At 44.3% G+C, this 72,089-nt stretch overlaps 1 protein-coding gene across 1 annotated transcript; it reads right to left on the reverse strand.

Moving 5' to 3' along the window:
* Positions 1–18,880: 18,880 nt before the first annotated feature.
* Positions 18,881–20,329, reverse strand: LOC132874235 (uncharacterized). Its single transcript, XM_060910224.1, has 3 exons — positions 20,006–20,329; positions 19,771–19,869; positions 18,881–19,648 (listed from the first exon to the last, which is right to left on the reverse strand). Exons 1-3 carry the CDS (start codon positions 20,066–20,068, stop codon positions 18,881–18,883), a joined length of 930 nt encoding a protein of 309 aa, XP_060766207.1. The 5' UTR covers positions 20,069–20,329.
* Between the last annotated feature and the right edge of the window lie 51,760 nt (positions 20,330–72,089).

The raw sequence follows: 72,089 nt of genomic DNA on the forward strand, positions 1-72,089 counted from the left end.
GAAACCCAGTATTATGTGTTTACAAGAAACTTGGCTGATTCCAACACTGGATTTTAGTATTAAAGGGTATTCGTCAGTAAGGAGGGACAGAGACAGTGATAAGAGTGGGGGAATCATAACATTTATACAAACTGGTATCCAGTATAGAGAGGTTAAAAAAGGGAAGCAGCTGGAATACTCAATGATAGAGGTATGGTCAGGGAAAGAAAGTATTGAGATTATAAATTTTTATAATCCATGTAGACAATTGCAATTAAACCATTTGGAAGGGCACAAAAGGGAGGGTAATATGGTGTGGTGATTTTAACGTGCATAATTCTTTGTGGGGAGACAAGAATGACACCAATGGGGATGTGATATTAGAGTTCATTGATGGGGAAGGGCTGGTAAGTTTAAATAATGGTTCAGGTACCAGAATGAACATGGCTAGAGGAACAGAGTCTGCAATAGACCTAACATTGGTTACAAAGTCATTAGCAGACAAGTGTGGATGGGAAGTAATGAAAAGTAATGCTGTAGGCAGTGACCACTTCCCAATAAAGGTAGAAATGGGAATAGAAGTCACATCTGAGGAAGAAGTTAACAGCGAGAGATGGATTTTGGGGAAAGCTGACTGGGAAAAATTTAGAGAAAGCAGTGACGCTTTACTGTCTACTGTGGATATAAATGGGGGCATTGAAGATGTATGTACAAATGTAAGTGCTAGTATATTCAGTGCAGCTATAGTAGCCATTCCTAAAACCAAACCTGTGTGCCTTGGTAGGATTGTCCCTTGGTGGAATAATGAATGTAGACTAGCAGTTAAAAACAGAAGTAAGGCGTTTAGAGTATTGAAGAAAACCCACAACTTCCACAACTTGGTCATATTCAAGAAAGCTCAGGCTGTAGTGAGAACCATCAAGCAGGCCAAGAAAGAGTGTTGGAGAAGGTTTTGTGATTCCATAGGTCGAGAAACACCAGTGGAAAAAGTATGGAATATGATAAAGAGGATGAAAGGGAAGCAATATGGATATCCTGGATTAATTGATGGTGATACTATACTAACAAGTAGCGTTGGAAAAGCTGAGATAATGGCAAAGACACTAAGTAAAGTTCATAGCTCTGAAAACCTCACTCAACAGGAAAGGACAGCAAGAGCTGAGACAGTTGAAAAATACCGGAAGGAATGTATGAGAGCAGATAAAAGTGCAGATATGATAGAAGGGGAGCTGAATGTGCTATTTACAAGTACTGAACTGAATAACGCCCTTAGGAAATTAGGTAAGTCTTCTCCTGGGGGGGATGGAATTTGTTATTCTATGCTGGAGAACCTTTCTGATAAGGGAAAGGAAGAGGAAACACAGGGGGCGCTGCGCGGTGGCGACCTGTAGCTGGTGTTGCGTGTCTTGTTTGTTACATCGTGGCTTATTTTGTTAAATGTTTGTCAATGTGTCTTATTTTTGTGACGGGATCACAACATGGAGTTAGTCTACCTGCTGTTAATTCTGTTGGCCCTGGCTACATTGGGTGTCCACTCGGTTCCAGACAGAATCCACTACACCCGGGAGTTTCTCTTGGGCCTACGATGGAGGCAGCAGCAAAGTTCGGATTTGCGCGTGGATTACCTGCTGAGTGGAATATCGTCTCCGCCGGCGACTACTGATCTGGCGATCAGAAAGTTTGGGCATAGTCGGAGAAAACCCCAAAAACGGGGGAAAAGTGGAGGTGTCCGCAAGCGTATCCGAAGACAATTCCAACGAAATCGCTTACCGCTTCCTTCAATGGTCCTGGCAAACGTCCAGTCTATACGGAATAAACTTGATGAATTATAAGCCAACATTAATCATGTACACGAATTCAGGGATGTGTGTGTCATGGCCTTTACTGAAACTTGGCTGACAGAAAGGGACTCGGACACTTCTCTGGAATTAAGTGACTTTGGGGCTCCTGTGCGGATGACCGGGACTGCATTGTGACAGGTAGGACGCAGGGTGGAGGCGTCTGCTTGTATATCAATCGCAGATGGTGTAACAACATCACGGTAAGACAACGCATGTGTCTTCCTGACATCAAACTTCTCTCTGTGTCACTTTGCCCTTTCTATCTCCCCAGGGAATTCCCTCAGCTCTTCGTCACTGTCGCTTATATCCACCCCAAAGCGAACATTAATACAGCCTCACATGAAATCTTTAAGGTGGCGCAGCACCTTCAATCTATCTCACCCGACTCTCCCAACTTTATTATGGGGGATTTCAATCACTGCAACTTGAAGGGGACTGTTACGTCCTCCTACCACTAGGGGCCCCCAGTACTTTTTTGTATGGTTGCTGCACTTAATTGTTTTACAGGTGGTTGGTGTGGAGCCAATGATGTCTCCTCTATAAATGCTAGGGTGGGAGCCTAAAGACTCTCTCTCTCTCTCCTTGGGGGTTGGTTCCATACCCATTTGATGCCTGCTTGTTTCTCTTTTGTGGTTGGTTTCCCCTTTTGTATGTAGTTTAATTCTTTGTTGGTTGTTCCTTGGTTTGTTTTGTTATTATTTGACAATAAAATACCTCTAGATTTCAATGAGCCCTGTGACTTTTTGTCATAGATGTTACACTGCTACATCTGTTTGTAACATTTGGGGGCTCATCCGGGAGTCTTTACTTGTTGGACCTTGTTTTTGATAATTTTTTGTAATGAGAGAAGTGGTTTGTAAGTTTGCGACTTTTTGGTGAGCACTTTGTTTGGCTGTGAGTCATTTCTGCTGTACTGTGAATAGGAAGCCGCCGGGTGGACACAGAGTCCACCACTTTTTTATTTTAGTTATTTGTTTTTGGTGGTAGCCCTTAGTCGGCCTGCTTCAGGGGTGTGGCATCATTCACCCCTTGAGTTTGCGGTTAAACTACGCCTTTTAGGGGAACCACTGAAGACTAGTGGTAAGGTTTAGTTTAGGTTAGTTTTTTTTTCAGGTAAGTGTTTAGGTTGCAGTACAGTGTAAATTATTCCGGTCGTGTGCTCTGTCGCTTTGGTGTTTTGCCTGGGTTTTTCCCATGCTACTGGTGATTAGGGGTTTTGGTTAGACTTTGGTGCTGCTTTAGTGGGTGTTTTGCCCTTTTGGTCTGTCTAGCCTTGTGTCTTCCTATTGGTTGGGTGTTGGACCACCCTTTTGTGTGTGGGGAGAGAGCTTTTGTGGGGGAATTTTAGTGACTACTTCGTAGTTTTTTTTTTTTTTTTGTCGCACGTTGCAGCAGGTGCGATTTTGTGTTTTTTTGTGTGTGTGTCTTTTGGAATGGGCACCATGATGTCTGCGGCACAAGGTTTTGCCGATAATCCGACGTTAGAGGCTTTTCATAGTCTCACGAAAGATCAATTAGTTGAACTGGCTGGGTTATTTGACATTAAACTCAGCGCTTCTGAGAAGCGGTTGAAGACCTCAATTAAGAGTGTAGTCCATCCCTTTTTGGTTGAGAAAGGAATTTTGCCTAATGTTGATCTAACGGAGACAATTCGGTTGAAAGAGCTGTCCATTAGAGAGAAGGAATTAGATAATCGGCGGGAGGAGTTAAAATTAAGACAAACTGAAAATCAGTTGCAGCTAAAAGCACTAGAAAACGAGGCTGCTCAGGGAGGTGTTGATTTGGCGTCAGCGTCGTTTGATGTCACGAGGCACATCAAATTGGTACCTCCCTTTGCAGAAAAGGACGTGGATAATTTTTTTCCGCACTTTGAGAAGGTTGCTCACACCTTGAATTGGCCGAGGGAAGTGTGGCCTCTGTTAGTTCAATCTGTATTGACAGGACATGCCCAACAGATATTCGTTTCGTTGTCTCACCTGGAAAGTGCAGATTATGATGTGGTTAAAGCCGCAATTCTGCGGGGTTATCAGTTAGTACCTGAAGCTTATAGGCAGCGCTTTCGGTGCTCAAAAAAGGTAGACAGTCAGACCTATATGGAATTCGCTCGTGAGAAAGAGCTACTGTTTGATCGTTGGTGCACAGCTAGTGAGGTGCACAGTAAAGCGCAATTGCGTGAACTGGTGCTGATAGAGGAGTTTAAGAATTGCCTCCCTCCTTCTGTTGCCACCTTTCTTCATGAGCGTCAGGTAAATATATTACATCAAGCCGCGGTTCTGGCTGACGAGTATGCGCTGACACATCGTGTGACTTTTAAAAACAGACATCGGTCTGACTCATTTAAAACTTTGCCTGGTGGGGAACAAGCCTGTCATTATTGTAAGAGGCCCGGTCATTTGGTGGCTGACTGTCCAGTGTTAAAGAAGAAGCATGGAAAGTTGAACACCAAGACTGTGGGGGTAATTAAAGCTTGTCCTTCCTCCTCCGTTTTACAAGCTGTGTCTGAGTTGAAAACTGGCTATGAACCCTTTCTAAGTGATGGCTATGTGTGTTTGGCTGGCGATCAAAATCGTGTGCCAGTGCGTATCTTGCGTGATACTGGAGCTGCATTGTCGTTTATCTTAGGGGGAATCTTGCCTTTATCTGAAAATACGAAGACGGGGACTAGTGTCCTCGTGCGTGGCTTTGAAATGGGGTCGGTGTCCGTTCCACTGCACCAAATTGAGTTACAATCTGATTTGGTCAATGGTACTGTTGCTGTGGGGGTTTGTGGCTCACTGCCTATTCCAGGAGTAACTTTTATTCTTGGGAATGATATCGCATTTGGTAATGTGTGGGCCAAATCAAATTCAAATGTGCTGCCCAAGGTTTTTGTACCTGATCCATCTGTTGTTCATGAGTGTGTGCGAGAGCATCCTGAAGTGTTCCCCGCCTGTGCCGTCACTCGTGCTATGATGAAGCGCGCAGCTTCTGAGGAGCGTAAGCGCTCACTGTCCTCCTCCGCTGTTGATGCGCCCGATTTGTCTGATTCGTTCTTTGCTAATCTTGATGATTTAGGTAGTATTGTTCCTTCATCCACTACTTCTGTGCCGTTGGCGAAAGTTGAACGCACACTGAATTTGTCTCGTGAAAAGTTGATTTCTGCTCAGAAATCTGACTCAACACTTGCTCCATTGTTGCAGCTTGTGTCAGATGTTGATATAGAAAAAGAACCGCAGTGTTTATTTTTCAGAGACGGAGTGTTGATGAGGAAGTGGAGACCTCCTCATGCTTCAAACCTGGGGAAGGAGTGCTTCCAAATTGTGTTGCCTGAGATATATAGAGGTAGGGTTTTAAGTATAGCTCATGATTGTTTGGCTGGACACTTGGGGATAGCAAAGACATTAAATCGTATTACTCAACATTTTTTCTGGCCTAGTGTTAGGAGAGATGTTGTTCGTTTTTGCAAGACGTGCCATGTTTGCCAGTTAGCTGGCAAACCAAATCAAACCATTCCACCTGCACCGTTGTATCCTATCCCTGTGTTAGGCCAGCCATTCGATACAGTCATCATTGATATTGTTGGTCCACTTGACCATGCAAAAGGTGGGTACCAGTATCTGTTGACAATGATGTGCGCAGCGACTCGCTTCCCAGAGGCGATCCCTCTGCGTACTATCACCACCAAGGCTGTACTTAAGGAGCTGTTAAAATTTTTTTCGCTGTTCGGTCTACCCAAGGTTGTGCAGACCGACCGTGGGTCTAATTTTACCTCTTGTCTTTTTGCTCGCGTGTTACAACAGTTGCGCATCCAGCACAACATTTCCAGTGCTTTTCACACTGAGAGTCAGGGGGCACTGGAACGTTTCCACCAGACTTTGAAGAGTATGTTACGGAAGTATTGTTTAGAGACTGGTGGGGATTGGGCTGATGCTATTCCCTGGTTGTTGTTTGCATGTAGGGAGGTTGTCCAGGAGTCTTTGGGATTTAGTCCGGCTGATCTCGTTTTTGCGCACTCACCACGAGGTCCGTTGGCTGTCCTGAAACACCAGTGTTTTAGTGATGACTCCACTAAGAACATACTTTCTCATGTATCTGACTTTCGCGATCGTTTACATCGGGCATGTGAGTTTGCTCGTGAACATCTAAAACAAACTCAATGTAAAATGAAGCAGTGGTATGATCGTAAGGCTGTCGATCGTCACTTTGTAGTGGGTGACAAAGTGCTGATGTTGCTACCTGTTCCTGGGTCTGCTTTGCAGGCTCAATTTAACGGTCCATATGAAGTTTTGGAACGAGTGTCTGATCGGGACTATGTGATTGCGACTCCAGACCGTAGGCGTCAGAAGTGCTTATGTCACGTGAATATGTTGAAGCCGTTTCATGAGCGTAACTCCTCTGTTCTTCCTCTTGTGCCACCTGACCCGCAACCGACTGCTGAACCGGTGCTGTCTAGTGGTGCGGTGCTGATCTCGGCGGTGGAAGAGGGGGACGATGATGTTGGGAGTAGCCCGTGTCGTGCAGTGGTAGTGGGGCGTTTGAACAATTCTGCTATGATTTCTGTGCTTGCCTCTCACCTTCCTCATTTATCTCCGTCACAGAGGGCTGACATAGTGGAAATAGTCAGTCAGTTCCCTGAGCTCTTTGGCGATGTACCAAAACAAACGTGAGTTTTCGAGCATGATATTGATGTTGGTGCTGCAGTTCCCATCAAGCAGCATCCATACCGCGTTAATCCTGCAAAGAGGGCGATTTTGAGGAGGGAAGTGGAGTACATGTTGGCGAATGGCATTGCTGAGCCTAGTTCGAGTCCTTGGAGTTCTCCTTGTCTTCTTGTAGCTAAACCTGATCACACGTTCCGTTTTTGTACTGATTACCGCCGTGTCAATGCAGTCACGGTACCTGACTGTTATCCTCTTCCGAGGCTTGATGACTGCATTGACAGGGTGGGGTCAGCTGTGTTTGTGAGCAAATTTGATCTGCTCAAGGGTTACTGGCAAATTCCGTTGACAGCCAGAGCCAGGGAAATTTCTGCCTTTGTAACACCGGACGATTTTTTGTCTTATCGCGTAATGGCGTTCGGCATGCGTAATGCTCCCGCGAGTTTTCAGAGACTGATCAATACAGTATTGTCGGGTATGTCTAATTGTGAGGCCTATCTTGACGATGTTGTGTTGCACAGTCCTGATTGGTCCAGTCACCTTGTCCAAATTCGAGAACTGTTTCAGTGTCTCTCGTTTGCAAATTTGACCAATTTGGCAAAATGTGAATTTGGAAAGGCTACTGTTGTGTATCTTGGCCGCTTGGTGGGAGGGGGTAAGGTGCGTCTGTTGGATGCAAAAATTTCTGCCATCTGCAATTTTCCTGCCCCTGCTGATCGCCGCGAGCTTCGCAGATTTCTTGGCATGGCGGGCTACTATCGTGCGTTTTGTGAGAACTTTTCTGCAGTAGTAGCCCCGTTAACTGATTTGTTAAGTCCAAAGGTTCCATATGCCTGGTCGGAACATTGCAGTAGGGCTTTTGAAAATTTGAAATCGCTTTTGGTTGCGGCTCCAGTTTTGAGTGCGCCTGACTTTTCAAAGCCCTTCTCCCTTGCTGTCGATGCATGTGACTATGGTGCTGGAGCTGTCCTCCTCCAGCTTGATGCTGATGACATTGAACATCCTGTTTCTTATTTTTCTAAGAAATTTAGCCTTCCGCAGTGGTCGTATTCGACCATAGAGAAGGAGGCACTAGCCCTGGTCCTTGCTGTACAACATTTTGAGGTTTATTTGGGTGCCTCAAAGAATATCGTTGTCTATACCGACCATGACCCGTTGAAGTTTATCTGGCGCATGCGTAATTCAAACCAACGGCTCATGCGGTGGTGTTTGATATTGCAACCTTTTAACTTGCAGGTTAAACACATTCGGGGTACGGACAACGTTATAGCGGACGCTTTGTCCAGAATGCCTTAGTGGTGTCTTTTACGGTATACCCGTATGATTTTTTTTTTTCTTACAATAATTAAATATTGTTATTTTAATAATGTTTAAAATGAAAAGTTGAATGGATATATATCCGTATGATTTTTGTTTTGGTGTTTGGTAATGTGTGGTGTGTATATATGTATGCGTATGTATATATGAACCATTACGTGTTTTGTTTGTTTTATTGTGCTTATGTTTGTGCCATACACCTCTTCTCGTTGTGGACGTGGTGCATGTGCACGTTTTTTTTTTTTTTTTGCACTTAATTATGTTTGTGTCTTGCACCCGACCTGTTTGTGAACGTGGTGTATGACGTTTTTTTGTGTTAGTAATTTGGGGACTATGTCACCAACTTAGTGGGGAGGTGTTACGTCCTCCTACCACTAGGGGCCCCCAGTACTTTTTTTGTATGGTTGCTGCACTTAATTGTTTTACAGGTGGTTGGTGTGGAGCCAATGATGTCTCCTCTATAAATGCTAGGGTGGGAGCCTAAAGACTCTCTCTCTCCTTGGGGGTTGGTTCCACACCCATTTGATGCCTGCTTGTTTCTCTTTTGTGGTTGGTTTCCCCTTTTGTATGTAGTTTAATTCTTTGTTGGTTGTTCCTTGGTTTGTTTTGTTATTATTTGACAATAAAATACCTCTAGATTTCAATGAGCCCTGTGACTTTTTGTCATAGATGTTACACTGCTACATCTGTTTGTAACAGGGACGTTAGCAGGGTTTCACCAATACGTCACCTGTCCTACACGCCATGCGAAAACTCTAGACCTATGCTTTGGCTCTGTTAAGGGGGCTTACAAATGTGTTGCTGGCCCTCCGCTTGGATCATCGGATCATAACCTTATTCATCTCCTACCATTATACAGAACTGTATTGCAACGAGAGCGGCGGGTGACGCGGAATGTGGATATCTGGAACAGTGACAGTTCTCTTGCCCTTCAGGGCTGTTTCGACTGCACTGATTGGCCAGTGTTCCAAGATTCTGCTGACTGTATACACGAACTTACCAATGTGGTGTGCAGCTATATTACATTCTGTAAAGACACGGTGATTCCCTCAAGTGAAGTCAGGTTTTACCCTAACAGTAAACCATGGGTCTCACCTGAACTGAAAAACTTGATAAACCAAAGAAATTATGCTTTTAACTGTGGTGAGGTGGTTAAGGTTAGAGAGCTGCGGAAAATGATCAGAGCAGAAGTCAAGAAAGCTAAAATTTAAATACAAAGACAAATTAGAAGCTGAATTCAACAGTAATAATTCTAGAGTTGCTTGGGATGGTATGAGGAAAATGACTGGCTGTTTTAAGAAGGGGAACAGGGGGGTAGCTCTGGATGGTTTTGACTCACATAAGTGTCTTGCTGATAGTCTGAATGATTTTTATTTAAGATTTGACAAGTATAATTTTATGGATCAGGTCGATAATTTGAGACAGCTGACTAAGACCTCCTCCAATAATAATGCCATTAGCTCAAATCTTGTAGTGAGGCTATTCAAACACACTAACAGCAGGAAGAGCCCTGGCCCTGATCTGATATGTGGTAAGCTGCTTAAGACCTGTGCAGTGCAGCTGGGGCTAATTTTTCACAGCATTTTTATGAAATCTCTGGATGAGCAGAAGATACCTGTAATTTGGAAACATGCCACTGTCGTCCCTGTCTCAAAGTGCCCAAATCCCAAAACCCTGAATGATTTTAGACCTGTTGCTCTTACTACTTTGGTGATGGTGTTTGAGAAGGTGGTAAAGCAGGTGATACAGGTACAGGGGTCATTGGATCCCATGCAGTTTGCATATAGAGCAGGGAGAGGTGTTGAAGATGCTACTTTGACACTGCTGAACTGCCTCTTTCACCATCTTGAGACCCCCACAGCCCATGCAAGACTTTTGTTCATTGACTTTTCATCTGCTTTTAACACAATACAGCCTCATCTGCTTGCAGAGAAACTTCTTTGAGTTTAAGCTGGATTTTAATATTGTTGGATGGATTTTAGATTTTATGACACAGAGGACACAATGTGTTAGAGTAAATGGTGTACTCTCTGAAAAAAGCTGTTCTTCCTCTGGATCCCCCCAAGGATGTTCTTTTTCCTCTTCTGTACATACTGTGCACAAACAACTGCAGAAGTCAGTATGACAACAGAAAGATTATTAAATTTGCAGATGACTCTGTTATAGTCGGTCTGTTGAAGGGGGGAGTAGCAGAGCATGGTCAGGTGGTCAATGACTTTGTCAGTTGGTGTGAAGACTCGTACCTTGAACTCAACATGACCAAAACCAAGGACATGGTTATTGATTTTAGAAAATCGGCACCTATCCCTAAGCCCACTGAGATAGGGGGTGTGGGTGCAATCAGTTAATTATTGATATTAAGTGATCAATCTCGTTAAATCAGTCTCATTAAGTTTTGAAGGTCAATAATTAAAATGAATCAATCCCATTGAATCGTTTAATTTGACTCGTTTGAATTGAATCATACCATAGAATCACTCTCATTTGAAGTGAATTGTTCAGTGAATCGTTCAGTGAATCATTTAGGGAATTGTTCAATGAATCATTTAGGGAATCGTTCAATGAATCATTTAGGGAATCATACCATTAATCCTGGATAAATTACCAAACAGCTAGATTATGGTATATTTCCAAATTATTACAATCACTTACCATATTACATAACTTTTATATATGCACCCTTTTAAATTCGAGGGACATTGGGGACTTCATATTATTGTTGTTCACACAAATAAACAGTTTGTTTAATAAATGAATTTATTATACAAAGATAAAAAGATAAAAATAATAAATCAATATATACAAGCAGTGAGGTGTGTGTGTGTGTGTGTGTGTGTGTGTGTAGGACTTGACCATGTGTTTAGCCACGTGTAGCTAACTACACGTGGTGGAGGCCTAGCTTGTTGGTAGCTAAACAAAAGAATGTTATCTAAACAGAACAAAGGATTAGCTCTGTGTTTAGCCTTGTGTTGCTAGTGTGAGTTTGCTAAAGGCCCTATGGCCTAGCTAAAGTGTGTTTGTTAGGCCTGGTGAGGCCTACTGAGCACGTGTTGCTAAAGACAAGGGTATTAGCCGTAGCTAACTAAAAGCTAACTTGTGGATTTCTAGCTGAGGTGTGGTTTATCAGGCCTGATGGCCTGCTGAGCACATGGTAGGCCTTGATTAGCTTTGTGTTGCTAAGCAGACAAAAGGGAAGCTGTAGCTAACCCACTAGCTCATAACCATACTGAATCCACTGAAATCTTAATGACATCAAGATGTATAATAATGAAATTATAATGTTAGTAAGAATAAAAAAGAGAAGCATGCGCAGCCTATCTATTAAACAATTGAGAGAACATAGAACCGAAATAAATCAACACGCTGCGTGTCTAACAGTGTAACAGATAAACCTGGGTTTAAATTCACACTATTTCAATAAAAGCAAATTCCTAAGACTATCCAAATTATGCCCAAATGCCAAAATCTTACTTAATCCTGCCTTTAGCAAGATATGAAGAACTATTCGTCGGTGTAGTCTCGGGCCTCGCCGTGGGAGCACGTGAGCCGCTCGTGATGGAGGCGTAGAAACTTTCTGGTCCAGCGGAGCACTTGGGTGGTTCCCGTGGAAAGCAGAGGATTCTTGGTCCGAACCTCAGCGTTCGTGAGGAAAAGTCTCTGATCAGAATAAGATGCACAGCGCTTTTGAGTTAAAAAGGATTCAATCGCTTCTTAACTTTTAACTGCCTGGGCTGCAGTCGTGACGTCACTTCTAATGCAAGTAAACCGGTTCTAACTCAGGTTGAGTTTAAAGATCGCGCGACTCTAGAGTTTACCTTTGCCAAGGGTAAGAAAGAAAATCGCGCTGAGTGATGGATCTTGCAAGAAAGAAGACGTCTTTTTGGGGTGGAGAGCGCGCCTCTTTATACGTCCAGATTCATCGGAAGCCAGACGTGAGAGACCAAGATGGAAGCGTTGTCCCATTGTTTTATGTTTCCTTGTATGATGACGTAGATGATCCCGCCCACGCGTGACGTAGGTCACACGGAAGTGGACTGGGAATTGTAGTTCTGACACAAGATGGCGGCATGATACCTACAGGGGGGTGGATATTGAACAGGTGGAAAGCTATAAATACCTTGGGACTGTCTTAGACAGTGACTTGTGCTTTCAGCCAAATTCAGAGGCCATGTATAAAAAGGTCCAGCAGTGTCTCTATTTTTTAAGAAAAATGAACACTTTTAATGTATGTACTAAAATGATGTCTTTGTTTTACAAATCTTTTATCCAATCGGTCCTGTCTTTTTCTATTATTGTGTGGTTTGGTAACCTAAAACTTGCTGAACGCAACAAGCTGGGTAGACTTGTTACTGTTGCGGGGAAGGTCATAGGGGAGAAGCAGACTCCCCTTTGTGAACTGTTTAATCGCCATGTTCTCAGGAAGGCACTTTCAATCATAGACTGTGTTGATCACCCTCTCTATGGGGAGTTTGAACTTCTGCCCTCAGGCAGAAGATTTAGAGTTCCCACCAATAGGTACAAATGCTCATTTGTTTGCACAGCCATAAACATGTTGAATTTGCACAAATAATGCTTCCTCCTGCACTTTCTGCATTTTTTGCACATTGGACTCCTGGACTGGACTACTCTCCGTGTTTTGATTTTGTTTTGATCTTATTTTTTTAACCTCTTATCCTTTTATCTGTTTTATTCATATTTTGTGTATTGATCTCGGTCTATATGGTTGGGGGCCTTATGTCTACGTGCCTACCTGTATCCCTGTTTTTATGTTTTTATTATCTGGTTGTCTGTGTTTTTAAATACCTGCTACAAACTAATTTCCCCTTTGGGGACAAATAAATTAACTTGAACTTGTTTTACTGGCTTTTTATAATAAAATATGGATACAGGGAGTTATCCCAAAAGCTTGGAAGGAATTCATTGTCATTCCTATTAAGAAGCCTGGTAAAGACCCGCAACTCCCAGGTAACTATAGACCGATAGCTCTAACCTCTCAGATGGGTATGGAGAAAATGATAAATGACAGGATGATGTATGTAATTGAGTTTAAAGGCCTGGTACAAAATTACCAGAGTGGATTTAGAAAGGGTCGAAGCACAATGGACTCATTGGTGGTCTTAGAAGATGTAAGAAGAAGAGCACAGGCAAACAAAGACTGTTGTAGCAGTTTTCTTTGATATAGAAAAGGCTTACGACATGATGTGGAAGGAGGGTCTACTGATAAGGTTACATACCATGGGTTTTAGGGGAAGGGTGCTCAACTGGGTTAGGGATTTCCTGACGGATAGAACCATGATGAAGATAAATGGAGTGACTAGTCAGAAGTACATGACTGAAAATGGTATTCCACAAGGAAGCATTGTCAGCCCTATGCTGTTCTCTATTATGATTAATGGGATTTTTAATGAAGTTGAGAGTCAGGTGGGGGTAGCCTTATTTGCAGATGACGGGGCACTTTGGAAAAGAGGGAGAAACACTGAGTTTGTGTATAAAAAGATTCAACAAGCTGTTACCGCAGTGTATAAATGGGCCATTCGATGGGGTTTCAGGATTTCAGTACAAAAAACTATGATTTTTTCCAGGAAAAAGGTTATGGAGGATGTAAAAGTCACAGTATCAGGTCATGAGCTGGAAAGAGTTGAATCGTTTAAATACCTGGGCATATGATTTGACCAAAGACTGACATGGACAGTGCACATTGAAAATATGATTGGTAGAAGATGCAAAAGAGTTCTTAATGTGATGAGGTGTTTACGCGGAATAGAGTGGGGAGCAAGTAGACATGCTTTAAGGACCGTCTATACAGGATTAATAAGGTCTGTGTTGGATTATGGGTGTTATATATGGGTCAGCAGTTAAATCAATGCTGAATAAGCTAGATGTGGTTCAGAACCAAGCTTTAAGGTTGTGTTGTGGTGCTATGAAGACCACTCCAGTGGCTGCAATACAAGTTGAAATGGGAGAAATGCCCCTTAACCTCAGAAGGGAGCAGTTAGCGTTGGTATACTGGGCTAATCTGAAAGGCCACACTGATGATCACATGAGCCAGTCTGCTTTACTGCCTTGCCAAGAGCGGTTGAATGACCGAATAAGTAGTTATGGTTAGACGATCAATGATGGAGTGAGAGATATGAGGATCACTGATGTGAAAATGAGTCCCACAGTGTCATTGCCAGCTGTACCTCCATGGGTCATTGAAGAGGTGCCTACTGACTTTCAACTTTTAGAAGACAAGCAAAGTACGGAAATAGATAAGCATAGGGTGCAGTGGTATCTACAGTAGAAGCCATTCATTTGTTTGCCTGTTTCCATGCCCGCACTATGCTTGGTCCGTGCGAGGGCCGTGCCCGTATCGTAATCCTCCACACATGACGTGTTGATGAAGCCTGGACTGGCAACGCCCCTTAAAAAACACAGCTGCAATACCATTTTTTTCCACGGGGAGGAGCAGTGATTTGTGAAGTTGCATTGACAAGCCAGATCAACGTTTCTGAAGAGGATGGCAATAAACCAGAGTTTAAGTCCCGTTGAAAGAAGTGCAGTTTTCTCGCTTACAGTACCATGTCCAAAACCTGACTTGAGCTGAGGCGATATTACGCCAATACGGCGCATTGCTCTAAACGTTGGTGGTATATCTGGGTTGTTATTCGTTTGTTCAATAATGCTGATTTGTTTACACTGAGTCCCGATGATTAACTATGCAATATTAGTTAGCTGTACGGCCTTGTAATGTCTGTCATTCATTTGTTATAACAGACAGACAGTTGACGTGGATTATTCAGGCATCGCGTGGGGAAAACAATACGAACATAAACACTTCTCAAAACATCCACTTCAACATGTTCCAGGTTTCCTACAAAACTGGCATGACTTTCCCTTTGTGTTGGGCAATGTATCAACATCGGGTTATTTGAGCTGTTGCTCATTTTATTGGTGACTGTTTGCCTACATCTGGCGCTGCGCATACTGTACTGTATGTGGAGTACAACGGTAAAATAATGTGTTCTTACTTCCCTTTTCTGTTTGCGCATTCCCATTATATTCACCAGTTATTTCATTTTATTAAATGCGGATTGATTTTGTCATTACTGTACTGTATGTCACACGAAGTTTACTCCGAGCTAAGCTGGCAATTTAGAAGCACTTCTCCATAAGCAAACGGAGAGAGGGGAGGGGCGCTGCACAGATGCAGCTGTGCGTATTCTGATTAATGCAAGAACAAGATAAGTACTGTAACAGTAAATAGCTGCAGCTGGCTCCTGCTGGGGCTCAGCGCTTGCACTGGCTATGTTTCTGTTTTCATCTTTAAAAAATCTTTATCTCAAACAATCTCAACAATCATAGCTTGCTACTGGTAACATCATAATAATCTACAGCACAATTTGTCTGTTTCTTAGCACAGGGTGCAGCAGGGTGTCCTGGGAAAGTGAAGTGTGTACAGTAGCTGGCTGACGAGACAGCAGCAAGACCACTAAAGTCCGCAACGCGACTGCTTTTCACTAACCTGGAATGAGCGAAACATTACGTGCTCACTGGTTGATGTCACTCCAAATCTATATACAGTATAATCTGAAACCATTTCGCATTGAGCGTCAAGAATACCGATTTTAACTTTGTAACATTTTGTGACAAATTATTCAGAAGGTGGCCATGAGCACACCAGAATCTGCGGTCTTCGCTGGTTACGAAGTTGCATTATTGCTGTCCTGGCCAGAGTGTTGTGGCCACAGCCACTGCTCAAAGTCTTGTGTACAAGCAAATATAATATTCGCTTTTTTTTTTTTTTCAAATGACGGCCGAGAGATCCGGGGCTATTCCCGGGAGATGAAGTTGCAAAACTGTGCAATAGACACGTTTTCATGCCAATAGTTATTTGCATTTACATGCTTAGGCTACAGTTTTTATCTCCTACAGGAAGTGAGTCAACGATGGATATCATATTTTAATGATGGAAAAAATAAACAGAAAGAACGTGATCTCGAATCTCCTGTGTTTTTATTGGTGGGTGAGGAAGGAAGACCGATCAGGAAAGCCTAATATAACGGCGTAATCCTACTGCAGCGGTGCAAACCGGACGTCTCCTTTTCTTTGACTTGGAAGAGCTGATTTTTCAGGCATGTTCCTGTAGTTTCCTGCGATGCAGCCGAAAATCAGCCCTTCCTAGCGAGACACATTGTACTGTATTAGACAAGAATGGGACAGCATTCCCATTTCTAAATTTGAGAAACTTGTCTCCTCAGTACCCAGACGGTTGCAGACTGTTGTATAGAGCTAGTGTGCTACACAAAGGAAATATTACAATTGCTGCCATAGCTCCCTAACTGTTTAGACAAAAATGCTGGTACTGTACAGTACATTGCCTGCCCCCATGTTATTCGCTACTTGATAAAAAAAACAACAGGGAAGTCTGTCACGTCCAGAAGCAGAGCCGGCCCGTGGCATAGGCAATATAGGCAAATGCTAAGGGCGCTGCGTCCATCCAGGGGCGCAGAAACGGGGGGAGAAAAATTATGACTTCCACTATTCTGAAAACGAGTCAGCATTATAATGTCTTAGCCTAATTTAATTGTACAGCAAAGCATGTAGTCAGGGTGCGATTTGTCAAAAAAAGCGGGGTGGGGTGTGGTGGTGGTTGTTAATCATGAAACAATAAGCGCTCAAGTGCGCATCTGCGGCTATTCTCTGTTTTGGCCATGTAATAGCCTAAGTGTTGTTGGCTAAAGAGTGTTTTTGCATTACGTAGATACAGTAACTGACATAGATCTGTTGCTTGTTTTGAATATGGCTGCACTTGGAGCAGTCTGTCGGTGTCGTTGAGCAGTCTGGGCTGAAGTAAAGGTCTTTTATGCACCGAACACGTTTCGCAGCGAGATATTCCAATGGTGCCTGGCACCTTTTTTTTTTTTTTTTTTTTTTTTAATAAAACAAAGTTGCTTTGTTGATCTGTGTTCTCATTAAAATGACAGTTTAGCAGCTCATTCAAGCAACCATGTTGCGAAGAGCTTCCTGGAGGAAAATATAATAAACGCGTTGAAAACAAGAAACAATCTCAGTGCGTCAAGACTGCAGGGAAACGAAACAAGCACTCAGATGTGTTCTCTTTACCAGCGCCGGCGATTGCCTAGAGCGCAGTGTGCCCAGGGGCGCCAAGGGCGACCAAAACCCCACCAAAAAGGAGGGATGGAGTTATTGAATGGAGATGTTACCAAGTGCATCAGTGGTGTTCAGTACAGTGTTTTCAACCACTGTGCTGCCGAACTCTAGTACCGCGGAACACTAGTGTGCCGTGAGAGATCACCAAGTGTACCGTGGGAAATTATAGAATGACTGTATATTGTAAATATTGGCAACAGCGTTTTAGTTTCAGTCAACATTTTCTATTGGTGATGTGCCTTGAGATTTTTTTCATTGAAAAAAGTGCGCCCTGGCTCATGAAAGGTTGAAAACCTTTTTTTACAACACCTCTGATGCGGCTGGGGATGTAGAAATACTGTACGCGCTCCTTACCTCTGCTGTTACACTACCTGTGACAGTACTGTAGCTGCTGCTGAAAGAAGCTTTTCAAAATTAAAACTGCTGAAGACATACAGTACTTAAGGTCAACAATGAGTCAAGAACGTCTGAATGGGCTTGCTGTAATGAGCATCAACCAAGAGATCTCAAGAGAAATATCATTTGATGATATTATCAAGGAATTTGCCATTAGGAAGACCAGACGAGTCCCATTGTAATGTTACTTCAATAACAAAGTAATACAGTAATAGCACTTTTGTTTGAAAATACAGCCCATTGATGTCCTAACAGGGTGCTTAAGTTTGCACAATTTAGAATTGTAGAATTTTTTATTCATTTAATTTGTTAATTCTTCAGAGATGACTTAACTTTTAATAGCAAAAAAGAAACTAAAAACAATTTCTTGTTTATTGTCCATGCACTACACTTTGAACAGGGTGCGGAAGAGTTTTTGCCCATTATATGGAGATATGTATTGAATTTGTGTGGTCATTTTACTTTGTGACACTTTATGTGAATAATGATTAACAATAATAACAATAATGAAAAAGATAAAAATGACTTCTTGTTTATTGTCCATGCACTGTACATTGTTTAAAAGTAATAGAATAGAGTGATTAGATTAAAGTGTTATTTAGATGTTATTAGAGGGTTTTTTTTTTTTGGGGGGGGGCGCTAAAACTCAATCTCGCCTAGGGCAGCCAAAGAGCCGGCCCTGGTTGTGTTGAACACAACACATTTCTAAAATACAGAACGAACGTGAATTTTTCAAATTATGAGGCATGAGCGACGAACATGAAGATGAATGAAACATGAACGAAACGTTCATGTTGATTCGAGTGAAATTAGTGCCTGAAATTAGTTTCTGACTGATTCAGGGGCGTGTCGTAATGGAAGCCAGGGGAATCCTGGCTTACTCGAAAATTTAAAATTACAATAACAAACGAACATATTCATTGATCAAATACGTCAAGTAGGCCTACGTTATAGAAATATAGAAAATATACGCAACATTGCTTGCATTACGACTGCACATATTCACTTCTCTAAACATTTAACTCATTTCTCATGCCTTTTTCACTGAAAACATGATAAAGTAATGGACTGCAATTAATATTTGGCTCTACTACCTTGCATTCCGGGGTAACAAAGACTGTGCAGATCAGGATATCCAGATCAAGATATATTTTTTACTGCTTTGCTTTGATTATGAAGACATACAGTATGGTTTTTCACCTTGATGCGGTTTTTCACCTCCACCACCATACGACAACATTTTGAACCCATCCACTCTTGAAAAAAGATAGTTATCCATATTTGTGTAGGCGTTATACTGCCCTTTGGCATAACTACCTGCACTGGTGTTATTTCATCAGCTATGTTCCTAATGTCTTAGACTACAGGCTTTTATTATGAACGACAGTAGAAAGGTGTTTTCATTTGTGCATTTTATTAGCTACAGTAGTGCAAACTTGACAACAAAATTGGAACGGGAAAAAGGTATAAAAATGGTTGATGTCACTGGGGGGACATGTGTGCAAAAGCACTTTTCGTTTTCACAAGACAAGTACTGTAGCCTAAAAAACCAAGATGTCAGTGGCCAATTCGTTCCGCCTCAGGGTCTACTTTTCGGGGGCTTCGCAGTCTTTCGTTGATCCGGTTTCGGATTTTGACCCAGTTTTCCGGAGACAAATCAGGAAAACGTTCTGTGGTTAATTGATGCACTTTTTTCTTTAGATTGTGCGGCAAGGTGGCCTTGCCTTGTGACCCACTCCAATTAACCATTTTCCCCCACCGCTGATACTCTTCGAATGGCGTCAGAGCCATGAACACATTCGCGGCATAAATGTCTGGCCTGTGCTGGCCTCTTTGTTGGCTCTGCCTGAACAGGTAATCGTCTCGCTCAGCAGAGAGGACCCTGAGCTCAATGTCCGGCAGGGGAGTTCCAGCCGGGACCCTGGGTCCAAGGGTTGATGGGGTGGCGTTGAAAGTCAATTGCCGTCTAGCACTAGCAGTTGTGTGCGGTGCTGGTGGTTGTGCTAGTGTGGCCTGGTGAGCTGTGGGCTGCGCTGCCGTGGCCTGGTGAGCTGTGAGCTGCGCTGCCGCAGGTGGGGGGTTAACCAGCCGCTGCAGAAGTTCCTCCACCTTCTTGAAGCGTTCCTCTGCCTTTGCACGGTCCTCCACTGCCTTGTTAAGATGTTCCTCCACAGCCTTTCTAAACTGCTTCTCCACCTCCAATTCTCTTGACACTGTCTTCAAGCGATTGTCCATGTCATTTAGTTGCTTTTTCATAATCCTAATCTCTTCCTTGTAAAGTCCAGAGCAGCCTGTTCTGCCGCCGGCTGTTGCCACTGTCACAGCCTAAATGAAAATGATAGATGTGAGTCACAATTCATAAACATTAAAAGATAGGCCTATAAATTATATGCACAATGGCTTCATTAGGGTCATTTATTTGGATGGTCTTAACTCAGACAACTTACCGATTTCTTCCTTACAAGGCGCACTTTGGATTTTGCAGGCGTGCTAGCTGGCTTAGCAGACCCCCGTTTTTTGGCAGCGTGTTGCAAGGGCTGCGCTGTCTAGAATAAGCAAAGCAATATTTAGTTTAGAATAGCATAGGCTACTGGAGTCCTGGATGTCCTAAACTGGATGTTTTTTTTAACTAGAAACTAGAATTTTTTTGCAGTGCATAGAAAGTTGCGCACATGAACTTACTTTGGATACAAGACGTTTTGGTCTGTCGACAGTCCGTGCCATGTAGAACGCAGCAGTCTCCATTGTCACCAAAGAAATGTGTTGTCCTATATGAAAATGCTGAAAAAAATCAAATGTGCAACGTCTTGCTATTTATTACACATGGACAGGTTTTGTGGGAGGTCCAGCTTGAGGTGACAATGGTCTGGAATGTGAACATTTAGTGGGGGATTCCAGCCTAACGAGCTGTATGCATTACAAAAGGCGAGCTGAATTCAAGAACACGTCCTCAACAAAGAAAACAAATTTTAAAACGATACATGAAAATGGGATTCCTGACGAGCTTTATGCCTTACAAAAGGTGCTGAATTCAAGAACACGTCTTTTAACAATGAATGTGTAAACAGCTAAATCAATTTTTAGAAAGATACATGAAAATGGGATTCAATGCCATGAGTTAATCTGTAGGCAAGTCGAGAATCTTCACAGAGGGGGTATATTTCTTACGCATATCGGAATCAATGTAACACGCCCAATAATGACAGAATAAAGGGTGTGTAGCCTTTAATATGTTTCATATATATCAGGAAAAGTAGTTATATGTTTAAATGCCCAGTCAATATGAAACAAATCTTACCTCAAAGTTTTTTTTTTCCACGGCGATTTTCCGCTGCATATCAAAGACGTGTACTTCTGGACAGGGCCAGCTCTAGGTCTTTGGCTGCCCTAGGCGAGATTGAGTTTTAGCGCCCCCCCCCCCCCCCCCAGAAAAAAACCCTCTAATAACATCTAAATAACACTTTAATCTAATCACTCTATTCTATTACTTTTAAACAATGTACAGTGCATGGACAATAAACAAGAAGTCATTTTTATCTTTTTCATTATTGTTATTATTGTTAATCATTATTCACATAAAGTGTCACAAAGTAAAATGACCACACACATTCAATACATATCTCCATATAATGGGCAAAAACTCTTCCGCACCCTGTTCAAAGTGTAGTGCATGGACAATAAACAAGAAATTGTTTTTAGTTTCTTTTTTGCTATTAAAAGTTAAGTCATCTCTGAAGAATTAACAAATTAAATGAATAAAAAATTCTACAATTCTAAATTGTGCAAACTTAAGCACCCTGTTAGGACATCAATGGGCTGTATTTTCAAACAAAAGTGCTATTGCTGTATGGGTACTTTGTTATTGAAGTAACATTACAATGGGACTCATCTGGTCTTCCTAATGGTCCTTGATAATATCATCAAATGATATTTCTCTTGAGATCTCTTGGTTGATGCTCATTACAGCAAGCCCATTCAGACGTTCTTGACTCATTGTTGACCTTAAGTACTGTATGTCTTCAGCAGTTTTAATTTTGAAAAGCTTCTTTCAGCAGCAGCTACAGTACTGTCACAGGTAGTGTAACAGCAGAGGTAAGGAGCGCGTATTTCTACATCCCCAGCCGCTTCAGAGGTGTTGTAAAAAAGGTTTTCAACCTTTCATGAGCCAGGGCGCACGTTTTTTCAATGAAAAAATCTCAAGGCACATCACCAATAGAAAATGTTGACTGAAACTAAAACGCTGTTGCCAATATTTACAATATACAGTCATTCTATAATTTCCCACGGTACACTTGGTGATCTCTCACGGCACACTAGTGTTCCGCGGTACTAGAGTTCGGCAGCACAGTGGTTGAAAACACTGTACTGTACACCACTGATGCACTTGGTAACCTCTCCATTCAATAACTCCATCCCTCCTTTTTGGTGGGGTTTTGGTCGCCCTTGGCGCCCCTGGGCACACTTTGCGCTCTAGGCAATCGCCGGCGCTGGTAAAGAGAACACATCTGAGTGCTTGTTTCGTTTCCCTGCAGTCTTGACGCACTGAGATTGTTTCTTGTTTTCAACGCGTTTATTACATTTTCCTCCAGGAAGCTCTTCGCAACATGGTTGCTTGAATGAGCTGCTAAACTGTCATTTTAATGAGAACACAGATCAACAAAGCAACTTTGTTTTATTTAAAAAAAAAAAAAAAAAACGTGCCAGGCACCATTGGAATATCTCGCTGCGAAACGTGTTCGGTGCATAAAAGACCTTTACTTCAGCCCAGACTGCTCAACGACACCGACAGACTGCTCCAAGTGCAGCCATATTCAAAACAAGCAACAGATCTATGTCAGTTACTGTATCTACGTAATGCAAAAACACTCTTTAGCCAACAACACTTAGGCTATTACATGGCCAAAACAGAGAATAGCCGCAGATGCGCACTTGAGCGCTTATTGTTTCATGATTAACAACCACCACCACACCCCACCCCGCTTTTTTTGACAAATCGCACCCTGACTACATGCTTTGCTGTACAATTAAATTAGGCTAAGACATTATAATGCTGACTCGTTTTCAGAATAGTGGAAGTCATAATTTTTCTCCCCCCGTTTCTGCGCCCCTGGATGGACGCAGCGCCCTTAGCATTTGCCTATATTGCCTATGCCAGGGGCCGGCTCTGAACACAACACAACTGTTGAACGCAACACATTTCTAAAAGACTAGTAAAACTGTTCCCCAGATTTGCATTTGTTTAGCTCAGAGCACTGACATGTACATCTGAAAGCCTCTCCTAATTGGGGGGGGACATGGGGGGCCAGTTGCCACGTCACTTTGTGTCAGTTTGGAGTCAGATTTACTGTATGTAATTATGTAATTGATTAAGAGACTCAATAACTCTATCGGCATAAGTGTTCTTGTTTTTTTCGTAGGGAACCATGGCGGCAGTGAGGCATTAGGTTGAAAATACACAGTGAAATAAACAATGCAGACCGTTCACCGGTCAGCACTATTCCATGACTGCACAACGATGTTACAACATAGGCATACAGTTAAAAACAAGAATAGAGACGTTCGTGCCTTTTTTTTTTTTTTTTATTAAAAAGGTGCACATGTAATCACAAATCTTAAATCAGAAATTTCAACGGAGTACGCTATTTGAAGACAGGGTATCATTTCCCGCTATGCCCTCCTTTGTTGCTAATAACCAGATTGATTACATTTGATAAACCTGATATAAGTCTGTTGCAGAAATCCACGGTCACTTTTGTGTTCCAGAACACTTGCATGACTTTGATAAGCTCCTGCTTTGTACCTGGCTTTGCGTCTTTGCGGATGTAGTCCTTCATGGCGTGCCAAACCAGTTCGATTGGATTCAAGTCTGGTGATTCTGCTGGAGTTTTAACCCAGTTGATGCCCTCTGATGCTAAGTAAGCCGCAGCTGCGGTGTGCTTTGGGTCATTGTCCTGGAAAAAGCGGTGATCAGTCCCAAAATTTTCCCTGATGTATGGTGCTGCAAATTCTTTTATGATGGTCTCCTCAAAATATTCTCTGTCCATTATTCCCTCAAAAATGACAAGGGGACCTGCTCCATATCGGGAAATCATTCCCCATGCATGCAGCTTCAGTGGGTGCTTTGGTCGTGGCTTTGAGACGAAGTGTCCCTTTTTATGGAAACTTTGTCTTGCAAAGTGTTCCAATGCGACTGTCGTTTCGCCAGTGAATAGCACATTGTCAAACAACTCCCCCGACTTCTTCCATTCAGAAGCTTGTCGCAACCTTGCCTCTTTGTTTTTTTGTCATTGAAATTTTTATTTTGTTTTTACATAGCAATTACAGAAAGAAGACATAACATACAAAAACACATATCGGCGGCAGCAACACAGAACATGACACATCTCCCCAATAATCCATTCATAGGCACATTAAAGCACATACATACTACATACTCACAATAAGTATACAACACACCTCAAGTTCTTTAAGAGTTCACTCCAACACTATAATCAAAATGCACCCATACATGGCTATCTTTACTTGGTTCCTTCTGTACCCTTGAAATCATGGCTTCAAAAGCAGCTGTCTCTGACATAAGTTGAAGCCATTCTTTTATTTCTGGTCTATAAGGACTCTTCCATTTTCGTAGAATAATCCTAGCCGCTACCAGAAAGCCTGTCATCACAAGTCTGCCTTCAGCTTTTGGTAGACCCACTGGCATCAAGGATTTATCTCCTAGCAGGCAGAATTGTGCGGACTCTGGCAAAGGTTGACCAAGCCAGTCCTCAAATTTTTTCAATATTGCCTTCCAGAAGGGCATTATTAGGGGGCAATCCCACAGTGCATGTAGAAGTGTACCCACCTCTTTCTTGCACTTCCAACACTTACTGTCCTTTATTAAACCCATTCGAAATAGCTTACTTGGTGTAAAATAATACCTATGCACAATTTTATAATGAATAAATTTGTTTCTAGCATCCCTTGTAGCTCTTCCAACATTTAAAATAATGTTTTTCCACACCTCCTCATTAATGTCTGTATCAAGATCTTTCTGCCACATAATCCTTAAGTTTTCACACATTCCCATTTGAATTGTTGACATTTTACTATAGAAAACAGATGCAGAGTGCACATGTAAAATAGGTGGAGCATTAAAAAACTGTTGCACTACATTATCCTCTTTCTTTTCTCTTTCCAAACCAAAAACAGATCCAACAGAACTTCTCAGTTGTAGGTACCTCCAAAAATCCCCTTTATCATTTAAGTTGAATTGTTGTTTGAGATCCTCAAAAGACAGAAATGTCTGATCTCTATATAGATCCTGAACAATACGTACACCCTTCCCCAACCAAGTTGGCCATAAGAATACCTTTTTACCTATGCAGATAGATGGATTATTCCATATAGAAGAGTAGCTTTGTTTATATTGTGAAATCCCCAAAATTTTATGCACTCTTGCCCACGCCCATCGTGAATGATCTAAAATTAAATTACCCCCTCCTGCCTGAGTTTTCTGTGACAAATATTCTATTACACTAGATGGGCCCACAAGCCCCTCTTCAATCTTAGCCCACCCTGGCTTGGAGTCACCCATACCCCAATATCTTGCCAGCTTATTCATTTCAAAAGCAATATTATATAATTCCATGTTTGGAAGGGCCATCCCACCAACATCACGTGAGGCAAATAGTTTTTGAAGCTTGATTCTGGGCCTTTTCCCATTCCATAGAAATTCTGTAATTAACTTATTATACTGTTTGAAAGTGGCATTTGGAATATGTACTGGTATCATCATGGAAATGTAGTTAAATTGTGAGGAGACTATCATTTTAATTACATTAATCTTCCCCCATAACGTGAGGTTAATTACCCTCCACTTTTCCAAATTCAACTTTATCATCTTAAGTAAAGGGGACATATTCATGTCAATTATATTAGCCAGATCAGGGCACAGTTTAATACCTAAATATTTCATTCCAGTTTGGATCCACTTAAACTGGAACGTTGTCATTATGCTCTGACTGCATCCTTTAGATATTGGCATGCACTCAGATTTTTCCCAATTTATTGTATAGCCTGATAATGCTGAGAAAGACTCTATTGTAGATAAAACATTAGGAATCGACTGTAAAGGGTCCTCTAAAAGTAACAAAATATCGTCTGCATAAAGAAATATTTTATGTTCTTCTCCGCCATGCAAGATCCCTTTGATAGCACTCTCACCCCTAATTGCTGTTGCCAATGGTTCCAAAAATAGTGTAAAGAGCAACGGACTGAGGGGATCTCCTTGTTTTGTACCCCTTGATAAATGGAAAAAGGATGATATTATTCCATTTGTTATTACTGCAGCTCTTGGATCAGAATAAATAATATTTATCCATTTGATAAAATCTTCCCCACATCCAAATTTTCTTAGGGTGTAGTGTAGAAAGCCCCACTCTACCCTATCAAACGCCTTCTGGGCATCTAATGATATGGCCGCTATTGCATTGTTGTTTTTATGATTAAGCTGCATCAGATGCAATACACGTCTTACATTATCAGAGGATGATCTCCCTTTAACAAAACCTACCTGGTCAGAATGTATTAACTGTGGCAAGAGGTTTTCTAATCTGGTTGCCAGGACCTTTGTTAAGATTTTACAGTCCACATTAATGAGACTAACCGGTCTATAGCTAGCTGGATCAACAGGATCTTTATCTTTTTTGGCAATTAAGGATATTAAAGCTTCGTTGAATGTATTTGGTAATTTGCCAACTGAAAAAGACTCCTCATAAACCTCTGTCAAAATAGGTGCAAGAAGGTCACTAAATCTCTTATAGTACTCTGCGGGAAAACCATCCAAACCAGGTGACTTTCCAGCACTCATTGATTTAATTGCCTTTTTAACTTCCTCCACTGAAATAGGGCTATCTAGTAACTCCTTGTCATTGTTTAATATTTTTGGGAGGCTGATCTTAGAGAAAAAGGCATCATATTCCTTCGATTCAGGATTAATCTCTGATGTATATAACTGGTTATAGAAACTTGCAAAAATGTTATTAATATCCATTGCTTTAGTCATTAATTCCCCTTTCTTGTTTTTAATTGCTGGTATAGCATAGCTTGCTTCTTTCTGACGCAACTGTCTAGCCAGCAACTTGCCGGCTTTTTCCCCACTCTCATAATATGTTGTTTTAAGTTTGAATAGAGCATATTCTGCCTTTCTATTATATATATCATTTATTTGAAATTTGAGGTCACAGATTTCCTTCAGCAATACATCATGTTTCCCCGCCAGTTTCTTCTCTAAATCTTTAAGTTGATTTTCTAAATCCTTAAGTTTGTTTCTTTGTTCTCTTTTCTTCGCACTGCACTGAGCTATGATCCTCCCTCTAATATATGCTTTAGAACTCTCCCACACCGTTCCTATTCTATCTACTGAGCCTATATTTTCAGAGAAAAAAGTGCTAAGATCCTCTTCAAGCTGGCTACAGAACACAGGATCCTGAAACATAGAAACATTCAATCTCCACCTACTCCCTCTCTTACCCTCTGATCCAATCAATACTCCTAAATGTACTGCTGCATGATCAGTCAAGGCTATCGGCCCTATGGAGCAGTCTGTGACATTATTAACCAATTCTTTGCTAATTAAAAAATAATCTATCCTGGATTGTGATTTATGTTTATGGGAGTAAAATGTATATTCTTTATCCTTCGGATTAACAAGCCTCCATATATCTGTCAGACCCATATCCTCCATCATAAGACCAATAGCCATTCTATCTTTTGGAATAATATTAGAAAAGGTGGTTTTATCCAGAGCTCCATCCAAAACTTGGTTGAAATCCCCACCTATTATTATAGGACCCCCACTATCATTACCCACTAAATCATTAATTTTATGAAAGAAAGATGGATTTTCTTCATTTGGTGCATAAATATTACATATAGTAACTTGTGCTCCATTGATTTTAGCTTGTATGTATATGACCCTCCCCTCATCATCCTTTTGCTGCTTAATAATAACACAATTAAGATTTTTATGTACCAAAATGGCAACTCCATGTTTTTTACTACTATATGAGCTATGGAATATTTGGCCCACCCAATCTCTTTTCAGTTTTGCAGCCTCTGATTCAACCATATGTGTCTCCTGAATAAGGGCTATTTGGACTTGTTGTGATTTAAGATATGATAAACATTTTTTTCTTTTAATGGGGTTGTGTAAACCATTCACGTTCCAGGATACTATCCTAACACAGTTATTCATTAGTGTTCTTTTTAACAATTAAGCTTAATACCATTGACTTGAGATGTATGAAAGCTGTGTGCCATAGAACGTAAAATATATAAACAATAAGGGGAGTGCTGCCAAGCTGCCGATCAAAACAAAACACACATTCTGTCAAAAACCTTTCAGAACAAAAAACATAAAATGTAAACCCAATACCACCCCTGTGATACCCCCCACAAAACAGGCCCATGAGGTACGCTAAGATGATCAACAATAATCCCCTCCCCTCCCATTACCCTCCAAACCCATAATAATATCATTGAAATATTAAATATTCCCTTGTTGCTGACCTAGTCAGTAGAACTTTTATTCTGATATCACATTTTCGGACAATACTATCCTGATATTCAGCAAGCCATGTTGTAGTAGGCACTTCAAATCAATTGTCCACTCATATACTCACGTCTAAAAGTCTTAAGGAACAAAATGGCAAACGGCCACAGCGCAAAACGTAACGAATCCTTTCTTCTTTTCGGAATTTAGTTATTCATCTGTTGACTCACGACCATTGGACACCTCCTCCTCCACATCTTGCTGTCCTGTCTGACTGTCCAGAAAGTCCATCGCCTTTCTGTCGTCCGTGAACTTCACTTTTTTTCCTCGCCAGGTGAAGCGCATCTCTGCGGGGAAGCCCAGTGTAAACCGCACGTCCAGTCTGTGTAGCCGACTTTTAACATCCTTAAACTTTCTCCTCTTTGCTGCCGTTTCTTTTGTCATGTCAGGGAAAAATGACAACTTGCAGCCTTTCCATATTACATCTTCCTTGTCTTTATATTTCTTCTTCGCAGCCATCAACACTCTCTCCCTCTCCAAGTAGCTCAGAAAGCGAATGATGATAGGTCTTGGTGAGAGATTGTCGGTGTTCTCTGACATAGTAGTCGGGACTCGGTGCACTCGCTGCAGCTGACCTCTGTCCAGTTCAATCCCAAGGGCCTCGGAGATGATAGTTCTCACGCAGTCTGACGGCTTGTTACCTTCCAGTTTTTCCTTCAGCCCGATGAGCCTTAAATTTTGGCGCCTGTCACGATTTGCTGCATCTTCCACTGCATAGCGTAACTCCTCGCAGGTTTTAGAACTCGTACTTGCCTCTTGGCGTAACTGAACGTTTTCGTCCTCAAGTTGGGAAATGCGGCTCTCCGCTTCCTCAAGTCGCTGCATAACACTGTCCATGTCCGTCCGAAGCACAACATTGTTTTCTTTTATGTCGGATATTTCAGTCTGGAGTGTCGTCAAAAGTTTCCCAACTCTTCCCATTTCCTTCATAGCTTTCTCCAGTGACTGCTGCATGGATGCTAGCACACTTTCTCCGTCCCCCTTGCTAGCTCCAGCCATTGATGTTAGCTTACTAGCCGCTGGTATGGCCGGGTTTTGTTTAGCCGCTGTTCTCGTCGACATTGTACATTAAATCCCGTCTTATAACAACTTTTGACTGATCAGCAGTACATTATAAGTCACTACTCAACGATGAAACGCATAATATATCGAATTTCAGGGTAAAATCGGTGGGTCTATGGGAGAGCTCCTTCTATGCGACCATCCTGCTCAATGATCCCACGAGACTCCCCACCTTGCCTCTTTGTTGCGTTCTTTCAGCATTGGACAGAAACGGGTCGAGGAAAATTTCCAACCCATTTGTCTGCGAGCACGGCGTATGCTTGTTAAGCTCAGTTCAATACCAAAATCGGCCTTGAATCTTGGTTGAACAGCCAGGGCATTCATTTCAGTGTTGGCTTTAGTCATCTCGTCGATTGCAGAGAGGACATTGCTGTGAAAATAAAATGAAACACGTTAGGTTGGAAAGTCTAATGGTAGGCTATAAGTGGCCTTCTTAAGTCGTTTCACGGGTTGGATACTTACGTATGCAATTTCCTTGGACCAGAGCGACGGGGTGGCCTCTCTTTGTAGTGATATCTCACAGCTTGCATTGTAACCTTAATTCCACGGCATGCCAAACTTTTTCTTATTTCTTGTGTGGACTTTCCTTCTCGCCTCATTGCATGAATCTGTTGGGAACTCTCTCTGCTGATGCGCGTCATATTTTTGTTGTACTGGATCTAAGCGCAGTCATATTATATTGACAGGGAGGGGGATGGGGGTGTGATGGGGTGTGTCAGTGGTCCAGCTTGGATGGCGAACACGTTAACAAGCAGTGCTTTTAGGTGTGAAAAGGGCCGGTCTCAACAGTCTGTTCAATACAGCAGTCTACTGAAGGCACAAAAGTGAAATGCACACATTTTGTATTGGGTCAAAGCTGGGTCGGCCAAGATGTGATATACATTGTCTGAGTGATGGGCAGTATTCCATTTATAGTTTGAGAAATTACATACAATTTTACCCATGACAAGTACAGTATAGTAGTATGCTGTCAGGTTTGGTTCATAAAAAATAGAGTACAGTCAGGGCCGGCTCTACAGTAGGTCTTTGGCTGCCCTAGGCGAGATTGAGTTTTAGCGCCCCCCCCAGAAAAAAAACCCTCTAATAACATCTAAATAACACTTTAATCTAATCACTCTATTCTATTACTTTTAAACAATGTACAGTGCATGGACAATAAACAATAAGTCATTGTTATCTTTTTCATTATTGTTATTATTGTTAATCATTATTCACATAAAGTGTCACAAAGTAAAATGACCACACAAATTCAATACATATCTCCATATAATGGGCAAAAACTCTTCCGCACCCTGTTCAAAGTGTAGTGCATGGACAATAAACAAGAAATTGTTTTTAGTTTCTTTTTTGCTATTAAAAGTTAAATCATCTCTGAAGAATTAACAAATTAAATGAATAAAAAATTCTACAATTCTAAATTGTGCAAACTTAAGCACCCTGTTAGGACATCAATGGGCTGTATTTTCAAACAAAAGTGCTATTGCTGTATGGGTACTTTGTTATTGAAGTAACATTACAATGGGACTCGTCTGGTCTTCCTAATGGCAAATTCCTTGATAATATCATCAAATGATATTTCTCTTGAGATCTCTTGGTTGATGCTCATTACAGCAAGCCCATTCAGACGTTCTTGACTCATTGTTGACCTTAAGTATGTCTTCAGCAGTTTTAATTTTGAAAAGCTTCTTTCAGCAGAAGCTACTGTCACAGGTAGTGTAACAGCAGAGGTAAGGAGCGCGTACAGTATTTCTACATCCCCAGCCGCATCAGAGGTGTTGTAAAAAAGGTTTTCAACCTTTCATGAGCCAGGGCGCACGTTTTTCAATGAAAAAATCTCCAGGCACATCACCAATAGAAAATGTTGACTGAAACTAAAACGCTGTTCCCAATACTTACAATATACAGTCATTCTATAATTTCCCACGGTACACTTGGTGATCTCTCACGGCACACTAGTGTTCCGCGGTACTAGAGTTCGGCAGCACAGTGGTTGAAAACACTGAACACCACTGATGCACTTGGTAACATCTCCATTCAATAACTCCATCCCTCCTTTTTGGTGGGGTTTTGGTCGCCCTTGGCGCCCCTGGGCACACTTTGCGCTCTAGGCAATCGCCGGCGCTGGTAAAGAGAACACATCTGAGTGCTTGTTTCGTTTCCCTGCAGTCTTGACGCACTGATTTGTTTCTTGTTTTCAATGCGTTTATTATATTTTCCTCCAGGAAGCTCGTCGCAACATGGTTGCTTGAATGAGCTGCTAAACTGTCATTTTATTGAGAACACAGATCAACAAAGCAACTGTGTTTTATTAAAAAAAACGTGCCAGGCACCATTGGAATATCTCGCTGCGAAACGTGTTCGGTGCATAAAAGACCTTTACTTCAGCCCAGACTGCTCAACGACACCGACAGACTGCTCCAAGTGCAGCCATATTCAAAACAAGCAACAGATCTATGTCAGTTATCTACGTTATGCAAAAACACTCTTTAGCCAACAACACTTAGGCTATTACATGGCCAAAACAGAGAATAGCCGCAGATGCGCACTTGAGTGCTTATTGTTTCATGATTAACAACCACCACCACACCCCACCCCGCTTTTTTTGACAAATCGCACCCTGACTACATGCTTTGCTGTACAATTAAATTAGGCTAAGACATTATAATGCTGACTCGTTTTCAGAATAGTGGAAGTCATAATTTTTTTCCCCCCGTTTCTGCGCCCCTGGATGGACGCAGCGCCCTTAGCATTTGCCTAAATTGACTATGCCACGGGCCGGCTCAGAGTACAGTGAATGGTTTCTGTTTACAACACGATGTTTCATTCATCCCGCATACGTGTTTCAATTGTCCCGACAGTGCGGGACGGTTGAAACGAACAACATGTTGCGTTCGAAGTTAAAATCAGCGTGATACCTTAACGGCTGTGTGAAATTACATTTGCAACTAATAGAATACACATGTGGGTTGTATGATCTATGACAAAGTAATTTTCATCTGCTTCATTATCTTTGAAAATGACCATTAAGTAAAAAGTGTTTCATTCGTCCAGGCCCCTACTTGGAATTGGACATACCATTTCACCCAAATTACAAAAACCAACAAATTCAGCATCTTTGTAAATTTTACTTCAACCACATGTTGCCAGAATTGGTAAATGACTACATGACCAACAACAAGGAAATGTAGACCATGCAGCAGAAAAAAAATGCTCATGTACAGTACAGTAGGGTACAGCTGACTGTTTAAGTTTCACTGGAAGTACAGTATGCCTGGGACCAATCGACCTTAGGGGCTTTGTTATTGTTCCCGTCCTGAATGGGTGTATACACGGCTCTGGTTTTCGTGTGAGAGGAGCGCCCTCTAATGGCGACACTATGTAATGCAATGAATGAGCGTGTTGGGGCGTGTTTAGACTTTGCATAGAACAAGGGGGGTTCATGGAAACCTCATGGGAGACGGCAGGAATCCGCACGGTATCCGCACGGAGAGAAAAAAAGTAGAAGGCTCCTACTGTAAATGAAATATGGCGAAGAAACTAAAATATTTTCAGATGCATCTAAGCACACAGATAGGACAGTAGGGGTAGCATATGTCATCCCAGAACTTAAAATTGAAGTTGGTAAGAGAGTTACTGATGATTTGGCAGTCTATACGGCTGAATTACTAGCTGTGTGGCTAGCATTGCAATGGGTGGAGGTACATAGGCCTGGAAAGGTAGTAATTGCCTCAGACTCAAGTTCAGCATTGATTTAGTATTAAAACTTGGCAATCAACTTCTAGGCAAGATAGTGTTCAAAATAGCACAAGTCACCGATAAACTATTACAGGATGGGATTAAATTATCATTTGTATGGGTTCCTACCCACTTAGGTGTGGTTGGCAATGAACTTGCTGACAGGTGTGCTAAGGAGGCTGCTGGTAATGATAATATAGATTTAGAGGTGGACTACAGCAAGTTTGAAATCAAAAGCATAGTAAAGCAGAGAATGAGAGAAAGATGGCAAACCCTATGGGATAGTGGGCAAACAGGAAGACACTTCCATAATATCCAGGGCATCTTAGGACGGCCTAGATCTTCAAACAGGAGTAAGGGGGAGGAAGATGTGCTCTCTAGAATGAGATTTGGACACACAAGACTAAACAGCACTTTAGCGATAATTAAAAAAACATGCTGATGGAAACTGTGAGTTCTGTGGTAGCCCAGAGTCTGTAGAGCATGTGCTCTGTCATTGTCCCAGGTATCAGGAAGAAAGACAAATATTAATGGAACAGCTGGAAAGGGAAAAGTTGAGACTAGACCTGAAGGAAATTTTACGAAGAAGTTCAGGAGATATTTGCTTCAACTTTGTGTTTAGATTTCTCAAAAATACAGGCCTTATTCACAGAATTTAGTTCTTTGTCCCTCTTTTATTATTTCCCTATTTTATTTTAGTTTATTTTCTTTATTTACTCCCATCCTTATAGGGATAGAATAGGCTTCTGAACCACACCCCAGTCCAGCAAGTGGCGGTAATGCTGCTTTTACGCTAAGCTGCCAACCGCCATAAAAACCAAAAAAAAGAATTATTCGCGGGGATTGGTTGAATTTGCGTTGAAGTTGCAAATCGCAACATCGCGAAATCCTGGAGGGTCTGTAATATGCCACGAAACGTTCCAAATAGGGTATAAAATGCATCCACATTTTGGGAATAGAAGACTGAATTGATAATCCCTGTGCGTGTGTTGTTCAGACTGGTTTCCTCACAGGCCTGGAAGTGACATCACTGAGACAGAGACCAGGTCAGAGATGTTTCTCGGTTTATTGTCGGATGTGAATATATATTTACACGGAAGGGTGTGGTGAGTTAAACGTAATTGGTCGATTCGAATAAACAAATGCAGATATTCTACAGTTGGTTAAGCCAAAGCGGCAGATTAATGACGCGCATGGAAACGGAGCTAGGAGCCCAGAGCAGTGCTGAGGAAGAAGTGGACTTTGGGAGCAGAAAAACACACGCCGGTGTGTGTGTGTGTGTGTGGGCATGCGCTGGTTGGAACATCCCGTGTGTTCTGAAAGAGTAACAGGTACACCTCAAATAATCTTATCAATAACAAAAAAGTTTGAGATTTACACATAGCGAGCTAGTTCACACATCAGATATTAGCAGGGGTCCTAAGGCTCCTGGAAAGTCATGGTTGGTTAGGGTTTCCCGAAAGATCCACGTCCTGGCCTAGGCCAGGGCTATGTTGTGCCCTGTCCTTCCCAAGCCCCATCCTCGATGCTCCACAAGTGCCTGGTAAGTACCCCAGGCTAGGTTTTGGGTTAGGGGCTAAGGCTAGGGTTAAGTTGGGTTGGGGCTAGTGTAGGGTGAAAAATTAATTGACCAGAGGTATCCAAATTTTTGTGGTTGTGAAAGTCTCTCTGGCCTGGTTGATGGCCTTTTGCAATTGTTTTGTGGCCGTTTTGTCTACGAGTTGGTCTCTGTGGTGAATGCCAAAATGACTTTTTCGACTTTTCAATTGAGAATTGCATGAAGCATGACGTTTGCTGCATGTGCAAAGGTCGCCCCTGGGAAACTGTCAATTTGTAGGTCCGGAATGCGATATTCTACTATCCTGCTGAGATTGGAATCCCCTATGATTAACCTTTTTTTTTTTTTTTTTGGTGATTGAGAGATTTCAATCCTGTAATTTCCTGTTTGTTTTAAGATGTCTAGTGGGTCTGAGCCTTTGTTGTGGTGGCTTCCACCATTCCAAACCAGCTTCAGGAACAGTATCTGTATTACAACGTGTGCTAATGGGTGAGGAAATTTTTGTGACGGGCCAACCTTTCTATGACCGGTGAGAGAGACATTCTTGTGGATGCCTCCTCATCTGGTTCCTTATCTACGGGTGAGATTAGAAGTTCCTCCTGTTCCACTTGTTGGGACGAATCTGATCGAGGAGGTTCGTGAACTATCGCCATGACATTGTTTGTCTGTACTTCAGGAGGCTCACGCAGAGGCCATGGGTTCGAGTCGTTTCGAACCGTGGGCGGAGGATCCGAAACGATCTCACACCATTGCGTGCAAGTCTCCTCTATAACATTGGGGTTTCTTTGTCTAGGCTGAGGCCGGTGAGGAGATTTAGGTGCAGGAGTGCTGTCCCAGGTATTGTCTGGGAGCGGGGAGGTGGCAGCACCCTCCTGGGAAGGGGCGGAAAGTCCTCCTCTGAGAACTGGCTCAATGTCACTTCCGTAACAGATGTTGTTTTGCACACGCCCTGTTCCGCCCTTCTAGGTCGACTGGACGTCTCGCACCCGATTGCATGATTGTCCAGTGAGGAGGCTAGTTCTGCTTGGGCCTGGTCAAGGGTGGCTCTTTGAAGTTTCTTGCCATAATTGCGATTGGCCCACCTGATGGCCATATCGAACAGAGGGTGCCAATCGCCCTTGATTTCATTCTTTAAGATTTCCAAAACAGAGTCAATATTTTGTTTGTAATGTTCCTCCAAAATCAAATTGGTGTTATAGAGCCAGTTCCTCGCATTACCCTCTAACAGTAATTGAGTGCGCTCTGAAGGAGAGGCCGGCTTTATGATCGTGCACAAGGTTTCAGTGAGCCTTTGTAAAGATGGCGGTTGGCGTGTGGGGCTCAGAGGTTGAAACCTTGCTTAAGTGATGAATCGAACGGATGAGGCTATACATCGATTTGATGTTCTGCCTGTCCCGGTCAGTGATTGGTGTATTGTTTTGTGTGCTGTTTTTAGTAGGGGTTGTTGCTGCCCATCTTACCTTAGTCCTTTGATTAGAGGTGTCTCGATTTTGAGTTCTGCCCTTAAAGACACTCCGTGAGTGGTTCCCTTTATCAGCTAAGACCGCAAACCTATTATCTGAATAATAAGGGTTACGACTCTTTCTGTTCCTTTTTGTTGAATGGGGGTCTATATTCAATATAACGTGGGTTATGGTACCATTGTGCTATATGCATAAGGCCTCGACGGGACTTGCCCCGTTGTACCACTGTCCACTCACTCATATTGTGAAAAAGAAGACAGAAGAAGGGGGAAATAGAAGGAAATAAACTTTGTTTAAAACAAGGGGGGGAAAAAAAGGTTGGGGGGGGCAAGCCAGTCGCGACGTTTAGGTACCGTATGTACCTTCAGGCGTTGGCTTGCTAGAGACAAAAAATAAAAATAAATAAATAAATAAACAGTGTGTTTTAAATGTATTTGGGTGGCCAATATTCCGTTTTTAAAGAAAGGGTCTGTAAATTATTACCAGCAAAAACTTACATCAATTTACAGATCTTGATGATAATATTCAGATGCAATTATACGGTTTGGCCACAAGATGAGTGAAAGACCACAAAAAAATCTTTTGAATAGGTAGTGTTCTGTTTAGTCTAGAAATAGACTTTTGGAAGATAAAGGTTGGATTTTGTTTAATCAAAAAAAAAAACCCAGAGCTTCCTTCAGTCTAGAAATAGACTTTTGGGAGATAAACGCTGGATAGCAGAAGAATCAATGCATGTGTGCCTGTGTTTGAGCCTGTGTTCTATTTATACTTTTAGGAAGGCCCCTCCCCTTCCTTGTTAGAGAATGACTAAGCAAATTCCATTTTCCATTGAGTTTGAATGGGCTAAAATTGGTTATAAAAACTAAAATTATTACATTTAATCATTTGAATACTTTTACATGTTTCTAAAATGCCATTAGGAATTTTCTAGGGTTAGGGTAAGGGGATAAAAGCGAGGTTTGGCACCCCCTGCCATCCTCCTTTTTGGCTCTGGAGTCGGTTCTGAAGGTCCTACAGCGACGTTCCACCCCTCTATGGATTCAGCTGGACCAGGGCTATCCACTGATAATGGAACCGTTACGCTGCAACATCGGGGGGCGGAGCCAGAGCCGAAAAAAGGGTTATTTTATTTTATTTTGGCGATATCTCTGGAACGGAGGGTTAGGGTTAAGGGTTAGGTTAGGGTTAGGGTAAATAAGGTAAATGTCTGCCCAGACCATATCATACCATTTGTTTTTTTGGCTCTAGCGTCCGTTCGGAAGGTCCTAGAGTGATGTGCGACCCCTGCCTGGATTCAGCTGGCCCAGGGCTATCCGCTGATGTTAGGGTTAAGGTAGGGTTAGGTTATAGGGTAAATAGGGTTAGGGTAAATAAGGTAAATGTCTGCCCGGACCATATCAGACCATTTGGTTGTTTGGCTCTAGCGTCCGTTCGGAAGGTCCTAGAGTGATGTGCGACCCCTGCCTGGATTCAGCTGGCCTAGGGCTATCCGCTGATACCAAACCCGTTATGCTGCGACATCGGGGGCGGAGCCAGAGCCAAAAAAATGGGTTATTTTATTTTGACGATATCTCTGGAACGGAAGGTCGTAGAGACACGGGACCACGTCTGGCGTGTTCAGAGACCTCGAATTATGTGGGACACCACCCACTCCCGAGTCTCTACGACCTTGCATTCCGGAGTTATCTGGTTAGGGTAAATAAGGTAAATGTCTGCCCAGACCATATCAGACCATTTGGTTTTTTGGCTCTAGCGTCCGTTCGGAAGGTCCTAGAGTGATGTGCGACCCCTCCCAGGATTTGTGGAACCGGCCCCATTGCGGGGACTGTGGAGTTGGATGTTTTTTGTCGTGACCGGTCACGACAGATTACGACCATTGTTAAGCCTATGTAACTTGGAATTCCAAGAACACAGTTTGTGGAATTGGGCTAGCTTAGCACAGTCGGCTAGGCCGAGGGCATATTGGCCTCTAGGTGGCGCTCTAACACTAGAGACATGTTTTCTGGACTCCAGACTAGTTTTTTGGAACTTGCCCCAAACTCAATTCTGATTGGTTGCGGACCACCCCTGGACCCTAGGCCACGCCCCCCAGACTCGATTTTTGGAATTGGGACTAGTTTTTTGGAACTTGCCCCAAACTTGATTCTGATTGGCTGGGACACGCCCTCCGACCCTAGGCCACGCCCCCCAGACTCGATTTTTGGAATTGGGACTAGTTTTTTGGAACTTGCCCCAAACTTGATTCTGATTGGCTGGGACATGCCCCCCAGACTCGATTTTTGGAATTGGGACTAGTTTTTTGGAACTTGCCCCAAACTCGATTCTGATAGGCTGGGACACGCCCCCGGACCCTAGGCCACGCCCCCCCCAGACCCGATTTCCGGATCCGAGACTACTTTTTTGGAAATCGCTCGAAACTTAATTCCGATATGCCGGGACGTGCCCCCGGACCCCAGGCCACTCCCCCAAAGTGTTTTTTTGGGAAACCGGGAACGAGTTCCAAAAAACTAGTCCGAGTTCCAAAAATCAAGTCCGACCGTCTCGCCCCTAAAACGGGGTCGAATCGTAACAAATGCAGTATCGGTAGATAGCCTTAAGCGAGACGAAACGGGGGATACTCGTCTGACCTCCGTACGACCTTCCTGTCCGGAACGGCGGCCCGAAACGTACTAGGCCAAAGGCCCATAAAAATAGTTGGAAATATTCACAAAAAAATCAGGAAAAGGTGCTATTGACCCGCAATCGAGTCTACCCCCCCTAAATCGAGGGCGCTGAGCGCGCCTGACTCGGAACCGAGTCTCTAGCACCTTCCTGTCCTGAGATACGCCCAAAGGGGAAAGGTCAGAAAAAAAGTGTAAAAATATTCGTGAAAAATTACCCGAATGTCCCCGCGGCTTCAAAATCGTCGCACACCCTAACTCCTGGTCCCCGATCGTGGCCGAGGCGTCCGCGACGCCGTAGGACCTTTTTAGTTTCAGAGTTATTCAAAAACAAACCCTACCCCATTCATTTCAATGGAAGGCCGGTAGTGAAAATTTGCCCAAGTCCCACTTGCCAAAAAACTTCCCGGGGGAAGGTGTTAGGAGCACGTTTCAGCCCATTTGGAGTCGACCTATTTTGGAGACATGATTTTTTAAAAAATGTTTTTGAAAGGTTAGGCCTCATTCCGGTTATAGGATCCTGTCACTAGGCCTAATTCTGGAAATGAAGTCTATTTCCCTAACCCGCTATCCCTAACTCCTTCACTTCAGAGCGAGCCCTTTTGCAGGCTGAAAGTTGTATGTGTACAAAAAAGGATGCATGGGGCTCAGGGTATCCATATTTAATGGATTTAAAAAAAAAAAAAAACAATAATAAGAATGACTAGACAATTCCCCTGTGGGAAATCGCAAGAGTGATGCAGCACGCTTAGCCGGGCCCTGTGAGGAGACCCCAGAAAATCACACCAATATTCCCTGTCGAACTGAAGTTGAGAAGCACAGTGTTATTGCTTGTGTTTTGGCGCCATCTGCGGGCGAGATCTCACGTATATCCAAAGAAGCCCATATAAATGAATGGGGATAAACGGGTCGTGCAAAGTAATAGCACACCGAGTCCGATTGAGCCGCACGGTTTGAAGTCAGAAATGACTTTTCTGACTTGGAATGAAGTCTATTTCCCTAACCCGCTACCACTAACTCCTTCACTTCAGAGCAAGCCCTTTTGCAGGCTGAAAGTTGTATGTGTACAAAAAAGGATGCGTGGGGCTCAGGGTAACCATATTTAACGGATTTTTGGAAAAAAAAAAATTGGCCTCGTTGCCAGCCCCTACGTCAAAGGCCTAATACCCATACTCAACACCGTGGGCCTAAAATCATCCAAAAGTTTTTTTTTTTTTTTCTTTCCCCCACTCTCAGGGCTTATATGGGATGCTGAAACACAATATCCCATCAGAAATGACTTTTCTGACTTTCAAGTGGGTGAAATGACTCTGGAAATCACTCGGTTAGGACTTTGGACTTGATTTCCGGAACGAGTCCTAACCCAACCCATTGCTTAGACTTGCAGGTTGGAATTTTGATTTCGTCCAATCACGGCCCGCCTTTTCGGGCTAGGGTCTCGCGCCCCTATCAGTAGATAGCCCTAAGCGAGATGAAACGGGGCATACTTGTCTGACGTCCGTACGACCTTCCTGTCCGGAACGGCGGCCCAAAACGCACTAGGCCAAAGGCCTCATAAAAATAGTTGGAAATATTCACAAAAAAATCAGGAAGTGGTGCTATTGACCCGGAATCAAGTCTACCCCCCCCAAATCGAGGGCGCTGAGCGCGCCTGACTTGGAACCGAGTCTCTAGCACCTTCCTGTCCCGAGATACGCCCAAAGGTGAAAGGTCAGATAAAAAGTGTAAAAATATTCATGAAAAATTACCCGAATGTCCCCGGGGCTTCAAAATCGTCGCACACCCTAACTCTGGGTCCCCGATCATGGCCGATGTGTCCGCGAAGCCGTAGGACCTTTAGTTTCAGAGTTATTCAAAAACAAACCCTAACCCATTTATTTCAAAATTCAATTCAAAATCATTCCAAAAATGGCCCATAACTCGGTCCACGAAAGACACCCAAGAAAACTTTTACCGTAGGGCCGCACAGACCCGGCTCTCTACCGATACCCAAAGGCGCGAAACCTAGGCCCAAAAAAATTGACTGTTTTTGGAGGGAAAATGAAATTCCAACCAGCAATGTCTAAGCAATGAGTTAGGTTAGGATTCGTTCCGGAAATGAAGTCTATTTCCCTAACCCGCTAACCTTAATTGTAACTCCTTCACTTCAGAGTGAGCCCTTTTGCAGGCTGAAAGTTGTATGTGTACAAAGAGGATGCGTGGGGCTCAGGGTAACCATATTTAACGGATTTTTGAAAAAAAAAAAATCGGCCTCGTTGCCAGACCCTACGTCCAAGGCCTAATACCCTTACTCGACACCGTGGGCCTAAAATCATCCAAAATTTTATTTTATTTTTTCCCACGTCCAGGGCCTATATGGGGTGCTGAAACACAATATCCCATCAGAAATGACTTTTCTGACTTTCAAGTGGATGAAATGACTCAGGAAATCACTCGGTTAGGACTTTGGACTTGATTTCCGGAACGAGTCCTAACCCAACCCATTGCTTAGACTTGCCGGTTGGAATTTAGATTTCGTCCAATCACGGCCCGCCTTTTCGGGCTAGGGTCTCGCGCCCCTATCAGTAGATAGCCCTAAGCGAGCCGAAATGGGGGATACTCGTCTGACATCCGTACGACCTTCCTGTCCGGAACAGCGGCCCAAAACGCACTCGGCCAAAGGCCTCGTAAAAATAGTTGGAAATATTCACAAAAAAATCAGGAAGAGGTGCTATTGACCCGGAATCAAGTCTACCCCCCCTAAATCGAGGGCACTGAGCGCGCCTGACTTGGAACCGAGTCTCTAGCTCCTTCCTGTCCCGAGATACGCCCAAAGGTCACAGGTCAGAAAAAGTGTAAAAATATTCGTGAAAAATTACCCGAATGTCCCCGCGGCTTCAAAATCGTCGCACACCCTAACTCGGAGTCCCCGATCGTGGCCGAGGCATCCGCGAAGCCATAGGACTTTTAGTTTCAGAGTTATTCAAAAATAAACCCTAACCCATTCATTTCAATGGAAGGCCGGTAGTGAAAATTTGCCCAAGTCCCACATGCCAAAAAACTTCCCGGGGGAAGGTGTTAGGAGAACGTTTCAGCCCATTTGGAGTCTACCTATTTTGGAGACATGATTTTTAAAAAAATGTTTTTGTGAAAGGTTAGGCCTCGTTCCGGGTATAGGATACTGTCAATAGGCTTAATTCCGGAAATGAAGTCTATTTCCCTAACCCGCTAACCCTAACTCCTTCACTTCAGAGCGAGCCCTTTTGCAGGCTGAAAGTTGTATGTGTACAAAAAAGGATGCGTGGGGCTCAGGGTAACCATATTTCACGGATTTTTGAAAAAAAAAATTGGCCTCGTTGCCAGACCCTACGGATGGGTCAAAGGCCTAATACCTTTACTCGACACTGTGGGCCTAAAATCATCCAAAATTTTTATTTTTTTTTTTCCCCACTCCCAGGGGTTATATGGGATGCTGAAACACAATGTCCCATCAGAAATGACTTTTCTGACTTTCAAGTGGGTGAAATGACTCTGGAAATCACTCGGTTAGGACTTTGGACTTGATTTCCGGAACGAGTCCTAACCTAACTCATTGCTTAGACATTGCCGGTTGGAATTTCATTTTCCCTCCAAAAACGGTCAATTTTTTTGCGCCTAGGTTTCACGCCTTTGGGTTTTGTTAGAGGAGCCCGGTTTGTACGAGCCTGCGGTAAAACTTTTCTCCCATGTTTTTCGGGGGCCGAGTTATGGGCTTTTTTCCCGATAAAGTTGTCTGGTTTCCCAAAAAAAGAGTACGGGGGCGTGGCCTGTGGCCCATCCCAGGTAATCAGAATTCAGTTTGGACCAAGTTCCAAAAAAGTAGTTTGAAGTCCAAAAATCCAGTCTGGAGGGTGTGTCCTAGAGTCGGGGGGCGTGTCCCAGCCAATCAGAATTCAGTTTGGACCAAGTTCCAAAAAACTAGTCCGGGGCCTTGTCAAAGTCAAAGAAAAAGCTCTTAGAAGAAGCTCTCTGCTGCCACTGCCCGTCCCCCACACACTTCTTTCACAAACAATAAAAATAGGTTAGGACCTTGGACTTGAGTTGAGGCCTCCATTGCTTAGACATTGCCTGTTGGAATTTTGATTTATGTCCAATCACGGCCCGCCTTTTCGGGCTAGGGTCTCGCGCCGCTGGATTTTGGTACAGTAGGCCGGGCTGTATGAACCTGTGGTGAAACTTTCCTCCCACGTTTTTCGGGGGCCGAACCGCAGGGGTGTGACCTACCGTCTCGCACCTAAAACGCGGTCAAATCGTAACAAATGTGGTATGAGTAGATAGCCCTAAGTGAGACGAAACGGGGCATACTTGTCTGACGTCCGTACGACCTTCCTGTCCAGAACAGTGGCCCAAAACGCAATCGGCCAAAGGCCTCATAAAAATAGTTGAAAATATTCACAAAAAAATCAGGAAAAGGTGCTATTGACTCGGAATCAAGTCTACCCCCCCTAAATCGAGGGCGCTGAGCGCGCCTGACTTGGAACCGAGTCTCTAGCACCTTCCTGTCCCGAGATACGCCCAAAGGTCAAAGGTAAGAAAAAAGTGTAAAAATATTCGTGAAAAATTACCCGAATGTCCCCGCGGCTTCAAAATCGTCGCACACCCTAACTTGGGATCCCCAATCATGGCTGATGTGTCCACGAAGCCGTAGACCTTTAGATATTTGGAATTGAGACTCGATTTTTGGAATTGAGACTCGATTTTTGGAATTGAGACTCGATTTTTGGAATTAACCCTAATCCTAGTGTAATAGCAGTGGAATTTGATAGAGGAGCCCAGTCTGTACGACCCTGTGGTGAAAGTTTCCTCCAATGTCTTTCAGGGAGCGAGATATAAGGGTTTTTCCTGATGAAGTTGTCTGTTTTCCAAAGAAAAGAGTGTGGTGAAGTGTCTTATGGTCTGGTGGCACATGCCAGCACATCAGAATTGAGTTTGGAGCAAGTTCCAAAAAAGTAGTCTGAAGTCCAAAAACCCAGTCTGGAGGGTGTGGCTTCATTAAAGATATGGAAGTGCATTAAATTGTGGCTTTATTAAAGACATGGAAGTGCATTAAAGTTATTGAAATGCAATAAAATGTTTTTTTTTTTTGTCCAGGTTCCATATATCAAGTCCCAACCCTAATTTGCTCCAGATATCAAGTCTGAATTCCCGATATCAAGTGTGAAACCTAATGGGTTCAAGATATTAAGTCTGAATTCCAGATATCAAGTTCCAGATATCAAGTCCCAACCCTAATTTGCCCCTGAGATCAAAAATAACAAGAATCGAGTCTCAATTCCAAGAATCGAGTCTCAATTCCAAGAATCGAGTCTCAATTCCAAGAATCGAGTCTCAATTCCAAGAATCGAGTCTCAATTCCAAGAATCGAGTCTCAATTCCAAGAATCGAGTCTCAATTCCAAGAATCGAGTCTCAATTCCAAGAATCGAGTCTCAATTCCAAGAATCGAGTCTCAATTCCAAGAATCGAGTCTCAAACTCCTAACCCTAATCGGAATTGAGACTCGATTCTTGGAATTGAGACTCGATTTTTGGAATTGACCCTAATCCTAGTGTAATAGCACTGGAATTTGATAGAGGAGCCCAGTCTGTACGACCCTGTGGTGAAAGTTTCCTCCAATGTCTTTCAGGGAGCGAGATATAAGGGTTTTTCCTGATGAAGTTGTCTGTTTTCCAAAGAAAAGAGTGTGGTGAAGTGTCTTATGGTCTGGTGGCACATGCCAGCACATCAGAATTGAGTTTGGAGCAAGTTCCAAAAAAGTAGTCTGGAACCCAGTGTTGGTAACTCGCCAGCGCCCCCTATAACGATCCCACAATTCCTTGCGCGCTCCACCCGGATGTGACGTAAAGTGGAACTGCTTTAACTGTATCGAGAGCGCCTCGATTCGTCCTCTCATGTTCTGACTACTGGAGTGGTCGGATGGACTGTAGGCACGCTCGCCTACAGTGTTGAGACTAACCGCTATTGTCTGAGAACAGCCTGTTCAAATTAGTTTCGGCCGAACTTTTGAACGACCCGCTAAGTTTCAGCGATATAGTGGTTTTGATTCTAAACCTTTGCAAAGTTTTAACTACAGTTAAGTAGTTTTCCACGCTAAGAGGCATTTGCGGACAGCTTCGCTCCTCTCAGCTTTTTCTCGTCGACGCATCACCGGAGGTTTCTCCTGAAGCACCGTGGGCCAGCTAGGCCTCCATCTCCCTGCTTCGTTAGCCGCGGTTGGACGCAACGCGCCGCTAACCTCCTCTCCTCGGACTGCGACCCTCAGCGCGGACATCGGAGAAAGAACTTCCATCGCATTGAGTAGGCACTTGGGCAAATTTTTAATTTGTAGCTTATTCAGATGGTTGTTAGGGTCATGTTTAAGCTTTGAGCTATTTAGCATACCCGCTCAGACACGGAAGGTGTTTGTTTGTTTTTATTGTTTGTTTTGGTTCTGTTTTTTTTTTTTTCCTTTGAACTTGTTAGACAGGGTATCTTGCATGATATCTTTCCTTAACTCCATTGCTAGCTTCCCTATCTGATTAGCAGCGCAGCGACAAGTTTGTTATTTTAAGCTCCGAGGCTAGACCGCTACAAGGCCTAGCTCTCTCCATCCAACACCTATTATACACACACATATACTCTCTCTCTCTCTCTCTCTCTCTCGCGTTGAGTTCTTTGCCTAGATAGTCTGTTGGAAATTGTTGTTAAGTGCAGTGTTTGGATCCAGCTGTAGCGTGGTCAGATTCTCCTTAGCAACTTATTGCTAGCTACCTCAGGGTGATACGCTAGCTGGTAGGCTTGTGTTCTCGACTAGGCCTGCCGGCGCCATATTTCCCGACGCCATTTTGTTACCTCCCTCATTGAGTTACCTGTGATACGACACCTAGGCACTGACCGCCATTTTGTTTAAGCATTGCCAGAGTGGCTAGTCATTAGCATCTGCCCACAGATACCTACACAAAGCACACATTAGCCACAGAGCTAATCCTTTGTTCTATTTAGCTAACATTCCTTTGTTTTAGCTAACATTCCTTTGTTTTAGCTAACGACAAGCTAGGTCACACACACACACCTCCACACACACGCACACACAAGGGATTCTCTTCTTCTATCTCTTTCTCTCTCTCTTTCCCTCAACTTTATAGTCCAGGTGTAATTGTTCCATTGTTTTGTCTTGTTATTACCTTTGCCGACATTGAATGTATTTTGAGATTATTATTATTATTAGTGAGTAGTAGACAAATAAAAGCTAATAAAATTGAATTGCATTTTACTTGTTCCTGTTGTTTATTCACAAGGTCAACTATTTAGAACTCCTTTTTCCTTCAGAATTTAGCTTTTGTATACAACTGGGTTTCCCATCTAATACAGAGCTACCATTAATCTTGAATGTAACCATTCACGGTGAGTATTAAGATTAATAATTTAAGATTTTATGAGACTGATCTTTATTTATAAATTGATTAATTTAATTATCAATTATTACATAATTTATAATTTAATTAATCCCAATTCTACCTACATTAAAGTGGTGCCTCGTGTGAGGATTAGTTTAATGACCTTGTGAATTTCTCAACAATAACTTGTAAACTGCTGTATACCCAAAATCAACTGCCAAGGTATAACACAGATGACTTTAATGGTGAATCATTAACAGTGTGTTAATCACAGAACTGAAATTCAGCTGCCAACCACAGTTAGCTGATAAACTAGTTTAATTGATTAGTACATTAGAGTAATATCTAATCCAAGTACTTAATTAATATTATTAATAATAATCATTATTATTAACTAATTATTAATTGAGCTAATTAATACAAGTGAAACATTAGTGAAAACAAAGTAGCTAAGAAACCACATCAATTATTTAGCAACTTGGATTGAATTAAATTCTAACCTAATCAACACCTAGTATTAATTTCCTTTAAGTTAATTAATACATTTCGAACAAAATGTCGCGTTCCCCATCAAGGGAGTCAGAAGGGCCCCTCCTCTCTCTCTTCGACGTTGTAGGCGATTTAGGCCAAGTCCCGGAGGATAGGAGAAATTACTTCTGTGATCTGGACCAAAAGGCTCGCTTTGATGAGATACACATAGCCGTTAGGGAACTTAAGGAGCGTACTATGACTCTCCCAGAAGGGCTACCCAAATTGTTCATGATCTACTATAAGGAAATGGAACATGTGTGTATGACCCTCGAACAAGAGAAAAGAACACTAAAACGACAACTGGCCGAAGCTCAAAGGAGAGCAGAAAGCGCGGAGAGTAACCTCGTGGGCCTGAGAGCCACACAAGATGAACTAAAGCGCGAAATAGAATACCTCAGAGAAGAAGTGACGCAAGCACGTCGCTCAGATGAGGGATCGGCCAAACCCTCCCAAGAACAGAGTTCTGCTCTGGAGGAGGAAGAACCTGAGCTTAGAACGGTAGATCAGACACCGCACTCAAGCTCAACTCGCGTGAAAGCCGCGCGATCGCCACCTCGTGGCGCTGGGAGTTTTTACTTTACTCCCCACTACACCCCCTCGCGCTTCAATATCGCTGCAGCCTCTAGCCCGCAGAAAACGCCACGCTACGTACCCTCAGACTCCTCTGACGGAGACGCCGCCTACAAGCCGAAACGCAGACATAGGCGATATGAGAGCAGCTCAAATAGCGAAGACAGCGAGGACCCCTACGGGTCAAAATCAAAACGCCTCGTCGCAGAACGCAAAACTAGGATCCGCCAAATCGACGTCCTTGCGAAAGACACAGAGCGTTTTGAGCCGGAAAATCATAGACACCGAAGCGTTAATGATTATTTCCGGGAAATCGAGCGTAGCCTCCTGGACCTGCCAGAGGCTACGTCGCATGAAAAGGCCAGACTAGTCTGGAAAACTTTAGGTAGTGGCGTACGAGCATTCGTTGAGACCTTACCGCAGTCAGTCCTCGACAACTACAAGAAAATACGTAAGTACTTGAAAGAGGAATACTCGTTGTACGAGGACGAGACTGCTGCGACGATGGGTGCCATTCTAATCAGACAGAAACGAAGCGAACACCCTCGCGAGTACTACCGTCGGCTCCGTGCAGCGTACTTTCAGGGCAGAAGCGAGCCCGGGCTAGAGGAAGATCGCAACTTCAAGTCCCTCTTCCTCCATAACCTTCACCCGTGCATCCGTAACCAAGTAACACTCGCGTGTCGCCAGCGCCCCCATACTATGAGAGAGATGCGTCGCACCGCACAACTAACGTGGGAGACGTTCGTCCGACCCACAGACCGCCACGAGGACGATCCCAGAGTCCTCAGCCTATATGAGCAGGAAGGTCAGTCCTTAGGCCTAGAAGGGGGTGAAGCCCCAAACCGTGGGCCCCCTTGGGCGAACCCAAACCCCGGCCACCAGATGTCGAGTCAACCCAAAGGTAACTGGAAAGTTCGACAAGCTGGAGCCAAGGGGGAACAGGGCCCCAACGCCAAAGGGCAAGGTAACCGCAAACCTGGCAGTCACGGCCCTAAATCTCAGAATAGCGGACAGTCAAGGCCCCATCGCAACTCCTCTCGAAGGGAGCGGAGCCCTAAGCTAGCTACCACTAAACAAGCCAACCAAGAGCCGCTTGGGATGGCAGAACTGAGGACCGAATTAGCACGAGTTAAACAACTGCTGAGCAATAAGGACAGGGACGAACCGTCAGCATGACTAGGCCGGGACCCATCCCCACCACCACCGCGTGTCTACCTTGTGGGGTGGGGAAAGGACCCCTGCCCAATAGGCAGCGATGAGTTGAAACCACCCCCCCCGGTAGTGAAGCCTGACCCGCAGGATGCACCCCTGACGCAGTTTCTTGGAGATTTGGTTAGGAAAGGCAACGCCAAGCGTATCTATACCCCAGTGGTGGTAGAAGGCAACATTTCCCTCCAAGCTCTCTTGGATACCGGGTCGGAAATCACCCTGATGTGTTCCAAAGTCTTCGCAGAGGTTTCTGATGCGCGGCGCGCGCAAGGTAGACCCATCAGAACCGAACGTTGTGACGTCAACTTGGTTAGCTTCACCCAGAATCAAGCCCCAGTAACAACCATTGCATGGTTAGAACTCACCTTCCAGGGCATGTCCATCACTCACCCCACTTACATCTGCTCTGTTGGGGTAGAACCGTTCCTCATTGGCCAAGACCTACTAGATAGGCTAGCGCCCCTCATTGACTGTCGTCGTGGGCAACTGTGGGCCCAGGTCGCGTCCCCACAGACCCCAGATCCTCGTCGTCACGATCGAGCCTGTTGCGATGAAGTTAGCGTGGAGGCTACTCCACCGATAGCTGAGTCAGGGCGGGTCCCCGAGAACCTCGAGACCACTCCGTTCCACCCTGGGCCGAGTCAAGACGCACCAAACTCAACCGACACTCTTCTCAACCGCAACGCGCTTGATGGCCACCCGTCTTTCCTTTGCTTTCTTGGCGAATCTGCCCCAACCAGGTACTACCCCTGGATATCTGGCAACATTGCTGTCAACGGCGTCACGGCACCTGCCGTCAGGTTAGCGCTTTGGTCAGAGAAGTCAGCCATCAGCCAAACGTGGTTTGACATAGTGCGTCAGAGCACTCCTTCCCGTCTTTGTGCAGAAGAGCCACCGGCTACTGTCAGCCGAACAACCCCAGAGCCCCATCAAAGCCACGGGCGTCTGCGCCGTGTCGCTCGCCATCGGTCAGAGAGAATTCCTTCATTTCTTGAGTGTCGTCCCCGGACTTCCTGACCCACTGGTCATTGGGGCAGACATCTTGGTCAGACTGGGAGCCCAACTGGACCTAGTCAACCGGGTCATCTGGACCCAAGCCGACGCTGCTAAGCACCCGTTCCAAGCTGACCCGGAACAAATGCGGTCAGGACAAACGATTCCCCAAGCCTGCCATGTCGCTAGCGAATTTGACATCGTCATTCCCGCTAGGACTGCTGGTTCCCCTCTTAAGCTGGTCATCATGAAAGACCAACAGTTTCGTAGCCCCCAGGCGTTCTTCCAGCCTCTCAGATTCTTCATGGAGCTCGATTTAGCCGTGTGTGGGACTCCGCTGCTTGAAGTGAGTCATCGTTCCGCTTACCTCCTGGTTCAAAACTCCACGCGGGACGCCATCACGATCCCCGCCCGTCGGCCTTTAGGCCTTCTGATAGACCAGGCATTCCATGACTTTGAACTCACCATTCCAGTCATCGGTGAGCTGCCAACGCCGGACACTCATTCCGATCCCGTGGAACCTCCCTGGATCACTCTTCCTTTCCACATGATCCGCATCGAACCTCACATCATGCTTTGCGACGAGCGCATAGTCATGACCAAAACTGACACCCCAAAACACATGCTGGTGTACGCTCTTGCCACGCAATCGAGCAACGACACCCCTGCAACTGAGGTCGTCGATTCAGCTCTAGGTGAACCGTACCCAGGCTTCGAACGAGAAGTTCAACAACAGCTGGTGAAAGCTGACAGCCTGACCACGGACGCCCAGAGACGACAGCTCCGTGAACTGTTCTACGACTTCAAGGCGATCTGGGCGCGAGATTCTAATGACTGCGGAGTCACAGACATCCACACCGTCCGAATCCCAACAGATCCGAATGCTCCACCGACGTTCGTGCGGCAATACAAAATCCCGTTAGCCGCATACGACTCAATACAAGAAACACTGGACACTCTGCTGGAAAAGCAGATCATTCGTGAGTGTAACTCAACTTACAACTCCCCCTTGTGGCCGGTGCTGAAACCGAACGGCAAGTGGCGTCTCACCATTGACTATAGGCAGCTGAACAAGCAAGTGCCCTTGTCAAGATGGCCCATGATCCATCTGGATCAAGAACTTGCCAAGGTGAAGGGTGCAAAGTTCTTCTCCACCGCCGATGTGGATTCTGGACCATGCGCGTGGATCCAGCTGACCAGCACAAGCTGGCCTTTTCCTTTGGGAACCGCCAGCTAACTTTCAACCGATGTCCGTTCGGCTACGCGAACTCCCCCGCTGAATTCAACATCTTCTTGCATAAGGCAATGAGCGATGCCGCAGCTCGTGGCAACTTGATCTATGTCGATGACATCCTCATTAGGTCACAGACTTTTGATGCACACCTCGAAGAGATACGCCATGTTCTGTCTCAGCTGTCCAGAGCAGGAGCGAAGCTCTCTGTCACCAAAGGGCAGTGGTGTCGCACCAAAGTTGAATACGTTGGACTGTGCGTCGGGCCAGATGGCATTGAACCCCAGTCGGGGAGGGTGCGGGCTATCCAAGACATCAAAGCCCCATCCAACGTACCCGAACTCAGGAGCTTCTTAGGGGTCTGCAACTACTCCCGACAGTTCATCGAGGACTACGCGGAGATAGCACGACCGCTCACCGAGCTCCTCCGAAAGGATAAACCCTTCCAGTGGAGTGAGCCTCAAGAACTCGCGTTCAAGAGCATGAAGCAGAAGCTCTGCTCTGCTCCCTGCCTCGCGTATCCCGACAAAGACAAACCGTTCTTCTTGGAGGCTAGTTTCTCCACCCACTGCCTGAGCGCTGCACTGTCACAGCAGCATGACAAAGATCGCCGTGTCGTAGCATACGCCAGTCGGCCCCTCAGTGCTGTGGAGTTTAAATTTTCAGACTGCGAAAAAGCCCTGCTGGCCACGGTCTGGGCCGTTGAACACTTTCGCAGTTACATTGGTGGCCAGAAGGTGGTGATAGAGACCAATCATCAACCGGTCTCGTTCTTGAACAGCCAGAGGCTGAGAGAGGGAAGAGTTTCGAATAGTCGCATCGCAGTTTGGATGATGGCACTACAGGGCTACAACGTCGAGGTGAAGTACGCCCAGAACCACAAGATGGCGCTTGGCCGAGGCCTGGCGGAATGCCAGCATTGCGACTGCGAGAATAGTCCAGATCAAACCGAACTAACAACCGTACCTGCTCTCCCCTCCGACCACCACTACTATGACGAGAACGTCTGCAAAGACCTCCCCACCGCTTACATAGATGGATGCTCATTGCGTTCATGATGGAAAGTGCAAGCCGGTGTCGGTATCGTATGGGCGAACGGCCCTATACAAGGGAAATACCAACATCGACTCGGGGCTAAGACTAGCCAATATGCGGAGGTAGCAGCCGTGCTCATCGTCCTGCAACAAGCTGCCCGTGAGAACATCAAGCGGTTAGTCCTCTGCTCTGATTCAAATTATGCCAGGCATAGCTTCGTCTCACACTTTCCCTCGTGGAAGGTGCAGGACATGAAAAATGCAAGGGGCAAGGAAGTGAAACACTCCGAACTCTTCCTAGCATGCGATCGACTCGTAACCGAACAGGGAATGTGCGTCTATTGGAAGAAGGTGAAGGGACATTCTCAAGTCCCAGGACCTGACAAAGTCGGTAACGATGAGGCAGATGGCCTCGCCAAAGCGGGAGCCGTAGACGGCCCCCTTTGGGAATTCCAGCCGTCATGGCTTCCCGAGACGCCACGCCATGACGTAACCGCGATTACTCGCCGACAGGCTAGAGCAGGTCAAACTGACGCAGTACCCCAAGCAGGAACAGTGCAACTCGGCCGACTGCCCCAGGATGCCGACCTGGTGTCTATGCAGGAAAGGGATCCCGTGATCCACCAGATCCGTAAGTTCCTTGCGGACCCCGTGGCGTCCCCAATTTCCCCACAAGAGTTGCAACAGTCCCGAGACTTAAATCACCTTCACAATCTCAAAAACGGCTTAAAACTCGAGAAAGGACTCCTGGTGTACACACCACGCAACCAGGGACCTCCCCGGTGGGTCGTGCCCACAGATCATAGGGGGGTCATGTTGCAGTACGCTCACGACAGCCCGTGCGGGGGCCATAGGAACGCTCAGGCGACCTACCAGACACTCCAACAGATTGTCTATTGGCCCTTCATGATTCAGGACGTTACCGAGTATGTTAAAGGGTGCTTGATTTGCTGCCAATTCCGACCAGCCCAACCGTTGAACCGCGCCCCACTGCAAAGCAAAGGCATCTCATTCCCCTGGTCTAATCTCCAGATAGACTGGGTTGGACCGGTGCCGAAATCGGCTCGAGGTAATAAGTACCTCCTGACCGTCACTTGCGCGTTCACGAAGTGGGTGGAATGCTTGCCCGCCCCAAACGAAACCGCAGAGACCACCGCTCTCCTTCTTATGAACCATGTGTTCAGCCGTTGGGGCTTGCCCCTATCCATTGATTCCGACCGAGGTACTCATTTCACCGCAGAGGTCATGAGAGTGTTGTGGGAGATGCTCGGAGTCGAGGCAAAATTCCACATCGCGTATCATCCTCAGTCTTCCGGTCAGGTCGAACGCGCCAACCAAACCATCGTGAGCATGCTTCGCAAGTATGAGTCACCATGGCAAAGATTGGGACATCAAACTCCCTCTGGTGCTGATGGCCATTCGGTCCACTCCTCACCGCACCACCGGAGTCACCCCGTTCGAAATGATGACTGGCCGTGAAATGGTTCTTCCCTTACACCTCCTCTACCGACCAGAGGACCTAAGCGTTGCCACTGCGTACACCGCACACCAGTACGTCACCGACTTGCAACGCCACTTGCAGGCCACATTTGCGTGGGCCCAGGAACACCTCGAAAAGAGTGCGAAAGGACAGAAAGCTTACTACGACAGAAAGGCGACACACCGTGAGTACGAAGTAGGCGACAGAGTCCTATACTTCAATTTCACCAAACCGGTAGGAGTAGCCAGAAAATTCTTACCCCGTTGGTCCGGCCCTTTCGAAATCGTCGGTAAACTGTCCCCCGTCGCCTACCGCATCAAAACTTCGAAGCCCAGCCAGGCGCCTTCGTATAGATGGGTCCATAGCAACCAAATAAAGCTTTTTGAGCAGTCCACACTCCATAGGGGGGTGGACAAACAATAAGTTATAGCCTGCCCAACTTAGTTGCATGCCTCTCAATCCATAAGCGTGCATCTATAAGTAACCACCCTTGTTACCACTCAAATCGGAATAACAAACTCCTGTATGTTGCAGAAATCCAGGGTAGACTACTAACTCAACAGGAGGAGCTGCAGGGCCTAGGCAAAACCCTGCAGGGAACCATACTAACCGTTAACATGCATTCTACATTAATCAAGAACACAGTACATGCCGTAGACAGGCTAGCGACAATCATGAGAAGCGAAGTCAAGTACGTCCGAGTAATCCGAGACCTAATGCAGGACCTGATGAGAGAAGTAAGTAGCTCTCTCAGCACCCTGAGTGGAGGTAAAATCCCACCATATTTGATACCCCTCAGCATGGTTGACAGCATACTCCGATCTACTACCACGACTAACGTTTACTCATCACAGATTCATCTGGCTTATAGTCTTGGCAGTGCTATCCCCATTTTTGTGAACCCTCAAAACCTAGAAATAGGCTTCATCCTCAATCTCCCCGTTATTGAACGGCAAAACATATACAGAATCAAATCTGTCCTTAATGTAGGTTTCTGGAACAACGACGTACACGTACGTTTGCAGACACCTTCCACCATAGCCTATCATGATGACAACCCCTCTATCTACCTCGTCCCTAACTTAGACATGCGCACCTCTACCAAAGATATCCACTGGGTCTGCCCCAGCAATCCCTTTATCCGAGACACCACAGACCGTCTCTGTGGATTGACAAAAGTCCCCGAGCAGAAGTGTGCAGGCAAATTGTCTATTAAAGATGAAGGAATAGGAACTAGAGTAGAAAGAGCTGGTAATCGGTGGCTAATCAACACTCCCCAAACTGAGATTCTGGTATCATATGATCAACATAACACTGCCACTAGAATGAAGATCCCTAACGAAACCTCTCTCCTAAGTGTCCCACTAGGAGCCACTGTTCACGTGGGTGACATCACCCTCCATCACCTTAGCGTTGACCAGTATGAGACCGACATAGAAATGCCCGATGCCTTCCCAGGTCACGAACTTGAGATAAACTCCACCCTCCAAGCACAACTACTGCTGGAAGGGACCAAAACCGTGCAATTCGATCTTAAGCCCACTGGCATCGCTACCACTTTCTTGAATAACCGCGCAAACCCTTCGTCCGATCAAGGATCTTTAATAAGCCGAATTGCGCTGGGATTTCTAGCTAGCGGTTGGGTTATCACAGTCTTCATAGCCATCACTCTACATAGGTACATACTGACACTACACCGCAAACTGGACAAAACGATCTACGCACCTGAGAAATTAGATCGTGGCATTGTCCGATTCTCCATCAGGCCTAAGGCCTCCACTAACTTTCTTGAAGAGTAGGCTTGCTAACATGCTAACTAACCTCTCTTTTCCATTTTCCTTTATGGAGTTTTGATTATTTTTGTTTGCTGTGTGAAATATTGTATGTAGAAGGTAGTTAAGTAGCCATAGTGTAATTGTTTTCATGTCCAAGTGCCTATGCTTTCATGCCCAAGTGCCTATGCATCTTATGGACTGTATGAAATGAATTGAACTGTTGAACTGTGTCTGAAAGACTTTTCACAGAAAGGACCCGTGGAACTACCTCTTTGTGGAACTACCTCTTTGTGGATTACTAGGGACCGTGGGTCGCAGACTAAACACCATGTGCCCATAGGGTATCACTCCTTTCAGCGCCTATGGCCAAGGGGGGAATGTTGGTAACTCGCCAGCGCCCCCTATAACGATCCCACAATTCCTTGCGCGCTCCACCCGGATGTGACGTAAAGTGGAACTGCTTTAACTGTATCGAGAGCGCCTCGATTCGTCCTCTCATGTTCTGACTACTGGAGTGGTCGGACGGACTGTAGGCACGCTCGCCTACAGTGTTGAGACTAACCGCTATTGTCTGAGAACAGCCTGTTCAAATTAGTTTCGGCCGAACTTTTGAACGACCCGCTAAGTTTCAGCGATATAGTGGTTTTGATTCTAAACCTTTGCAAAGTTTTAACTACAGTTAAGTAGTTTTCCACGCTAAGAGGCATTTGCGGACAGCTTCGCTCCTCTCAGCTTTTTCTCGTCGACGCATCACCGGAGGTTTCTCCTGAAGCACCGTGGGCCAGCTAGGCCTCCATCTCCCTGCTTCGTTAGCCGCGGTTGGACGCAACGCGCCGCTAACCTCCTCTCCTCGGACTGCGACCCTCAGCGCGGACATCGGAGAAAGAACTTCCATCGCATTGAGTAGGCACTTGGGCAAATTTTTAATTTGTAGCTTATTCAGATGGTTGTTAGGGTCATGTTTAAGCTTTGAGCTATTTAGCATACCCGCTCAGACACGGAAGGTGTTTGTTTGTTTTTATTGTTTGTTTTGGTTCTGTTTTTTTTTTTTTCCTTTGAACTTGTTAGACAGGGTATCTTGCATGATATCTTTCCTTAACTCCATTGCTAGCTTCCCTATCTGATTAGCAGCGCAGCGACAAGTTTGTTATTTTAAGCTCCGAGGCTAGACCGCTACAAGGCCTAGCTCTCTCCATCCAACACCTATTATACACACACATATACTCTCTCTCTCTCTCTCTCTCTCTCTCTCTCTCGCTCTCTCGCGTTGAGTTCTTTGCCTAGATAGTCTGTTGGAAATTGTTAAGTGCAGTGTTTGGATCCAGCTGTAGCGTGGTCAGATTCTCCTTAGCAACTTATTGCTAGCTACCTCAGGGTGATACGCTAGCTGGTAGGCTTGTGTTCTCGACTAGGCCTGCCGGCGCCATATTTCCCGACGCCATTTTGTTACCTCCCTCATTGAGTTACCTGTGATACGACACCTAGGCACTGACCGCCATTTTGTTTAAGCATTGCCAGAGTGGCTAGTCATTAGCATCTGCCCACAGATACCTACACAAAGCACACATTAGCCACAGAGCTAATCCTTTGTTCTATTTAGCTAACATTCCTTTGTTTTAGCTAACATTCCTTTGTTTTAGCTAACGACAAGCTAGGTCACACACACACACCTCCGCACACACAAGGGATTCTCTTCTTCTATCTCTTTCTCTCTCTCTTTCCCTCAACTTTATAGTCCAGGTGTAATTGTTCCATTGTTTTGTCATTACCTTTGCCGACATTGAATGTATTTTGAGATTATTATTATTATTATTAGTGAGTAGTAGACAAATAAAAGCTAATAAAATTGAATTGCATTTTACTTGTTCCTGTTGTTTATTCACAAGGTCAACTATTTAGAACTCCTTTTTCCTTCAGAATTTAGCTTTTGTATACAACTGGGTTTCCCATCTAATACAGAGCTACCATTAATCTTGAATGTAACCATTCACGGTGAGTATTAAGATTAATAATTTAAGATTTTATGAGACTGATCTTTATTTATAAATTGATTAATTTAATTATCAATTATTACATAATTTATAATTTAATTAATCCCAATTCTACCTACACCAGAAACCGAGTCGGGTGGGCTGTAGCTTAGGGCCAGGGTTGGTGCCCCAGCCTATCAGAATTGAGTTTGGAGCAAGTTCCAAAAAAGTAGTCTGAAGTCCCAAAATCCAGTCTGGAGGGTGTGGCTTTATTCAAGATATGGAAGTGCATAAAATTGTGGCCTTATTAAAGATATGGAAGTGCAGTAAAGTTATTGAATTGCAATAAAATGTTTTTTTGGTGTCCAGGTTCCAGATATAAAGTCACAACCCTAATTTGCCCCAGATATCAAAAATAACAAAAATCGAGTCTCGATTCCAAAAATCGAGTCTCGATTCCAAAAATCGAGTCTCGATTCCAAAAATCGAGTCTCGATTCCAAAAATCGAGTCTCGATTCCAAAAATCGAGTCTCGATTAGGGTTAGGAGTTTGAGACTCGATTTTTGGAATTAACCCTAATCCTAGTGTAATAGCACTGGAATTTGATAGAGGAGCCCAGTCTGTACGACCCTGTGGTGAAAGTTTCCTCCAATGTCTTTCAGGGAGCGAGATATAAGGGTTTTTCCTGATGAAGTTGTCTGTTTTCCAAAGAAAAGAGTGTGGTGAAGTGTCTTATGGTCTGGTGGCATATGTCTGCACATCAGAATTGAGTTTGGAGCAAGTTCCAAAATAGTAGTCTGAAGTCCCAAAATCCAGTCTGGAGGGTGTGGCTTTATTCAAGATATGGAAGTGCATAAAATTGTGGCTTTATTCAAGATATGGAAGTGCATAAAATTGTGGCCTTATTCAAGATATGGAAGTGCATTAAAGTTATTGAATTGCAATAAAATGTTTTTTTGGTGTCCAGGTTCCAGATATAAAGTCCCAACCCTAATTTGTTCCAGATATCAAGTCTGAATTCCAGATATCAAGTGTGAAACCTAATGGGTTCAAGGTATTAAGTCTGAATTCCAGATATCGAGTTCCAGATATCAAGTCCCAACCCTAATTTGCCCCAGATATCAAAAATATCAAAAATCAAGTCTCAATTCCAAAAATCGAGTCTCAATTCCAAAAATCCAGTTCGGGGCCTTGTCACAGTCAAAGAAAAGCTCTTAGAAGGAGCTCTCAGCTGCTACTGCCCATCCCCCACACACTTGGGTTAGGAGATTGGACTTGAGTTGTGGCCTCCATTGCTGAGACATTACCTGTTGGAATTTAGATTTTGTCCGATCACGGCCCGCCTTTTCGGGCTAGGGTCTCGCCCCCCTATCGGTAGATGGCCCAAAGCGAGATGAAACGGGGGGTACTCGTCTGACCTTCCTGTCGGGAACAGTGGCCCAAAACGCACTCGGCCAAAGGCCTCATAAAAATAGTTGGAAATATTCACAAAAAAATCAGGAAAAGGTGCTATTGACCCGGAATCAAGTCTACCCCCCTAAATCGAGGGCGCTGAGCGTGCCTGACTCGGAACCGAGTCTCTAGCACCTTCCTGTCCCGAGATACGCCCAAGGGTGAAAGGTCAGAAAAAAAGTGTAAAAATATTCGTGAAAAATTACCCGAATGTCCCTGCGGCTTCAAAACCTTCGCACACCCTAACTCGGGGTCCCCGATCGTGGCCGAGGCATCCGCGAAACCTAGGCCCAAAAAAATTGACCGTTTTTGGAGGGAAAATGAAATTCCAACCGGCAATGTCTAAGCAATGAGTTAGGTTAGGACTCGTTCCGGAAATCAAGTGTGGGTGCAATCAGTTAATTATTGATATTAAGTGATCAATCTCGTTAAATCAGTCTCATTAAATTTTGAAGGTTAATAATTAAAATGAATCAATCCCATTGAATCGTTTAATTTGACTCATTTGAATTGAATCATACCATAGAATCAGTCTCATTTGAAGTGAATCGTTTAGTGAATCATTTGGTGAATCGTTCAATGAATCATTTAGTGAATCATACCATTAATCCTGGTGCTTAATAATAAATTACCAAACAGCTAAATTATGGTATATTTACAAATTACAATCACTTACCACATTACATAACTTTTTTATATGCACCCTTTTTGAATTCTTTGAGAAGATTGGGGACTTCAGATATTGTTCACACAAATAAACACAGTTTGTTTAATAAATGAATTTATTATACAAAGATAAAAAGAAAAATAATAAATCAATATATACAAGCAGTGAGGTGTGTGTGTGTGTGTGTGTGTGTGGGACTTGACCATGTGTTTAGCCTCGTGTAGCTAACTACACGTGGTGGAGGCCTAGCTTGTTGGTAGCTAAACAAAAGAATGTTATCTAAACAGAACAAAGGATTAGCTCTGTGTTTAGCCTTGTGTTGCTAGTGTGAGTTTGCTAAAGGCCCTATGGCCTAGCTAAAGTGTGTTTGTTAGGCCTGGTGAGGCCTACTGAGCATGTGTTGCTAAAGACAAGGGTATTAGCCGTAGCTAACTAAAAGCTAGCTTGTGGATTTCTAGCTGAGGTGTGGTTTATCAGGCCTGATGGCCTGCTGAGCACATGGTAGGCCTTGATTAGCTTTGTGTTGCTAAGCAGACAAAAGGGAAGCTGTAGCTAACCCACTAGCTCATAACCATACTGAATCCACTGAAATCTTGAGATCAAGATGTATAATAAGAGAACTATATGTTAGTAGCAAAGAAAAGCATGCACAGCCTATGTATTAAAAAAAACAATTGAGAGAACATAGAACAAAATAAATCAACACGCTGCGTGTTTTAACAGTGTAACAATAAACCTGGGTTTAAATTCACACCATTTCAAATAAAAGCAAATTCCTAAGACTATCCTAATTATGCCAAAATCTTACTTAATCCTGCCTTTAGCAAGATATGAACTATTCGCCGGTGTAGTTTCGGGCCTCGCCGTGGGAGAATGTGAGCCGCTCGTGATGGAGGCGTAGAAAACTTTCGGGTCCAGCGGAGCACTTGGGTGGTTCCCGTGGAAAGCAGAGGATTCTTGGTCCGAACCTCAGCGTTCGTGAGGAAAAGTCTCTGATCAGAATAAGATGCACAGCGCTTTGAGTTAAAAAGGATTCAATCGCTTCTTAACTTTTGACTGCCTGGGCTGCAGTCGTGACGTCACTTCTAATGCAAGTAAACCGGTTGTAACTCAGGTTGAGTTTAAAGATCGCGCGACTCTAGAGTTTACCTTTGCCAAGGGTAAGAAAGAAAATCGCGCTGAGTGATGGATCTTGCAAGAAAGAAGACGTCTTTTGGGTGGAGAGCGCCTCTTTATACGTCCAGATTCATCGGAAGCCAGACGTGAGAGACAAAGATGGTGGAGCTTCCGCTTGGATTTATGCGTGCATGGCAGACTGACATAGGTGATCCTGCCCACGCGTGACGTAGGTCACACGGAAGTTGCCTGGGAATTGTAGTTCTGACACAAGATGGCGGCATGATACCTACAGTCCCCCTTTTGGTCTCAGGGGTATGACGGAGTCGTAGCACTGAGAGCACCGTATCGTATCATCGCCGTGTCCATAGTCCTTGAGGTAGCCTTGCTCTGCACAGTCCATGGTGTCCTGCGGAGACTGTGTAAACTTGTGAGTTCCAGTAAGACAGTTGGAGACAGAGGCATTTTGGGCATATCACTATGGGCATTTTGGGCATATAATCACTATCTATCTAACTAGATCAAAACCACATCAAAAAAACCCATTAAACATTGAACATGAAACATGTAGTGTTTAATTTCTTATGCATTAAAAAAACAAGAAAAGAGAAGAAATGAAGAAAGGAAAAGTATTAGTGTTTGGGTTGGCAAACCTAATCTTCTGGGAAGGTGATAGCAGTGGGGGGTCTGGCTAGAAAGCGTGCGCTACTGCGGCTAGCTGTCGGGGACACAGACCATCTTATCTAGCTAGGTGTGTAGTGTTATGTATGGGTTGCCTGGGCAGACCCAGTGGATGTCTTTCGTGAAGGTGCACATCTCTAAGTTTGTGGATTCACAAAAATGAGGATGGCACTGCCAAGACTCTATGCCAGGTGTATTTGCGATGAATACACACTAGTAATAATAACGGATTTTAGTATTTTATCTACCATGTTATACTGAAGGGTTACTTCATTGTGTTGGTGAAGTCTGACCGGGAATGTTAGTGTATGCTTATGGTTGAGTGATGCGTACAAGCTAGGTGGACATGATGGGCCTAGCTGTCGTCCACCCCCTTTCGGAGTGAGGACTGTTCAAAAGGTTTGATTCGATTATCATGGAAATCGATATGAAAGCGTTTGATTAGGCCTAGATGTCCTAATGTGATACGCGACGGGGAACGGTTTTCCCACGATCGAAAGGTCTCGACCAGGGTGGTAGGAACTTCTCTGAGATTCGGGCGTAGTAGGCTTTGTGTCCTTCTACTCTTGAATCGAGATTCTTTTGGGCACCTGTAAAGGTTGACTGTAGGTGGCGTCGTAGGTCGGCGACATGTTGATGTGCGGTGTATGCAATCGCGACGCTCATGGCCTCTGGTTAGTATAGGAGATGCGGGGGAAGAACCGACTCTCGCCCAGTCATCATCCCAAAGGGTGTGACTTCAGTGGCGCAACGAGGGGTGGACCGAATGGCCCTTAGCACCAAAGGGAAGTTTCACGTCCCAAATTTACCATGGTTTGTGATATACTTTCGCAGCATGTTCACAATGGCTTGAATGGCTCGTTCAGCCTGACCAGAGAATTGAGGGTGGTACGCGATATGGAATTTCACCTCAACGCCTAACGTTCCACAGCACAGCCATTACACCAGCAGTGAAATGGGTGTCTGTGTCTGAGTCGATGGATAGAGGGAGATTTTTGCCACTAGGGGGAGTCACGATGTCTGGTGTTTCGACATCGAACTCGGTGTGCAAAGACATGAACTGAGGTTCATACAAAATTTGATCTCGCGTGGCGCTCGGTTGATCGGTGTTCGCACTAATCTCGTCGCAACGGTTTTGTGCATATTTTGTGGGATCCAACGACTGTGGGGTTTTGTTTTGTGTGAAGCTGACTACGTTTATGTTGCAGGGCTTGGTTGGGATTGGGTCGCCTTGTGAGAGCCGTGTGTCTGAGAAATGGTGGTGAAGACTTTAGCGCACGTGAGAAGCGCGTTTTGTGTGTTTGCCTTCGCCACCGGGGGGGGGGGGGGGGCCCTACATCCTGACCCTCGCCTGCTGTTTCAGAGGGATCTCCTTCCCCCTTTTACGAGATATACCCGTGGTTCCTGGCCTAGTCATGCCAGCGAATGGTTTTTTGTCATTTTTCTTGGGCTCTTTTGTTTTATCTGTTGAGGGGTCTGACGTCTCCTGTAACAGTTCTTTAATCTCAGCCAACTGGGCTTTTAAAGAGTCCAGCTCTGAGTGGAACTCACCAGGTTGGTCTGAGTCACTGTGTTGGTCGTCTCTACCCTTGCGTTTAGAGCTACGGTCGGAACGCTTCTGCCGTTTCTGGTCAGAGCGGGGATGACGGTTTTGCTGCCAACCGTTTTGTTCCCTACGACCCTTTTCATGTGATGGGCGATTGCCATAGTCACTGTGGACTCGCCCTCGGTCCCTCCTGGCCTTACCTTGTCGATTTTTCCACTCACCCTTGTGATGGCTCGGCAAGGATCGGGCTGGACCGGAATTTTTCCAGGTAGGTCCCCCTTTCGGAGCGTCACCTCCTAAGGTTAGCGGGGGCCCATTTGCATCCTGGAGCCTAAGGACTCTGGGGTCATCATCGTTTGCGGTTTTGACGATGGTCTCCCAGGTCATTTGGGCTAGTCGCCTAATTTCCCTCATCGAATAGTGACCTTGTCGACACGTCAGTGTGACATGGGTCCGCACGCTTGGGTGGAGGTTATGTAAGAAGAGAGATATGAAACCTCTATCTTCTTCCAACCCTGGTGCGCTACTACCTTGGAAATAGGCAGTACGTAGCCGTCTGTAATATTCACGAGGCGCTTCAGACCGTTTTTGTTTGATTTGTAATGCACACAATATCGCGGAGGTTTCGTCCGTGTATGGCGCATATTCTTCCCTCATGTAATTGCGAAGTTTCGAATAACTATCGCGAATGTTTGGGGGTAGTGTCTCTAAAAAGGCACGAACGCTACTACTGGAGGTCTTCCAGATTAGTCTAAGTTTTTCACGTGTTGTGGCGTTTGGCAGGTCCATCAGGCATCGATCAATTTCTCGTAAATAGTTATTTACGTTTGTTCTTTGATTGTCGGGATCGAATTGTTCGACATCTTTGGCAAGTAGGTCAATTTGCCATAAGCGAAGGGTTTGGTGCACGTCCTTGTGCGACCTTCTTGGCTCTTCTGAGCACTCACTATCTAAGCTACTCTGGTGGTGTTCCCGTTTCGCACTAGATTCGTGGTCTGATTCATCTGAAGATGGATCAGGGAGACTGAAGCGCACTGACCTAGGTGTGCTACGGGCCTGGGCTCGGGATGAGCGCAGGGCGGCTCCATCTTGGCTACACAACGACGGGGTCGTGTAGCGAGTTGATGGAGTTTGGCGGGGTGTCTGGTTCTCGACCAGATCATTTACGGTGTCCGGTTTGGACGCCTCTTCCCGCTCTGAGCTTTGGCACATTGTTGGGGGTCTTTCACGCCCCTTGCGCTGCTCTTGGGGGGTCTGCTCCTGGGCAGCCCTCTTAGCAACCATTTCGGCTTTCTCTAGCCGTTCGGTGCAATCATCAAGGGAGGTCTTCAAGAGCTCACACTCCCTATGTAAATCATTATTATCGGCTGTCAGCTTGGCGTTGCTGGTGGTCAGCCTTTCAACCTCTCCGCGAAGGCATCTGATTTCTGAATCAGCATTTTGGAAGTATGATAGGAATAGCTTACCTAGTGCCGCCTGGACACTAATAGTTGTTCTTTTTGGATCTCTCATATGTTTGTTTGAATTGTCTATGTTGTTTTGGCATTCACTCTCACTCGTGCTCTGAATGTTTGCCTTTCCGGAGGCAGAGCAGTGAAGGAGGTCTGCGATGACCTCAAGGAGAGACACGTCTTGAGCGTTGTCTTCCATTTTTGAGACATGAGGGGATGCCATTTTACTTAGGCTGGATACTAGATAATTAATCAAGTTAATTATTAATTTAATCATTATTAATTAACTATGTAATTAATTAATAAGGTTTATTTGGAAATGCTCTCTTATCCTAAGTTGAATAGGTTATGAGTATTGGTGATATGGTTATCACACGACTGTTAACCGTTTTAACACACCTGGGGATATACCTTAGCAGTTGCTGAATTAAACTGAGTTTGTTGTTGAACAATATTCCAGAAGTCAACAAACCGATCTTCCTCACACGGGGCACCAATTTAACTGTGGGTGCAATCAGTTAATTATTGATATTAAGTGATCAATCTCGTTAAATCAGTCTCATTAAATTTTGAAGGTTAATAATTAAAATGAATCAATCCCATTGAATCGTTTAATTTGACTCGTTTGAATTGAATCATACCATAGAATCAGTCTCATTTGAAGTGAATCGTTTAGTGAATCATTTGGTGAATCGTTCAATGAATCATTTAGTGAATCATACCATTAATCCTGGTGCTTAATAATAAATTACCAAACAGCTAAATTATGGTATATTTACAAATTACAATCACTTACCACATTACATAACTTTTTTATATGCACCCTTTTTGAATTCTTTGAGAAGATTGGGGACTTCAGATATTGTTCACACAAATAAACACAGTTTGTTTAATAAATGAATTTATTATACAAAGATAAAAAGAAAAATAATAAATCAATATATACAAGCAGTGAGGTGTGTGTGTGTGTGTGTGTAGGACTTGACCATGTGTTTAGCCTCGTGTAGCTAACTACATGTGGTGGAGGCCTAGCTTGTTGGTAGCTAAACAAAAGAATGTTATCTAAACAGAACAAAGGATTAGCTCTGTGTTTAGCCTTGTGTTGCTAGTGTGAGTTTGCTAAAGGCCCTATGGCCTAGCTAAAGTGCGTTTGTTAGGCCTGGTGAGGCCTACTGAGCACGTGTTGCTAAAGACAAGGGTATTAGCCGTAGCTAACTAAAAGCTAACTTGTGGATTTCTAGCTGAGGTGTGGTTTATCAGGCCTGATGGCCTGCTGAGCACATGGTAGGCCTTGATTAGCTTTGTGTTGCTAAGCAGACAAAAGGGAAGCTGTAGCTAACCCACTAGCTCATAACCATACTGAATCCACTGAAATCTTGAGATCAAGATGTATAATAAGAGAACTATATGTTAGTAGCAAAGAAAAGCATGCACAGCCTATCTATTAAAAAAAACAATTGAGAGAACATAGAACAAAATAAATCAACACGCTGCGTGTTTTAACAGTGTAACAATAAACCTGGGTTTAAATTCACACCATTTCAAATAAAAGCAAATTCCTAAGACTATCCAAATTATGCCCAAATGCCAAAATCTTACTTAATCCTGCCTTTAGCAAGATATGAAGAACTATTCGCCGGTGTAGTTTCGGGCCTCGCCGTGGGAGCACGTGAGCCGCTCGTGATGGAGGCGTAGAAAACTTTCGGGTCCAGCAGAGCACTTGGGTGGTTCCCGTGGAAAGCAGAGGATTCTTGGTCCGAACCTCAGCGTTCGTGAGGAAAAGTCTCTGATCAGAATAAGATGCACAGCGCTTTGAGTTAAAAAGGATTCAATCGCTTCTTAACTTTTGACTGCCTGGGCTGCAGTCGTGACGTCACTTCTAATGCAAGTAAACCGGTTATAACTCAGGTTGAGTTTAAAGATCGCGCGACTCTAGAGTTTACCTTTGCCAAGGGTAAGAAAGAAAATCGCGCTGAGTGATGGATCTTGCAAGAAAGAAGACGTCTTTTGGGTGGAGAGCGCCTCTTTATACGTCCAGATTCATCGGAAGCCAGACGTGAGAGACAAAGATGGTGGAGCTTCCGCTTGGATTTATGCGTGCATGGCAGACTGACATAGGTGATCCCGCCCACGCGTGACGTAGGTCACACGGAAGTTGCCTGGGAATTGTAGTTCTGACACAAGATGGCAGCATGATACCTACACAAGTCTATTTGCCTAACCCGCTAACCCTAACTCCTTCACTTCAGAGCGAGCCCTTTTGCAGGCTGAAAGTTGTATGTGTACAAAAAAGGATGTGTGGGGCTCAGGGTAACCATATTTAATGGATTTTTGAAAAATAAATAAATAAATAAATTGGCCTCGTTGCCAGCCCCTACGTCAAAGGCCTAATACCCTTACTCGACACCGTGGGCCTAAAATCTTCCAAAATTTTTAATTTTTTTTCCCCCACTCCCAGGGCTTATATGGGATGCTGAAACACAATAGCCCATCAGAAATGACTTTTCTGACTTTCAAGTGGGTGAAATGACTCTGGAAATCACTCGGTTTGGACTTGATTTCCGGAACGAGTCCTAACCCAACCCCATTGCTTAGACTTGCAGGTTGGAATTTCATTTTCCCTCCAAAAATGGTCAATTTTGGGGACCCCGAGTTAGGGTGTATGACGATTTTGAAGCCGCACGGACATTTGGGTAATTTTTCACGAATATTTTTACACTTTTTTTCTGACCTTTCACCTTTGGGTGTATCTCGGGAAAGGAAGGTGCTAGAGACTCGGTTCCAAGTCAGGCGCGCTCAGCGCCCTCGATTTTGGGGGGGGGGGGGGGGGTAGACTTGATTCCGAGTCAATAGCACCTTTTCCTCATTTTTTGTGAATATTTCCAACTATTTTTACGAGGCCTTTTTCCGAGTGCGTTTTGGGCCGCTGTTCCGGACAGGAAGGTCGTACGGACGTCAGACAAGTATCCCCCGTTTCGTCTCGCTTAGGGCTATCTACTGATACCACATTTGTTACGATTCGACCCCGTTTTAGGTGCAAGACGGTCGGACTTGATTTTTGGAACTCAGACTAGTTTTTTGGAACTCGGTCCTGGTTTCCAAAAAAACACTTTGGGGGAGTTGCCTGGGGTCCGGGGGCACGTCCCAGCATATCGGAATTAAGTTTTGAGTGATTTCCAGAAAAGTAGGCTCAGATCCATAAATCGAGTCTGGGGGGGTGGCCTAGGGTCCAGGGGTGTGTCCCAGCCTATCAGAATTCAGTTTGGACCAAGTTCCAAAAAAGTAGTCTGAAGTCCAAAAATCCAGTCCGGGGCCATGTCAAAGAAAAGCTCTTAGAAGAAGCTCTCTGCTGCTACTGCCCATCCCCCACACACTTCTTTCACAAACAATAAAAAATAGGTCAGGACATTGGACTTGAGTTGAGGCCTCCATTGCTTAGACATTGCCTGTTGGAATTTATGATTTTGTCCAATCACGGCCTGCCTTGTCGGGCTAGGGTCTCACACCACTGGATTTTGGTACAGTAGGCCGGGCTGTACGAACCTGTGGCAAAACTTTCCTCCCACGTTTTTTGGGGGCCGAACCGCAGGGGCGTGGCCTACCGTCTCACACCTAAAACGCGGTCAGATCGTAATAAATGTTGTATCAGAAGATGGCCCTAAGCGAGACGAAATGGGGGATACTTGTCTGACGTCCGTACGACCTTCCTGTCCGGAACAGCGGCCCAAAATGCACTCGGCCAAAGGCCTCATAAAAACGGTTGAAAATATTCACAAAAAAATCAGGAAAAGGTGCTATTGACTTGGAATCAAGTCTACCCCCACTAAATCGAGGGTGCCGAGCACGCCTGACTTGGAACCGAGTCTCTAACACCTTCCTGTACCGAGATACGCCCAAATGTGAAAGGTCAGAAAAAAAGTGTAAAAATATTCGTGAAAAATTACCTGAATGTCCCAGCGGCTTCAAAATCGTCGCAGACCCTAACTTGGGGTCCACGATCGTGGCGGACGCATCCGCAAAGCCGTAGGACTTTTAGTTTCAGAGTTATTCAAAAACAAACCCTATCCCGTTCATTTCAATGGAAGGCCGGAAGTGAAAATTTCCCCAAGTCCCACTTGCAAAAAATTTCAAGGGTGAAGTTGTTAGGAGCACGTTTCAGCCCATTTGTAGTCTATTGGTACCTATTTTGGAGACATGATTTTTTTTAACGTTTTTGAAAGGTTAGGCCTCATTCCAGGTATAGGATACTGTCAATAGGCTTTCCTTATAGTTAATGATGTTCTTAATGATCTTAATTTTTTAATGTTTTAACGGTTCCAACAGAAGAATTGAGACTCGATTTTTGGAATTAACCCTAATCCTAGTTCACTGGCATTTGATAGAGGAGCCCAGTCTGTACGACCCTGTGGTGAAAGTTTCCTCCAATGTCTTTCAGGGAGCGAGATATAAGGGTTTTTCCTGATGAAGTTGTCTGTTTTCCAAAGAAAAGAGTGTGGTGAAGTGTCTTACGGTCTAGTGGCACATGTCAGCACATCAGAATTGAGTTTGGAGCAAGTTCCAAAAAAGTGGTCCCAATTCCAAAAATCGAGTCCTGGGGCGTGGCCTATGGTCCAGCGGCGTGTCCCAGCCTATCAGAATTAAGTTTGGGGCAAGTTCCAAAAAACTAGTCCCAATTCCAAAAATCGAGTCTGGGGGGGCGTGGCCTAGGGTCCAGGGGTGTGTCCCAGCGTATTGGAGCAAGTTCCAAAAAAGTAGTCTCGAACCCAACAATCTAGTCTTTACAATGGCCGCCCGGTGACAGGGTAGTATATTGCAACAATAATTAGTGGTAATTAGGCTTAAGGGGTTTTAGTGCGGTATAAAATCGTAAGAAGATCAAAAATTTATTTCAAAGGTGTCAAAAAATTTGTAATAACCTTCGACACAATCTCCAAAAGCGACCTATGCCACAGGATTATTATTTAATAGCTTTTTTAAATTTGGGACTTGATTTGTGGATTCGAATTCCGCCTTAAGAGTCTATTGTCCTTCAATTCTCGGGTTAGGGGTTAGGGTTAGGGTAGGGTTAGGGTTAGGGTTGGGTTAGGGTTAGGGTTAGGGTTTGGGTTAGGGTTAGGGTTAGGTTTCCACAAAGATCCACGTCCTGGCCTAGGCCAAGGCCGTGTTGTGCACTGTCCTTCCCAAGCCCCATCCCCGATGCCCCACAGATGCCAGGCAAGCACCCCAACGTGTATTTGGACTATCCTTCCATTCTCCTTTGATGTTAAGCGTGGCGTGGGGATTGTATCTCCGTCAATTTTAGGACACATCATCAGTGGTGTTCCTTTGAATCATGGGGTGTTTCGGCCTTTCAACACCAGACACCCTCATCAAAGGCGGCCAGCCACAGGGTGATCAAACCCGAGCTTGTGTCCCATGCCCAATCACAAGTCCAGGATTTGGGGATGGGTTAGGGTTAGGGTTATGATTTGGGGTTGGGGTTAAAATTTAGAATTGGGCTTATGGCTATAATTAAAATTGAGGTTAGGATTTGGGGTTGAGGTTAGGATTAGGGTTAAGGTTAGGGTTAAAGTATTTGGGTTTTATTTGGTCCAAATATAGACTTTTAGAAAACAAAAGCTGGTGGCCAATATTCCGTTTTTAAAGAAATGGTATTTAAATGCAATTACACGGTTTGGCCACAAGATGGCAATGAGCCCTCTACAGTCCAGGAATAGACTTTTGGAAGATTAATGCTGGATTTTGTTGAAAACAATAAATCAAAGCTCTCTTCAGTCTAGAAGCAGACTTTTTTTGGCTTACCAATTACTGCTCCCCCAATCTGCCAACAGCACTCAGAACCAGAAAGTCATTATATGTCAGACGGACCTCCAAAAACTGCAGAACCACATCCTCGAAACAAAGAGAAGACAGTTATTCAGTGGCTGTCCTGTTTGTTAGCCTTAAGCTGCAACTTCAGTCTTTGTGGCTTGTTTGCCCTTGACTTTGTGGCTTGTTTTGCCTTGATGGCTTGTTTGCCCTTGACTTGTGGCTCGTTTTGCCTTAACTTACTGTGTAGCTTAGACAGCACAGGATACTCGGCCGTTACTGCAGGTAGTCAATCTCTGTGGCTTGTTTTCCCTTGACCATGTAGTTCCTGAAATCCATTGGAGGCCGCTGGCATTTTATGTCTCTCCCTGGTCTTGTGGCTTGTTGTGGCTTGTTTTCCTTGAGGAGGCCCCTCCCCTTCCTTGTTGGGGGGATGACTAAGCAATTACTTTCCCTTAACTTTGTGACTCATTTTGCCTTGACAGGATATTTCCCTTGTTTCCCTTTATCTTTATTTCCCTTGGACATTTATGTTTTTAATTTTGTTCCACCCTTTAGGCCTAATAGTGATTTTTTTCTTTCTTCCTAGTATAGTTTTTGTAGTTTATTATGCCCATCAGGAGAAACACAAACAGGGGATATGCACTGGCACCGCACAACATCCAGACAGGACCCGGGAGGCACTGGCTGGTTAGGTTTCCACAAAGATCCACGTCCTGGCCTAGGCCAAGGCCGTGTTGTGCACTGTCCTTCCCAAGCCCCATCCCCGATGCCCCACAGATGCCAGGCAAGCACCCCAACGTGTATTTGGACTATCCTTCCATTCTCCTTTGATGTTAAGCGTGGCGTGGGGATTGTATCTCCGTCAATTTTAGGACACATCATCAGTGGTGTTCCTTTGAATCATGGGGTGTTTCGGCCTTTCAACACCAGACACCCTCATCAAAGGCGGCCAGCCACAGGGTGATCAAACCCGAGCTTGTGTCCCATGCCCAATCACAAGTCCAGGATTTGGGGATGGGTTAGGGTTAGGGTTATGATTTGGGGTTGGGGTTAAAATTTAGAATTGGGCTTATGGCTATAATTAAAATTGAGGTTAGGATTTGGGGTTGAGGTTAGGATTAGGGTTAAGGTTAGGGTTAAAGTATTTGGGTTTTATTTGGTCCAAATATAGACTTTTAGAAAACAAAAGCTGGTGGCCAATATTCCGTTTTTAAAGAAATGGTATTTAAATGCAATTACACGGTTTGGCCACAAGATGGCAATGAGCCCTCTACAGTCCAGGAATAGACTTTTGGAAGATTAATGCTGGATTTTGTTGAAAACAATAAATCAAAGCTCTCTTCAGTCTAGAAGCAGACTTTTTTTGGCTTACCAATTACTGCTCCCCCAATCTGCCAACAGCACTCAGAACCAGAAAGTCATTATATGTCAGACGGACCTCCAAAAACTGCAGAACCACATCCTCGAAACAAAGAGAAGACAGTTATTCAGTGGCTGTCCTGTTTGTTAGCCTTAAGCTGCAACTTCAGTCTTTGTGGCTTGTTTGCCCTTGACTTTGTGGCTTGTTTTGCCTTGATGGCTTGTTTGCCCTTGACTTGTGGCTCGTTTTGCCTTAACTTACTGTGTAGCTTAGACAGCACAGGATACTCGGCCGTTACTGCAGGTAGTCAATCTCTGTGGCTTGTTTTCCCTTGACCATGTAGTTCCTGAAATCCATTGGAGGCCGCTGGCATTTTATGTCTCTCCCTGGTCTTGTGGCTTGTTGTGGCTTGTTTTCCTTGAGGAGGCCCCTCCCCTTCCTTGTTGGGGGGATGACTAAGCAATTACTTTCCCTTAACTTTGTGACTCATTTTGCCTTGACAGGATATTTCCCTTGTTTCCCTTTATCTTTATTTCCCTTGGACATTTATGTTTTTAATTTTGTTCCACCCTTTAGGCCTAATAGTGATTTTTTTCTTTCTTCCTAGTATAGTTTTTGTAGTTTATTATGCCCATCAGGAGAAACACAAACAGGGGATATGCACTGGCACCGCACAACATCCAGACAGGACCCGGGAGGCACTGGCTGGTTAGGTTTCCACAAAGATCCACGTCCTGGCCTAGGCCAAGGCCGTGTTGTGCACTGTCCTTCCCAAGCCCCATCCCCGATGCCCCACAGATGCCAGGCAAGCACCCCAACGTGTATTTGGACTATCCTTCCATTCTCCTTTGATGTTAAGCGTGGCGTGGGGATTGTATCTCCGTCAATTTTAGGACACATCATCAGTGGTGTTCCTTTGAATCATGGGGTGTTTCGGCCTTTCAACACCAGACACCCTCATCAAAGGCGGCCAGCCACAGGGTGATCAAACCCGAGCTTGTGTCCCATGCCCAATCACAAGTCCAGGATTTGGGGATGGGTTAGGGTTAGGGTTATGATTTGGGGTTGGGGTTAAAATTTAGAATTGGGCTTATGGCTATAATTAAAATTGAGGTTAGGATTTGGGGTTGAGGTTAGGATTAGGGTTAAGGTTAGGGTTAAAGTATTTGGGTTTTATTTGGTCCAAATATAGACTTTTAGAAAACAAAAGCTGGTGGCCAATATTCCGTTTTTAAAGAAATGGTATTTAAATGCAATTACACGGTTTGGCCACAAGATGGCAATGAGCCCTCTACAGTCCAGGAATAGACTTTTGGAAGATTAATGCTGGATTTTGTTGAAAACAATAAATCAAAGCTCTCTTCAGTCTAGAAGCAGACTTTTTTTGGCTTACCAATTACTGCTCCCCCAATCTGCCAAC

Source organism: Neoarius graeffei, chromosome 26, assembly GCF_027579695.1.
Source record: "Neoarius graeffei isolate fNeoGra1 chromosome 26, fNeoGra1.pri, whole genome shotgun sequence".
Classification (NCBI taxonomy): domain Eukaryota; kingdom Metazoa; phylum Chordata; class Actinopteri; order Siluriformes; family Ariidae; genus Neoarius; species Neoarius graeffei.

What these genes read in the sequence shown, in the direction of transcription:
- LOC132874235 (XM_060910224.1), bottom strand. Translation starts at nt 20,068, where the DNA reads ATGGAGACTGCTGCGTTCTACATGGCACGGACTGTCGACAGACCAAAA. An exon ending in CAAAACGTCTTGTATCCAAA is followed by an intron (nt 19,870 to 20,005) that starts GTAAGTTCATGT and finishes TGCTTATTCTAG; the next exon opens with ACAGCGCAGCCCTTGCAACA. An exon ending in GCCTTGTAAGGAAGAAATCG is followed by an intron (nt 19,649 to 19,770) that starts GTAAGTTGTCTG and finishes ATTTTCATTTAG; the next exon opens with GCTGTGACAGTGGCAACAGC.